Source organism: Mugil cephalus, chromosome 2, assembly GCF_022458985.1.
Source record: "Mugil cephalus isolate CIBA_MC_2020 chromosome 2, CIBA_Mcephalus_1.1, whole genome shotgun sequence".
NCBI lineage: Eukaryota > Metazoa > Chordata > Actinopteri > Mugiliformes > Mugilidae > Mugil > Mugil cephalus.
Window position 1 is genome coordinate 5,062,365 of NC_061771.1, and position 71,522 is coordinate 5,133,886.

The 71,522-nt window shown below is 40.4% G+C and overlaps 4 protein-coding genes across 5 annotated transcripts; all 4 read left to right on the forward strand.

Moving 5' to 3' along the window:
- Window positions 1-2,569: 2,569 nt before the first annotated feature.
- LOC125004166 (homeobox protein MSH-C-like) lies at window positions 2,570-5,013 on the forward strand. Its single transcript, XM_047578582.1, has 2 exons — window positions 2,570-3,092; window positions 3,668-5,013. Exons 1-2 carry the CDS (start codon window positions 2,666-2,668, stop codon window positions 4,078-4,080), a joined length of 840 nt encoding a protein of 279 aa, XP_047434538.1. The 5' UTR covers window positions 2,570-2,665; the 3' UTR covers window positions 4,081-5,013.
- A 1,584-nt stretch (window positions 5,014-6,597) lies between these two features.
- On the forward strand, window positions 6,598-10,773 carry atp5pd (ATP synthase peripheral stalk subunit d). Its single transcript, XM_047579596.1, has 6 exons — window positions 6,598-6,724; window positions 7,835-7,965; window positions 9,489-9,585; window positions 10,113-10,184; window positions 10,431-10,493; window positions 10,590-10,773. Exons 2-6 carry the CDS (start codon window positions 7,844-7,846, stop codon window positions 10,719-10,721), a joined length of 486 nt encoding a protein of 161 aa, XP_047435552.1. The 5' UTR covers window positions 6,598-6,724; window positions 7,835-7,843; the 3' UTR covers window positions 10,722-10,773.
- Window positions 10,774-14,450: 3,677 nt separating this feature from the next.
- pnpla6 (patatin-like phospholipase domain containing 6) lies at window positions 14,451-38,641 on the forward strand. Of its 2 annotated transcripts, none has more exons than XM_047578040.1 (36): window positions 14,451-14,523; window positions 18,626-18,714; window positions 19,901-19,954; window positions 20,083-20,170; window positions 20,281-20,363; window positions 20,516-20,607; window positions 20,718-20,858; window positions 20,994-21,153; window positions 21,424-21,504; window positions 21,936-22,064; window positions 22,185-22,265; window positions 22,467-22,602; window positions 22,709-22,780; window positions 23,622-23,722; window positions 24,009-24,188; window positions 24,587-24,664; window positions 24,840-25,045; window positions 25,194-25,325; window positions 25,508-25,631; window positions 25,967-26,080; window positions 26,165-26,240; window positions 26,330-26,479; window positions 26,604-26,667; window positions 26,917-27,085; window positions 27,176-27,358; window positions 27,461-27,579; window positions 27,724-27,880; window positions 28,064-28,180; window positions 28,383-28,452; window positions 30,569-30,685; window positions 34,255-34,403; window positions 34,536-34,688; window positions 35,171-35,287; window positions 35,384-35,471; window positions 36,170-36,312; window positions 36,975-38,641. In XM_047578040.1, the coding sequence occupies exons 2-36, from the start codon at window positions 18,667-18,669 to the stop codon at window positions 37,047-37,049; spliced, it is 4,047 nt and encodes a 1,348-aa protein (XP_047433996.1). In that variant the 5' UTR covers window positions 14,451-14,523; window positions 18,626-18,666; the 3' UTR covers window positions 37,050-38,641. The 2 variants fall into 2 exon arrangements, with proteins under 2 accessions (XP_047433996.1, XP_047433995.1); XM_047578039.1 differs by lacking the exon at window positions 30,569-30,685 and adding an exon at window positions 32,342-32,458.
- A 500-nt stretch (window positions 38,642-39,141) lies between these two features.
- Window positions 39,142-46,386, forward strand: LOC125003827 (ependymin-like). The gene is made up of 7 exons (XM_047578041.1): window positions 39,142-39,246; window positions 41,500-41,654; window positions 42,239-42,273; window positions 42,379-42,513; window positions 44,137-44,320; window positions 44,727-44,814; window positions 46,069-46,386. Exons 2-7 carry the CDS (start codon window positions 41,579-41,581, stop codon window positions 46,217-46,219), a joined length of 669 nt encoding a protein of 222 aa, XP_047433997.1. The 5' UTR covers window positions 39,142-39,246; window positions 41,500-41,578; the 3' UTR covers window positions 46,220-46,386.
- The last annotated feature ends 25,136 nt before the right edge of the window (window positions 46,387-71,522 follow it).

Below are 71,522 nucleotides of genomic sequence, written 5' to 3' on the forward strand. Positions count from 1 at the left end.
ATTGTTGATGAAAGATGGACATCAGCTCGCCTGGAATTGCACAAAGTCAGAGTCCATCAGCTCACACACTCTTCATGAGCAGACACCAGATTAGAGATTCAGAAAACTCTGACTTTGTGAAAACTCTGAATAGAAAATTTGCACCGTGTGGTTTTATCGAAGCATGAGACTATTGGAAATGGCCCCAGCCGCATGCATGTGAAAAGGTTTTCATTCCTGGTGCCAGCTGAGTGGAAAGCGCTTCCCATCGCTCTCACATCGACCTTGAAGAGCAGATCTGCTTTCAAACTCACTAACACCTTCTGACACAGTTCACTCGCCTGCATGCTGTTACAAAAATGTCTTTTAGGGCAGGGGAGAGGGCCCGAAGCTAAATACACTGGACCAAACACCAGGGGACAAGAGGGAACTGTACTTCATGTGTAGATTTATCACTGGGTGTACCTGTATCGGATGAATCTCTGTATGAATCCACGCGCTCCACCATCCTCTCCTTGCACGACAGTATAGAGATGAGACAGAGAGAAGGGGCACGCATTCGCCAGGGTTTAAACGCAAACCAGCTGGGTGACGAGAGGCCACTGTGCGCGGGGAGACAGAAGGCTGGTTTTGTCAGGAGCAGACTCAACATCAGGATTTACTCAACTTGAATCATCAACCAAACCGTTGTGCCTCTTACCTGATGAGGGGTAAATTGTTCTTTGCACCTGAGGGCTTTCAGGAGGCCAGCCATCGGTGGCTTCAATAAAGACTTTCGTCAGTCAAAGTTAGTTTGTTGCTGTTTTTTGGACAGTATGACAGTAAGGCGCTCAGCTATACGTGAGATCCTGTCGAGGGCACAACCAATTGCTTGTGACTCCTGAGCAAGGCTACTCTCCGAGGTAAATTATTCACTGGTTCATCCCGTAAAAGCTATCAATCATGGAGGGGTCTAATTTGGTGGAGTAGGGGCGGGTGGAGAGGTTAGGTTCTTGGACCGACCACTACAGCACAGTCTGTCTTCTTACTAATCCATTGCTTGTGTACTTGATAGTGTTGATGACTGCGGAGCTCTCAGTGGGACCCCGGTTTGGTCAGAGGCCGCGGTGGGCTGCTGACATATTTATCAGCTTGGACATGTTGAGAGACAAGGATGATGAACGTCAGTAAATCTGAGCTTACATCTCTGGCTGCAAAGAGACGAGCACCGTACAAGAAGATGGGCTACAGTTAACTCTATGGGCACATTTGACCACAGTTTTGACAAATGTTACATTTCATACTACCAATAAGTTTTGTGTTGCCATGCAGATCCCTAAAATATTATCAGAGTTCTATCTAGTTGAAATGATCTCCACCGACAACAAGCTATGGATAAACAGTATGTAGATAGAAATCTATTATTATTTATTATTAATGTATGTAACAAAATATGTTAAAGCAACACTCCGAATGAGCTGATGCTACATTAGTATTTTGTTTAAGTATATTTTGTTGATATTAAGAACTCTTACTGCAGTGGACTCACCCTGCATCCTGACTGAGCCTTTAAGTAAAAGGATCTGAATATTGACTTCACGAACTTTCATTCACCAGCAATAGTTACGACACACTCAAAGCACAATTCTCATAATTAATAAATTAACATTACAGCGAAGAATATTAAATAACTTCCATACTCACCTAGATGCAGGTTTCTGCCCTTGTTCAATTCGAAACCACCTCATCCACTTCAAGCTAGACGTGAAACAGTTAACTGTCAGCGCCTGCTTCCTCCCAGCTCCATGCGCTGGACTATGAAATATTTGGAGGACAATTGGTTAAGTGGAGTTAACCGTTGCCTTTTCTCCCCGAGGTATCTTCCTTTTTGATCCTGCCGAGCTTGGCGCCTTGCAAAACACAACTTGTCTGGCTTATTAAATAGTATGACCTGGAGAAAGAAAACGCCTGTTGCTTCTCAACTGAGGCCATTGTGAGGGAGAAGAGCTCATGACAGGCCTTAAATTGCTGTAATGCTGTGTGACCAACACTCATACCTAATCGATTTCTGTCCTGACTGCGCGTTTTTCTATCGGGTGTGATTTTCTTTCGGCTTCTTTACTCGTTTTTATTTCCAGGTTTAATTTTTTTCGTCCGGTAATCTGATTATTTACACAGTCAAGATCATTTGTTTTCTGCATATTAAATGTATGCATTTATTTTTTCTCTCATCTTTGATAAAAGATCTTACTTTGATATTGACATGCGATTCTTTGGTTCCTGCTCTGCTTTATACTAGGAGAGTAATTCAAGGAACAGTACCGATGGAAGTGCCCTGCTAATGGATGTAAATGGTCAAGAGAGTCCTCCCCACTGGTTAATTGCGCTAAAATTGGTCTAAGCTACTTTGTGAGAGCCATCAATAGTCCTGCGCAGCATGGGGTCTGTATGATTAACGTCTCCTCCCTTTCAAAGGGCTCTTGATGCTCTCTTGGGAGGCAGAGGGCCAATCAAAACCGCATTTGGAGGCGTCACGAGGTCAGCTTGAAGAGCTGATTGGTGCGAGCACGGAGGGGGAACAGCCCCTATCCTTTTATAGACGACCCCGTCCAGTGCGTAAAAGCTACTGGGCACAGTTGACAGCGCAAAGACGCACATTGGACACAGTACACCTCAGCCACACAATTCCTCTGAACGGGCCACACGGATGTGCATGGCCCCATCCCCTTGTATCATGATGAATCCTGTGCAGGGGTCGCCGTCCCAAGACGCCAAACAGCTTCATCAAAAGGAGGAGACAGACACGGAGAGCGATGAGCCTCAGCCCAAAGACATGACAACCGAGAAAGGATACAAACTCCAGCGGAGCAGCCTCCCCTTCAGCGTTGAGTCGCTGATATCCAAGAAGACCACCTGTCGGACTTCTTACTCTCCCTCAGATTTAGCTCTGGTTCTGCCGAAGCCCGTGGCTGGGCAAGGCGCGCAGTTCTCTCCAAGGACTTTTTACGCGGAGAGGAAAGTTTCGGCGGAGAGCTCACAGGGTGTTTCCAGTAGTTCCAGCGAGGACAGTCCGCAGTTTTGCGAGAAAGATCAGAGCACTTGGTTCCAGGCGTCCTCCTTTTCTACACCTCCTCGTAAGTCCGTCCCTCCGCTGTTAGCAGACACGCGAACACACATTTAATCAATATCTCTGCTGTCAGTAATAGAGGCCACACAGGCCACATTACAGATTATTCGTTGTGTCACAACTAACGCAGTTTCAGACCGCGGACTTAAATAAATCCGTAAATCCGTTTCATGCATTTGGTATGTTTTGTTTTTATATTTTACAGAGAACAAGCTAATTATTATAAAAAGCTGTTTCGCTGATCAAATGAAACTCTTATTTGGCTGTATTTATTTTTTTTTGTACGTCCTTATATGTGTCTTAAAATATCCTTACAGAGGCTATACAGGCTCTCATTACAAAAATAGGGTGGCAGCCTAAGCAAACGTTATAATTCATATTTGCATGCCTCAGTGTGGTCACTTTGTGACACAAAGTTCTATTTGTCATCAAAAAACGTGTCATTTATTGCGTTCCGTCCGTCTAATCGTCTCGTTTCCTCACCTGTTGTGATGATCCGTTGTCCGTTTATTTGTTCCGTACAAAATCTAACCTCATATCGTTTTTTGTTTTGTTTTTTTCTTTGCAATGTCTATTTCTCAGGGAGCTCGAGTCCAACTCAGTGTACTTTAAGGAAACACAAAAACAACAGGAAACCTCGCACGCCCTTCACTACCTCTCAGCTGCTGGCGCTGGAGCGCAAGTTTCGCCAGAAGCAGTACCTCTCCATCGCCGAGAGAGCCGAGTTCTCCAACTCTCTCAACCTGACGGAGACTCAGGTCAAAATCTGGTTTCAGAACAGGAGAGCCAAAGCCAAGAGACTGCAAGAGGCAGAGCTGGAAAAGTTTAAGCTGGCCTCCAAGCCCGTCCTACCAGCCTTCGCGCTGCCTTTCCCACTCGGAGCGCATATGGGTTCTCCTACTTGGGGCCCGTCAAGCGCGTTCCCGAGGCCCAGCCTGCCGGTTCCAGGACTGTTCAGTGGACCCGTCACTTATGGGATGTACTATTTGTCTTAGTACTCCTCTCTCTATCTCTGTGTGTCTAATTATGGTTGCAATATCTACACGTATGAATGAGGATGATGCGTCTTCTAGCCCACATCTCGGAAACCCATTTTAATTTGGAGTTTAGAGGGAGTTTTTTTTTTCAAATCTGCAAAACAGAGGAAAAATAAAACTTGGGGTATATGATGATACAAAAACGTGTACGTAATCAGACTAAGTGTGTTCACTTGCTCTCCTCATTTCGTGTCCAGTTTTGTGGATTGTGGATTCACGGGCTTCAATTACTTATAGGCAAAGCTCCAAAAGTAAATGTCAGGGTTTTAGACGACATGCCTTAAATATCTCATTCCAGTCCGTCCACCGTGTTCCGCTGCACAAACTGGACATTTAAAATTGTCCGGACCTGAAGGCAATAACCCACTGAAGTGGAGGCATATTGCTTAAAAGCAACAGAAAAGTACTTAACTGGTGTCAGTGCCTTACGACCAAGCAGTGTGCTCTCTCTTTATAATCACTTGAAGTATTTCTCCTCATTCAGCATTGACTGTTTTCTATCATCCTCGGGTAAATCTGCAGTTTACCGGAATTGCTGATACTTTTGTATTTCCTTACAGCAAGTCCTGTTACGATTTCTATATTTTGAAAAAAGAAATGAAATAATATTTTAGATAAAAACATACGGAATAGTTTCTTGTCTCCTCTTTGTGTTTACTCTCACAGCGTGGCCTTTTTGGGAGTGAAAAGTAGATTTTCCTTGAGGAATTTTGCTGTATATGTAAATACAATTTGTAGTGTTCATGAAACCCTGCCGCCTCGCTTGAAGAGCAGGAAAAGTGGTATTTATTGAATGTCTTTATATCTGTACTGTGTACATACATCAGTCTATCTAAATGTTCACCTGTAAATACCGATTTTTAGTAAATAAACATTATACAAGACCTGAAAGTGATTCGCTCAGTTTTTAATACTGTTTATCTTTTTTTAAATATCATTATTTGCTTATATTTTTTGTTATTCTCTCGATGTTTGTCAGTTTCAGGGTTTGCTACGGGTTTTCACGCAAATATAGCCTAACTATATTAAAGGCTCCACAGCCAGTTTATGAAAGTTTTTTATTTATTTATTAATTTATATTTTCAGTGAGAACTTTGTTTCATAAGCACTTGAAAGGTCAAGCTTGTTACGAAGATGCTCAAAGCCTGACATCTCTTTAATTGGGGTTATCTTGCTAAATAATTTTTTTTTACTGACTGTAAAATATAGCATAAATATTTTTTTTTCTCTCTGATGGGAAAGATTCAGATGCGTTTTAGTTGGAGACCATCTATTTTAAACCATGGTTTATTTTACTACATTTTTCAAGTTTTCACGGGGAAAACACTCACGCATTTTTATTTTTATTTATTTATTTAGATATCAACAGTAAATGGAAATACATTCGTTTATCTAACTTATACTTATTAGGTAACACATCCATACAACTAACGTCCTGTGTGTTGCCTATAGGACTAAAGAAGACACATTATAATATTATATTAACATTATAATAGAACTGCATCCAATTGTCCACACAAATCGTGAATCAACTTCAGCTTCTTCAGGCATTTTTTCCCGATTCCAATAAGACAGCTACAACTAAAGATTTTTTGTATATTTTATATCTTCGCTGCGTAACGCAGGGTGCCAAAGGGATTTTGTGACATGCAAACACAAAGAACAAGAAATTGCGTAAAATGCCGTGAGAATATTAACGCTGCCTCTGACTACATATACTAGACATTTGTTTGACGGAAATCCATGTACACGGCTTTAACATTATTAATCCAATATCTGACACTGGGCCGACTCGTTTAAATGTTCTGTAGGCTATATGCAGAACCGTTCTCTCAATTTCAACTTTCACCAGTGAAAAGGAGTCAGTGCCTCCAGATTAAAATTCCATAAACATGACTTAGATTTTAGGCATCCAGATTTGGCCATTATTCACCGGTAAAGCACAGTTGCGGATACACACAAATATGCCATTTAGTCACAATAGTGAAAACGAATTCATTCTAATAAACCATTGGTGAATTACATCCCCTTCGTGGCCGTTTTTCTGTTCAATTTATGCGGAAACAGAAAGGTCGTAATTCACTTGATCAGTCTGGAGGATGTAGCCTGTGGTGTTGTTAAACTGGATTGAATTTAACACATTGTTAAAGTATTTCTGTTATTTAGCCCTCGTCCGCTGGCTAGAATTACAATTCAACTGTGTCTACAACAGAACTACAACAGAACTAAAACCACAGCCTCCGCAATGACACCACATTGAATACAGCTCTCTCCGTTATTTGAAACAAATGCTGAATAACATAAAAGGTAACATTTAGCCCAGGACAGTTATACTGAAACGCATTCATTTTCACCAGTGTACCTGAGGGACTGCCAGGTGAGAATGTATGGAAGTCCACAGCGCAACGCATTAATTGCGGAGCTGTCGAGGAGCACGTAAAGGAAGGCAGCGGGTCTTCTTGTGAGTGCTCATTGTGTCCGACAGAGGGCGATGGCAGCTGTCTGTTGCTCCCGGTCCTGAACAAGAAGAAGAAGAAGACTAAGAAAAGGAAGACGACATTTCCGCCGCTCCGTACTGTCACTAACGACACTGTGCAGCGAGGTGAGTACACAATCCGAGCGGACTGTTGAATGAAAGGACACCAAATATAAACGGCTTCACTAATGACTTATTGTGTCCACGCATGTGTCTTTGTGCGCTAAATGACAAACTGACTTGACTGGTCGCTTGGTGTTTGCTGAAGTTCGAGGCCTTACACAGTGAATTATCTGACCTTGGCTAGCGAGCTAACGGAGCTAGCTAACGTTAGCCAGTTTAGCAGGGGTCTTGTATTGGACAAAATGCGAAGGACGGGCATTTCTTCCAGTCAAATTTGTTTTATTTACCACTATAAAAGTACATCGAAGCACGCGCAGACAAGTTGCATTTACTGACATTTAGTTTAAAGTAGCGGTTCTCCATTATCTTGAATTCAACCTATGCTATTTGTCGCTGTGGTTTAACTCAAACTTATGGTGTCAATGGGATACAAATCATAGCAAGTTAACTCGCCACATTCGATTAATAATAATTTCTTAATGAAGGAAGATTATGAATAATCCCTCGTTTAAATAATCAGTTCAATGGAAATGCCCTCCCATGAATATCACCTCGTATTGTCGTGTAAATCCAAAGGTCCACAACAAAGTGGTTGCATAAAAGCAGACCATGTAAATCTAGCTGAAAATGAGGTAGGCTAATGCAGTTGTCCTGTTCCGCAGTATAACCAACATGTCTCGTACCCGAGCATAACTTCAGTCTAAGCTTTGATAGAAATACCTGATTATTTAATTAAAGACAAGTTTTATTAAAGTTGCATAGAAATATGCTACACGTTAGAACCTTGTGTCTGTTATTTTCATGTGTAAAAATAATTTGTATGGCCTGGTTAGTGCATCATACAGATATATAAATGCCTCCTACCTCCATTAAAGAAATGTATATAGCAAAATCTGCATTTATGCAAATTGTTTTTCTGTCTTACATGACAAAACATGTCCTTATCACGGTGGTGTAAGTCCCTTTTTGGACCAGTCCTTGCACATCATTGACAACTACACTAGACTCCTTATTGTCACGCTTAGAGATGCGCATCTTTAAGTGTCCACTTTCAACTGATGAATGACACAGTCCCCAAATGAAACGTTAAAGATGATTTCTTTCTAATTTCAGATAGTCAAGATGGCAGGCCGTCGCGTAGCCCTGAAGGCCGTTGACTGGGTGGCATTTGCCGAGCGGGTTCCACCCAACCAGCGGGGCATGTTCAACGCACTGAAGACTCGCAGTGATGCCATCTCTGCCAAGTATGTTTAACACAAGCTTTAGGAATGAATTCTAAGCCCTGGTTAATGTCAGAATTAGGGCTACTTAGTGGAGGGCATTAATCTGAGAGACAGAAGTCTGATGTGACCTCTTGCCTTTGGTTGGATAATAGCACATATGAGCTGCAGAGCAGAGTGTCCACTGCTGTCTTTACTGAGACAGATATAGACTAGAGTAAAAGTGAAATGTAAATATGTAAATGACTGTTTGCACACTAGGATGTGTTTATTTGCAATGTGCAAGTCCTTGTATATGCATTGTTTTTGCGTTAACATATCGAGGCTACTGTCATGTGTAATTTATGCCTCTGGACCAACGCAGCACCTGTGCAGATCTTGTTGTGTAGCTGATGTTCACCTCCCCAGAAATGTTTGTGTGATACACTGTTTGGTGAAATTTCAGTGAAGGTTTCAGTTGGCATTTTTGAAAGTGAACCAGGAAGTGGAAAGTTGTGTCAAAAGGGCAGCTTTATATAGAATTATTAAGTATCTGAGAAATAACTAAGCAGCATGTCAGGTATATGAGCAAGTACAATTAACAACAAAAAACACAGTCAGGAATTAAGGTACACAAATATTTGTAAAGATTCATAAATCTTTTGTATAATGTCTCATCTAGATATTAAGTATAGGGGTGTTTTTTAGAAATTTGAATTTATGTATAAAGTAATTTGACAAAAGAATTCAATTTAATTCTATTTTTTTTCTTTTTGTGTTTTTAATCCTCCGTTTAAAAATCATACTTTGTTTTCATGTTAAATTTGGCATATAAAGTTGACCCAAAAGGTTTGAGGAAAAAAAGCATTCTGTGGTTTCAGTGCCAGAATTACAGAAAGTTTAGGCCCATGTTAGACCTTAAATGTAGAAAATCATTTGACCAATAAACCTCACTCATAATCCTGAAATGAACTTCTTTCACCTCTGATGGAAGTGGCAAAGAAAGGTGGCTGGATCTTATTTTGATTAGAGCATTTTTTGTGTATTTCTGCAAGAGATATATTCTTTCCAACGGTGATGGGAAACAGATTGAAGTGAGGGTAGTCCTTGAAAGTTTATTGTATTTTTTATTTTTATTTTTATCTTCTTTACCCAAAGCGTTGCACCCATAGGACTTGGAAAGAGAAGCAGGATGTTGAAACAAAAATGAATCCGACTGGCAAAAATGACACATCCTGTCTAGTGTTTGGGTGCCATTGTTACGTGGCGAGACAGACTGACGAGTGCACAAGCATAAATGACTCACACTGATGGAGGGTCTGTGTGCATGGTCCTTGTGGAGCCCTGTGCAATTGTATAAATTATGTATCAGTTACTGGTTATTTGAACATTTTTAATGTATATCCATTATCTCTACCACCTCTGTAATACTTCTCATTAGAATTTATTTTCAGTTGTGTTAAATAAGATGAGATCATTTATGTATCTAACAGTGGGGACATTTTCTAGTTGTGCACCCATATGATTTCTCGTTCATAATGGAAACGTTCTTATTTTCATTCCACCAGACTAGCCTCCCTGCCAGAGACCCCTGTAGCCATCGACTGGAATTACTACAGGGGCGCTGTGGCCAAAGCCGGCATGGTTGATGAGTTTGAGAAGAAGGTGAGCGTCATTGCATAAATGGCCTGAGAATCCTGGTTTTTAAACTGTTTTCATTTAATGCATAAAACATTGTTGATTTCAAATGTAGTGCATTCATCTAAAAATGAACTCTGTGGCTATACTTTAGCAGATATAATGGACAAGTCCTAGTTTGTCACTTGTCGATGTCATGGAAAATTTTTGTCGTTGTTTGAACCACATCTCAATGTGAAGATGGACACCATGATGGCATCAATTAAGTAAAGCCTCTAGTGGTCGCTGCCATCTTGAGTTGAGTTTGTGCAGCATTGACTGGGAGCTGGAAAACAATATCTCTACCCCTGTTTACACAATAGGTGATCGTGTTAATGCCTTGTCCTTTTTCTTATACCGTCTATACTTGAAATTCACTTTGGTCACTCTGAAAGACAAAGGATGCCTCCTGCATGAATAACAGTTGTCATCCATCCAAGTTATTATGTCATTAGTTTAAGTATTCGCTGGTTTGCATTACAGTGGTGACACATTATTGTTCCTCCTACACACAGTTCAAAGCACTGCAGATCCCTGAGCCTGTTGACAAACAGACAAGCGTCATCAATCAACAGGAGGTTGAGGCTGTAAGTATTTACATCACACCAGTCAATGTAGAACAGTGTTTTTAATTTAAGCTTAAGGAATTTAAAATGTTATGTCTGTGTCCATGAAAATGGCTAGAAATGGCCTTCAGACTACATCTCTGTTTGAAAGTACTCTGGGACATGTCTTCATAAATTATCCAGATGTAATGAAATTGTGCAAATCCATACAAACAAGGCAGATTATTGTTTTGGTATTAATTATTTTGCACTTATTTGTTGTAACAGAACAAAAGTGCAGCAGCCTACATTGAAGCATCAAAGGCCCGTGTCGTTCAGTATGAAAAAGAGGTGAGACAATGGTTGCATTAATTACAAAACTCGTCATAATCATGTTAAGGTGATCAATAAGAAAATAAATAACCTTACATTTTTTTTATTTATCAGCTGGAAAAATTCAAGAACATGATCCCATTCGATCAGATGACCATCGAGGATCTCAACGAAACCTTCCCCGAGACCAAGTTGGACAAGGTCAAGTATCCCTACTGGCCCCACAAACCTATTGCCGACTTGTAATCCTACTATTGGACATGCACCTCACAATAAAGATTATGTATTTTAAAAAGAACCTTTTGATGTCTTTATTTGATGGTGTGTAAAATGTGAAAAATGGAAAATTGCCTGGATCATGTTGGTACTTTGTGGAATTTCCGTTGAGTGTCCATGAGGGGGCGCCAATACTTCACTTTTAGTTGAAGAGAACATAGTGGATTAAAATAAATGTTTTACTATATTTTGACTGTATTGATTTAGGAATCTACGTTCCTATTGGTATGATAACTGTAACCGCTACTGGAATAATACTGTTAACCAAACTGATGTTCTTTTGTGTGCACTAAATAAATCTTGAAGCGTTTCCTGGGATGTGCAGAATCCACTTCCTCTTTGTGTGATGTTCTCTATAGGCATGTAGAGAGTATGCTGAGTATGTATGCTGTATGGAAATGCACAAAGCTGCGACAAAAAAAAAAATAATAATGTTGCTCTTGGGGATTTTGCATCTGTGGTATTTTGTAGAAGAGAAAATGACTGAAACAATCAAATCTATCTATCACCCTATGATATAAATGATGGTGCTTTGTGGAGATTTCTTTTTTATACATTATGTCACTACACACATACATTTTTTTTTTATTCCTTGAGTTTTGGGGTAAACGTGGTCTCATTTGCATAGATATGATTTTTATAATCTAAAAAAGATTTTATTTAAAAATGTAGCGACTAGACCAAATGGAGATGTCATAGATTTGCACCGTTTCCTGACTGCTGTCTTTCTCAGACAAGTTTCCATCCAAACAAACAAAATGAAAACATTTATTAATTTATTATTTATTTCACTCTTAGTGATTAAGAGAGATTTATTGGGCATCAACAATATGGTTCATATTGAGAAGGATCACAATTTTCATTTGTATATATATATATATATACCTAGGCTCGCCAACATTGAAGCTGTGCACTGAACAGGACATGGTTTGCATGAATTCACTCACAATCACAAATATAAAAGCAAGATGGCCTCTAATTGGTCATTAATTGGGTAGAGTTTTAAGATTACCCAAATGCTTCAACACTGGATCCCAGACAGAAAAGAACTTGTCCCTAGACCCCTGATAGTATGTTAAAAGTCTGATCTGATTTTTACTTAACTCGTCCTCAGTTGATTTCAGTCCAGCTGGTAGGTGATGGACTGGTAATGTCCCACCATTCCAAGACAAAAAAAGATAGTTTGGCATCTGTGAGATATTTTCTGCAAATAATGCCTCGTTCTACTGTAACATTGTATAAAATATTGTCCAAATGTGTTGTTCTACTAAGTGCAGGAAGAAAAGAAAGATACGAGCTGGAGCTTGAAGTTTCTACATCCCATGTTTCTGCCACCGTTTTGTTCACGTTTGAAGTTACTGCTGTTTTATTGTTTCACAAATACAGATTGTCAGTGCTGTCTGCTGGGTTTAGGGCTCATCTTGAAACATTCTGGACAGGAAATACAGCTTCTGCAGTACAAAAATCAAAGCCAGGGAGGGTTGTAAACTTGAGACTCCTGTTCTGGTGTTTGATGTTGGAAACAGTGCTGTCAGGACTGATGCTTGATAATTTAATGCCACTAGTTAAGAAAGAGACTGCCATTACAACTACAGTATGCTCTCAGACTCACTGTGGTTGAATCAACCATGTAAGGAAGTGGTTTCTTGACAATAACATGAATTCTGTCATTTAGCTGCCCGTGCTGCCACATCTGAGGCACTTTTGGACATAGATGAAATGTGCTCAGTTGAATCATTAAAATCCACCATGATATCATGATATAAAACAAGAGCAAGTTCACCTGAAGCACTGGTCAATAAGCACAAAAACGATCTTATGAATAAACGGACACATACTGCATATGTTCTCAGTGTTGGTCTCCTCAGTCAATCGCTGCCAGATGAAGGAATTTAATACACAAGTAAGAAAGTTACCTTTTTTTTTTTTATTATTTATTACACATAAATGTTGCAACTGTTTTTCAGCTTCACATATCAGACATTAATCACATTCATGTCCAAATTGCTCTCTACTCTTTTTCTGTCTGGCTTCCTTTCAGTGATTCCATTAATAAGAATGCAGACAGGACAACCTACCAAAATAAACAGTTTTAAAAAAACAGGTTTCTCCATTAATGCCTTTCTTTGCTGAGCAACAATGGATGTTTTATTTGTGCACTACTATTAAATGAACCAATAATAATAGTGAGCTCATTTTTAAGAGCTGTCAGTCCAGACTTCGGTGTGTTGAGAGAAACGTCAGTGCTTTGGAACTCATTCAGGATAAAATCCTCTGATGAGTAAATGTGTAACAGTATTAAAGCATCCTGCAGCAGCACACACTGTGATCTGATGATATCCTCTGGTGATCAAACTTACCAGAGTCTTCAGTTGTGACTCTGCACCAATGAAGTGCGACTCTGAAGCAGTCCTGCAAACTGCTGATGCAGAAAGTATGGATCCTCAGCACCGGTTAACATTTCATATAAAACCTTATGGCTTCAGGTGATGTCGTGTCAGGTCGTGTTGGTGAGAGACATAGTGTTGTTGTTCTCCTCTCTACCTGATTGAAGCTCGGAGTTCCTTTTCACAATGAATGTCCCTGAGGGGGAGAGAAGACGGAGATACATTATGGAAAGTTGACTGGCATTAAGACCCCAGTCATCTGGAGATGTGTTCAGCAGGAAATGGATTTAGCTACAGACAGAGGAGATCGGGCTGACAAGCACAAAGATGCACATTATCCTCTCTGTAAGAGGATAACCTTTCAAAGACTATATTTTGAAGAACCTGTTCACATTAGAGTGCAGCTGATGGTGAGTCCTGGTGTTTCATGTGTTTGGCGCGTGTAAGCTCTTCCCAGGTAAGACTCCTTTCCAAGTGCATGAAAGCGGACAAATGTGAGGATGCAGTTTCCCTGCTAACTAACTCTCTAGATGCATTATAGTTTTGCCCATAGGAACTCTATGGGCAAAACCCCATCAGAAACTCGTTTGACTTTTTCTGTAAGAACCAGAAACGGAGGTACAGACATACAGCCCCCAGAGTGTGCGTCCCCTCTCTTGGAATGACATTGAATCATAACACTGGAACATGACAGATTGGATGACTTCAGCCATCAAACCTGTCATTGATGAGCGTCATTGGTTGTTCTCAAGAAAACACTTAAGTGTTTGAGTTTGGAGGGCGTTGGGGTGAGGTAGGGGATGCTGACCCTAGAACCGCCCCTGCATTACATGCAAAAAAGAAATATCATCATATCATATGGTGAACCAGCTTTGCTTTTTCATGGGAACATATTCCAACGATTTAACATATCCTGAGACAAGAGGTCATTTTATTTCCGATAGTTTTGAGATAGCCTGCAGTTTGGCAAACACACCTGATGTAATGACTTTGCCAAATGTCATTATCATTACATTTTCATACATTTTTAAAATGTGTTGTCTGCCGCACTATCAAAAAAATATCAAAATAATTCAGTGTCCTATGCTGAAAGCCGAAGCCCCGTTAGCTCAATGTCAATCATTCCCTGTGTTATCCAATCATGTGTCGCTTGGTTGTTTCCCTCAATTATGATTGGACACCTATTATCTATTCACATAAAATGTGTGGGACATGAAAACCTTTTCCCCAGTCTTGTATTTTGATTGGTTTAGCGTCACAGTTTCTCGTTCGCTGATTGGCCAGAGTCCTTGTGCCCTAGAACAGGAGGGGCCTAGTATGAGATGATTTCCGTTTTACCGTAGTTGTCAGCCTGTGTGGCCATTGACGGGAGTCCATCAGCGCAGGTATAAGTCTTATTTTTTTTTTTTTACATCTGTATTTTAATGACACGTCTTCTTAGGCTTATCTCTCGGCCGTGTGATGTGGCGAGACTTTACCTTGAGTGTTGGTCCGAGAGTCGCAGAGAAAAGGAGCCACCAGCTCAGTGTGTCAATAACGGTAACGTTGGAGCTCTGCTCGATTCACACTGTGGAGGTCAAAACAGAAAACAAACAAACAAACGAATGACAACAATATTTTGGCCTAACGCCTGAGATTAAATGAAGCCAGAAGCTTAGTTTTTGTCCTCGTCCGTGATTGTGGTCCTGGTAAGCCGCTGTCAGTAGCTTAAACAGCTAGCCAGCCCTCAGAGAGGATACATGGGACAGGGAGCCCGGTGCCCTCTGCCCTGAATGGACCAAACGTGTTTAATTTGATTGTTCTCAGAAAACAGTAGGGATAGCACCTTAGGATGTTTATTCAGGTTGTACTTTTTTGTACTCGTGCGGGCTGTATATACAGAATGAGGCCTGTCTGTTTATCTGTACTATCTCTGGCTGTCTGTGTGCTAGCTAACGGTGCGCTACTACTGTCAGATTGCCTGTTAAAACGCCCCAAATGACAGAAAACACCACTATTTATGTTCCTTTAAAATGTTCTTCCCCAGCCCGGCGTGTTTACAACACTACCCAAGCATCTTGCCGTGGGGTTTATCAGAGGGTCAGTATGCTAACGCCTGCAGTTGGTGCAAATTATGCAAAACTATTTTGGCTGGGGGGGGGGGGGGGGGGGGGGGATAGGAGCTGAAGTCATCAGAGTTCACCAGGGTCCTGCTTTGCTGCCGTTGTTAGTAGGACTCACACTGTCCTTATTTCCTTCCAATTTATGTAAACATTAAGACGTGTTAACTACCCGGGTCAAAGGTTCCAGGTCAGATGCAGGTTTGTGCCGAGATTAGCACAGATTTGATTCTCTGTCGTTATCTTGTTCTGCTGCAGGGAGGTGAAACGCATTTTAGTTCAGGGGCCAGTGGCAGCCCGGTTTGATCTCAAGTGGGCCTGACCTGTAACATGACAGAATCATAATCTATGAGTAACGGCAGCTCCAGATGTTTTCAGATTTGCTTCAGTGCAGAGAAGAACATGTAAATTAGGAGAACGTTTACATTTAACAAACTCTGCTTTAAAAAAATGAGAAAAAAAAAATGTCTTAAAAGAAGTAAGTTTGGGCACATTGCTGTCTGCTATTTTGTCCTGGGTCTTCTCTTTCTAAATCAGTGGACAAATTAGGGCTTAGGGATATTTTCATTAAAAAAATTGCTAGTCTTCTATGTAGTTTTCGTACTTTGCGAATTGCTGATTGCAGATTAAACCCTCTGCTGCTGCTTTTGAAACACGGGTCGTATGTTTGACACCTGTGCTCTACTGTCATCATCAGGATGTACATGGGGTTCAAAGTTACATATTTTTGCAACCCAAAATCTCAAAAACACCTAGATCTAAATCTAAACACAACATAACCTGCCATGTGTGTTGTTGTGTTATCCATCTCATGGCTTGGAGTGTGCATTGTGTTAGGTGAAAACAGACGTGGCCGTGTCAGTCGTCGGTCCAGGTCTGACCCAGGACAGTGCAGTCGACAGTAGTGTCATTGTTCACAGAGGACAATGGGAGTCGGCCTGCACGGAGGGAGGCACTGCTAGGAGACTGGAGGTTGGATACTGTGTTGTCCCTGTGGGGCTGCATGTCCATGCTTTTCTTACAGCGTTATTGCTACACACAATGAGACAGAATCTGATGCAAAGTGTCCTGTTTAGCAACAACTTACCGTTTACTCTAAAAAAAAAAAAAAAAAGAAATCTGGAATGACGAAAGCTTTGTTACAGAGACAACGCATGCACAACAGTCATATATCAGTTGATTAAATAGTTTTTGTCGTTCACATGGAGCATTATGAGATAATGGTTTTACATTTAATCGTTAATGTGAAAACACTCGTATTACACTCATATAAACAGATGTAGGAGAGTTAATAACAGAGACATTGTTTGCTGTTAATGGATGTTGAATTAAAGATTTATTTGCCCTATTATAGCCTTGAAAACATACATCCTGTGTGGCAGCATCGTGTCCTGTGATTTGTTTTTTGGCTCACAGGCTAACCTCATGTAACACGATACTCAGTCCTCAGCTTTTCACTGATTGAATTTCATCCAGATAGCAGTTCAGTCCCCCTCTCCCAGTCACTGATGGTATAGATTAAGCAGGAAGCACAGTACATTAGACCAAAGCTGCAGCTGATGCTAGTCTGTGTTGTCACTTCAGATGCAGCTTACACAATATTGACACACTGTTGGCATCATATGTTTCGCAAGCTTTAGTGTTTAATATTAGCACAGAACATAGTCGCTATTATTTGCAAGCGGAGCTGAGAGTATTACTTGGTTAGAGGAGCAAATCGACCAACAGAAAAAATGATTAACAGCTTCTAATTTCAGTCATTTTTCAGGAGGGTACTTCTGATATGTTTTGCAGCTTTTGTATGTTTTATGTCATAAATGGATTTGTTTTGGTTTTGGTCATTGAACTGGTGATACGAAGCATTGTGTCTGGAGGTGGAACCTTGAAAGTGGTGTTTGGATTTATTTTATTTAAGATTATTTTTTGCACATACTGAAACTGAATTCAATATATCTTTCAGATTAATAATTAAAATAATCCGCAGATGCAGGGCTCAGATTACAGGGAAGAATGAAAACAAACTTGGACTGCAGTCTGACGTTATTCATTTAATTCTGAATAACACGGATCACACTGTGTTGTGTTGGGCCTTTTAGATGAATAACATAAAACAGAACAAGGTGGCTGTTTGTGCCCTAAGGCTATTGTCATGTCTTTTCATAGCCATGGGACACTTGCTTTTTGCAGGCTTATTCATTCTAGTGCAGTAGCCTACTTTGTATGCCCTCCTCAGACATAGAGTCTGTGTTCACTTTCTCCAGCTTCTTTTCACTCCAGCTTCACTTTCTGCTGGGACGGCCTCAGTAGGAGTGTGGGATCGGTTGACCTCAGAGAGACGAGCAAGAGTAGCTGTGTATTTGCGTACAGACAGTGAATGAAGCGTATTGTCCTTGCTGTAGCATATATGCCTTTGTCAGCTGAATCTGTTTGTACTGGCAGACGTGGGCAGTGAGGTGGTATGCAGCTGGCCTGGATGAACTTTAGGATTTATTGCTTCTGTGCAGCAACTGTGTGTCCTCCCTCCCCCCCTAAAAATAATACTAAAACAACATGACAGTAAACATTTAATATTTATAAATGTTTATTTTTTTTATCATATTGTGAAATGTCATGTCTGAATCGCCTAGAGAAATGGTACCAATTCACTGGAACCTTAAGAAGATCATCCCTTTTTAGGGTGAATGGGGATGGATGGATGGATGGATGGATGGATAAAGGGGGGTAAGGGGTTACCATCTGGATATGTTTTTATCTGTTCTTTAGAGAGCCTGCTGTGTCTGTGTGCGATAGAGACAAAAGCCTAACCCAGAGTAGGATGCAACAATTTGATCTCTTCCTGTCTGTGGCACACAGTTAAAGCAAGTGAAGGGGAGATTAAGTATGGTTGTTACAACCAGACTGTTAAGAATACAGTTTATTCAGCGACTTCCAAAATCTCTGTACTGAGGCAGTGCTTTTGCTGCAGTTTGAAACAGCTGAGATTATTTTTGTGTTTGCCTGCACGCGCACAGTACGAATAAGAAATATTTAGTTGTGGGTCGTTTTGCAGTTCACAGGAAACTGCCGTCGTTGAACCCTGATTGCGAGATATTCGCTCATGTAGATTCTGCTGAGTCCTGACATGTGAGTGGATGTTTGATGATGCTGAGCACCAACAAGTACGGTGTTGTCTTTTGATGGAGCTCTTAAAATGGTTGCAGCTGTAAAGTCACGTGTTGCGTCATGTGCGTGAATGAACATGATAAGATGTACTCTTTCTCCTTTGATCTGTCTGTTGCACTGCAGACTTTTTTTTTTTACTTGTGTTAGCAAGACATGTGCAACTGTTATTAAAAGCTTTGCACAGCTCCCAGTTGTTGAACGTATGCATATCTGTCTTTGTTTCCAGTGGCTGTTGATGGATCATCCCTATGAAGAAACAGGGTTACAATGGGACAGAGTACCTCGGAACAAGAGGTCCACGAAGACACTGCTCAGGTTGGTTTAATCGTGTGTGTGTGTGTCTATCTATCTATCTATCTATCTATCTATCTATCTATCTATCTATCTATCTATCTATCTATCTATATATATACACACATATAAAATGAAGCCAACTAGTAGCACAGGACAGTTTATAATAACCACGCGTCTGTTTAAGCCGGTATTAAGGTCGACTGTTCTCAATATCGGTCATATGAATGTGGTTAGTAACCTCAGAGCTTCTTTGTGGGTTCATTATGACCTGTGACTGAACATAATGAACCCACAAAGATGCAGAGTCATGGGGAATTTCTTTTCTTCCCCTTTTAAATAAATGCTCTTTCCTAGAGGGTAGGCTGCACTCGTTGTCTTTCCTTTTCAGCCAAACATTTCTTCTCAATACATGCGTCATATGACAGAACACACGTGTGCGTGTGTGTACATGACGTGTCACACTGTAGTGACCCGTGTGATCGCATGCTGCCTGGGCACCTGCCATATGTCAGACCCACTGTCAGTGTCCCCGGTGTCCAGCTGAGCCAGCCTTTTACTGCCAAATAACCCTTAGCTCCTCACGCAGTAATCAATAACCAGCAATAGCAGACATGCAGTCTCACTGGCTGACAGCCAGAGCACTAACAACAAATTACTCATTCTCTCACCCTACCATATCTGATGGTTTGCTAACCAAACACACGCGCACACACACATATGTGCAAATCCACACCCAGGATAAAACAAACAAGCAACTTTGCACTAGCCTCATGAGTGAATGGGTTCTAAGTTACTAAACCTTTGTGATAAACGCTTTCTTAATGAAGTCTAAATAGAAAAGGAATCTGCTAGGCTTTTTGTTGCTTGTGAGCACATTGGTGTTACATCTGTCCATAGGGTCAGAGTTGGATGCTCTGTGAGGTGATATGTTTTTTATACTGTGAAACATCAAGTTAAGAACATGAGTGTGGGAGACTGGATGTGAAGCTACTCATTTGCCCCCTACTCCCTCTTGTTTCCCATGCACTGGTCAGACATTCCTGCCTCCAGGGCAAATCCCTTATTCCCACATTCCAGTGCGCTTCAGCTGAAGCCTCTGGGCCCATACTTCATATATCTATATTTGAATCTGAGGCAGTAAGCATGCTGACTGTTGTACTGTTGCCAGTTTCACTTTAGATTTTCTCTACTATTCTCTTCGCTGTAGGACGGGTTTAATAACCTCAAGGCATTTGTGGAGGAAGAACTACAGACGAGCATGGTGAGTGTGGTCTGAGGGTGATCAATGAAGCCTACATTTGACTGCATCAAAACCAGCATGATTTAGTACAGCATTTTATATGTCACTATAAACAGTTGAGAAAATCTCCTCCTTGTTTGTCCTTCCAGATGGTGGGCATGGTGATTGGTGCAGGCATCGCAATCGTCCTCATTGCCATCCTCATCTTCTTCATCTTGCGGAGGATCAAGCTTCGAAGTCAGTCATTTCTGAGATTTCTTCCCATGCTCTGGGCACACGTGATTCTGGTATTAAAATAAATCTTTACATTTCTAAATTTTTCATTTGTTTTGTTGTTATTTTGTTAGACCTAGAAGCTCAGGAGGCACCCAAATACCGCTTCCGCAAGAGGGACAAAGTCATGTTCTATGGGCGAAAGATAATGCGTAAGGTGAGTGTGTAGTTGAAAATGAATCATTCAAATGACAGTATTCAAATAATAGCTGACTCTCATTCACAGAGAGTAACCTTATATCCAGTATAGCACACAATGTAAGAATAATAGAATGGGTATAATATTTAAACCCTACTGTTTCCCAACAGGTCTCCCTGTCTACCTCTTCCTTGGTGGGTACATCATCCTCCTCTCGGCCACGGCTAAAGAAGAAGCAGAAGATGCTCAACATTGCCAAAAAGTACACTGGCTCACTTTACCATAAGTCTTTCCTTGGGTGTACTGACATGCTAACAACTGGCAGGTCGCACTGTTTTAATCTTTCTACCTTTCTCCATCTCACTCGTGTAGGATCTTGCGCTTTAAGAAGGAGGTGCCAACCCTACAGGCCAAGGAGCCCCCTCCCTCAGTGCTGGAGGCAGATCTTACTGAATTTGATGTGGCCAACTCCCACCTCCCCTCTGAGGTGCTCTACATGCTCAAAAATGTCCGGTGGGTACTTGCTCGGTTAAATACATTTCGCACAACTAAACACAGGTGGACCTCATTAGCTGTCTAGTGATCATTTGTGTTTACACACACCAGCTGAGCGTACACCCTGAACCTCTCTTTTGTCCCTCGCTGCAGTGTGCTGGGTCACTTTGAGAAGCCACTTTTCCTGGAGCTGTGCAAACACATGGTGTTTCTGCAGTTCCAACAAGGGGAGTATGTCTTCAGGCCAGGCCAGCCCGACAGCAGCATCTACGTGGTTCAGGATGGAAAACTAGAACTGTGCCTTACTGGAACGGTATGCTCGATTTTTGTGCACATTTCATCTTATTGGCATGTGAATTTCACACATTTTAAATATGAGTTATTTTCAGGTTTTGCATGGTCTAATGCTTATTGTGGTAAGAGTTTTGGCTTTAACAACCAAGAAAGACGTACATTTTACTTTCATAATGTAAGCTGCTGGGGGAATAATTGCTCTGTTGCGGCCTGTATCCATTTTCAGGCTTCACCTATAGCTTTGACTCAAGTTGTTATGAAATCTTATGCGCTTGGTTTTGTCTTCCAGGATGGTAAAGAAAGTGTAGTGAAGGAGGTATTCCCTGGAGACAGCGTCCACAGCCTCCTCAGTATTCTGGATGTCATCACAGTACGTCACACCCTCCTCCTGCTACATAAACTGCACGTGCTGTATATGTGTCGTGTCACACCAAAACGCACAATCTCCACTATTACAAATGAGTCACACATTGTTACTGAGATACATGGCTTTATGTCACTGATGTGGACCCCACCCACTTCCTGTCGGACATCATTCACATTCACAAAGTGACTCACTCATAAATATTTCACTACCATGGACATGACTCACACATTTGTGTTGTAATTCTGTTTCAGCCCTGAATACATTGGGGTTCAGATTGAGTTTTGTTGGTTGTAATGATATTAATTATTAATTTTGTTAATAATTAACAATGGAACTACTAATGGAATTACTAAGAAGCAGCATTTCTATAGAGCTCCTGTAAATACAAGTGTGTTCATAAAATGTGAGGTGTTCTGTGGGCTCTTTGTTTGCAGGGCCACCAGAAGCCTTACAGAACAGTGTCAGCACGGGCCGCAGAGGTTTCCACTGTTCTCCGTTTACCTATAGAGGCCTTCTTATCTATATTTGAGAAGTACCCTGAGAGCCTAGTGCGAGTAGTACAAGTGAGTTGCATGTTTTTCTGATGATTTCCTTTCCTGTTTTTTTATTTTTTTTCATAGGCATCATGTTGCTTTTAAAGTCAGTTTCCATCGAATGTCTCATTTCCTGTTTAATCTGCTCAGATTATCATGGTCCGCCTCCAAAGAGTAACAGTGCTAGCCCTGCACAACTATCTGGGGTTGACAAATGAGCTCTTCAGTCATGTGAGTTTATCACACACTACCACTATCACACATACTTGAATCAGCTTTGACAAATGAGCACGGTGCAATGTAGAAAGCTGCAGCTACACATTTATTTCTATTTTATTTCTATTCTATTTGCTGTGCTAATGTTTTGGTTTTCTTTCCCAACATACACTGGCCACCTCGCTCACATCATGCATATACCACTTGTCCACTTAGGAAATGCAGCCCTCACGTCTGCCTCCTCAGTCCCCCCACCTTACCCGCACAAGTCCTGTCCGCCATGGCAAGCGCTTTGGCAGCCTGACTGTACCTGAGGAGCACCGGGAAGCTGCCGTTAAGGGTGAAGTTCCAGGTAAGATATAAGGCAAATAAAAACAGATTGGAAAGTTTTTTTTTCCTGCCAGTGCTATGTTTGTTTTTGGTTGAGTTCATATGCCGCAAACCTGTTTTCTACACAGGAGGAGAACAAGGCAAGGATCGAATAGTGCCAACTCTCAGTAGGACAATCTCCATGCCTGTGGACATCGCTGGTAAGGATGTCTCTTGTGTTCACAGACATTGACGAAGTGTTGCCCTTTGCTGTGAGAAAATAACCTGATAGTTTATCCCATTAAGTATCGAACTATATAAAAACATTGCTGAGATGTGTGAAAACTAAGCGTGTGACCGTGACACCACAAGTTTGTAGCTGCCCTGAGATATCTTGATGTTTCACACCTCTATAGTGTACTACTGGGGTGTGTTCCAGCTAGTAAAAGTGGGAGCATTTTAGCTAAACAATGCTCCCCTTCTAGTTTTCGTCTTTTGGACCAGCACGAACACTTATTAACCTCAATGTAGCTTCCAGAAAGACATTTACAACTTTCAGAACTCTGTTAAAACGGTGTCAACCTTTTACAAGTGATGGCATGTTTACACAGAGAATTCTTGTCTATAATAACATAGATGGTGAGATGTGATAGGCAGTGAAGATATGTGTTAAGAGTTTAGTATGCCAAAACGAACAGAGGATTATGATTAAGCCTTGTTCTTTAACTGAAAAGAAGTTTCTTGCAAGTTTCTTTCTTGATTCCTGTTTCCAATCTGAATCTGGGTTATGCAAGTATTGTAAAACACAGAATAGCTGTTATTGATGTGGTAATAACTGAACACAGATGTGTTCAAACTGAAAGTAACTGGGTATTCCCTGACATTGCTGCTTACAGAAAAACTCATTGGATCTATTGGTCTTCTGTGTTTTTCAAACACGTTTTCCGTGAGCAGAAGCCGTCACTGTTTATTATTATTATTTAACTGAGTAATGTTAAATAATAAAGTGCCTAAACGCTGGTTCAACACTGAAGAACGGTGTGTAAATGTTTTTTTGCCCAGGAATACAAAAAGGTCTGAAATCAGACTTTGACATGGCGTATGAAAGAGGACGGATTTCTGTCTCTGCAGAGGAAGGCAACACTCCTCCCACCTACACCCGGGTCAGTACACTGCATCATCTTAACAAATAAGTGAGATTAGATTGACTTTATTGATTCCCAGACATAAAATTAGGTAATTTCATTAGCAACTAGAATAGCTTATGAACACAGAGACTAAAGGTGCGACACAGGGTACAGATCACAAGAAAAAACTGATGTGAAGTTACATGAACTCCAAATGCTTGTTACGATGCTATACACATCACTGATAATGCATGTTTGTTTGTAAATGCAGCTTTTCTGTTTTAAGTCCTATTTTAGAATGACTGATTACATGTAATTACAGTCCGTGTCTCAGGACCAGCGCGAGAGGAAAGTGACAGTAGATGAGGTTCCATCAGGGATCTACTTGTATCCAGAAGAGGAGCCAATTGTGGATAATATTTTCACTCCTGTCTCTAATCGATCCAGTGCTGCTCTGTTTGAGGAAGCTCAGAAAGAGATTCTCAAACTCATGAGGATTGAGGTTTGTTTTGCTGTTTTTCTTTCACATGGAGTGTATTTCTGTTATTGTGTAAGTGAAGGCGGATGTGAGCCTAAACAGCCTGGGACCATGGGACAGAGCATTGTAATAGTTGTTTTGTCACATATCACTGCAATGGACGTTTATAAAGTTGTGGGGACGAAGTTTGTTGGATACATTAATTTGATGCATTATGTTGTAAACCTTGCCCGTATGCCTCTGAGCCTTTATCGCACCAGTTCAAAGTATAAGAGATAATGTTAGTCCGTTTTTATGATTTTCCTCTGAAGCTGAACAAATGAGATGTGTTCATCTACATTGTTCTTCTACTTTGTTTCATCGTTAAGCTGTGCGTGACTTTATATTTGAGACTTGATCTTTTTCTCTCTGTTCTAATCTAGGATCCATCCTTGTTAAATGGGAGAGTTACTCTGCACCATGCAAAAGCTGGAGCTGTCTTAGCAAGACAGGGAGACCAGGTACTCTTCTGAAATATATACACCTATCAGCCACAATAAAACCACTGAAGGGGGAAATAAAGAACACTGACCATCATAATGTTATGCTTCATTGGTGCACTAATAGAAATATAATGTGTCAGATAGTACAAATAAAGTCTTCTGCTTCGTCTATTTCCTCTTTTTACTTATTAAGGACGTGAGTCTGCACTTTGTCCTGTCTGGCTGTCTACACGTCTACCAGCGGATGATCAACAAACAGGAAGCGGTCTGTTTGTTTGTAACCCACCCAGGAGAGATGGTGGGTCAGCTTGCTGTGCTCACCGGAGAGCCCCTTATTTTTACCATCAAGGCTGTCCGAGATTGTACCTACCTAAAGATCTCAAAGTCAGATTTTTACGAGTGAGTTTATCGTCTTTACTCTTGGAAAATATTTTTATGTAAATTATTATTACAGTCTTCCTGTCTTAGTGAATATTTAAAAAAAATGTTTACATTCATCCAAAGCATTAATTATCTCTGTTACTGTGTTGTATGCTTCCCCCTTCAGGATAATGAGGGAACAGCCCAGTGTGGTGCTGAGTGCTGCTCACACAGTGGCCATCCGCATGTCTGCTTTTGTGAGGCAGATGGACTTTGCTATTGACTGGATGGCTGTAGAAGCTGGCAGAGCCCTCTACAGGTACTCTCACCTCTGCCTTAAACAGCCAAATAACGATACATTTTACTGCATGTGCAAAACTACAGTATATTCAGTCCCTAATCTGCTTCATCAGTCTTGCTTATTTTCTCTGGGCTATTGGCTTAACATTGACATGTAATGGTTACAGTAAAAATTCAGTTTTTGTCTTTTCACGTCTGTAGACAGGATGACCAGTCAGACTGCACCTACATCGTTCTGAACGGACGTCTGCGTTCAGTCATACGCAAGGCAAACGGAAAGAAAGAACTGGTTGGGGAATATGGTAGAGGAGACCTCATCGGTGTGGTGAGTACAAGGCTCTTTCCCTCCCAATCACACTATTCAAGTGTAAAAAAAAACATTAAGAAAACGTCTTTGTAAATTTGACAACATGTGGTCCGCAAATACATTTAAAAATATCATTAATGCTGTCAATCTTCAAATTGCTGGTGTTGTGAGTATTTGCAGTATTAGTTGAGCTCAACTTCACTATGAAACCATAATGTTCTGCAAAATATTATTAAATCCCTTCTCAGGGTTCAAGACATACACCGTATGAGTCTAAGTTGACGCAGACCTAAACTGCAAATTCACCAGGTACCAGAGGAATAGTTTTGAAAAGTATATCTTGTGCACTTCAGGTGGAGGCCTTGACCAGGCAGCCAAGAGCCACCACAGTCCACGCTGTGAGAGACACAGAGTTGGTTAAACTACCCGAGGGCACGCTCAACAACATCAAAAGGCGATATCCACAGGTCAGTGAGTGTGTCTTGAAAACTTGGTGTAAAATGCTGTGTACTTTCTTTTACTTTCTTTTAAGTTTTAACGTCTGTGTTTAGGTTGTGACGAGGTTGATCCACTTATTGGGTCAGAAGATTCTGGGGAACCTGCAGCAGGGCCGTGGACCATTCTCAGGTAAGATGATTATGACTGGAATGAGTTTACCTGCATATAAACATACATCCTCCCGCCATATTTCCATTCGCATGGTTTTTGTTTTGCAGGTTCAGCCTTCAGTCTGCCCGGTATGACAACTAGCGCTGATGTCACCAACCCTGCCAGTAACCTCTCCACTGTGGCTGTGCTGCCTGTATGTGATGAAGTCCCGATCAACGCGTTCAACCTGGAGCTCAGCCATGCCCTCAGTGCCATAGGTAGAATCACTAATATTGTTCAGTATTTGCCCAAATCAGCTCTGGATTTTCTGTGCAATTGCTGGATTTTTGTGCAGCTGAGGTTTATTTTATTCACACGTTTCACTCCGTTTGACACTTGAAGGGCCCACTCTGCTGTTAACGAGTGACATAATACGAGAGCGTCTGGGTGCGTCTGCTTTGGACAGGTCAGTGTGATGATCTGAACATGGTCTTCCCCTATCATCTTCTACCTTATTTTACTCCATTTAAGTTTGATTTCCAGTCACTAATCTCTCTGTTTTATAGCATAGTTCCTTTTATATATAAATGGCCTTTTGTTGTTTTTGTTTGGATTAAGTCCCGGCTCTTACCCAACTTCTAAATTGTTCTCTGCGTCTGTGAATTAAATGAACTTCCCTATGCTCATTTTGGCTTCTTTTTACTCTGTTCATCAGTATCCATGAGTATCGTCTCTCCGGCTGGCTGGCCCAGCAGGAGGACATCAATCGGATTGTCCTGTACCAGACTGACAACAGCATGACCCCATGGACTCAGCGCTGCATCCGCCAGGCTGACTGCATCCTCATTGTTGGCCTCGGGGACCAGGAACCTACGCTGGGAGAAGTATGTGTGTGCAGCCGAAGAGCTTGGAAGGGAATGTTTAAGATAACGCTTAAAGGTAAACTTTCTTCCTGCTCCATTGTTTCCCCCAAGTTGGAGCAGATGCTGGAAAACACAGCAGTCCGGGCTCTGAAGCAGCTGGTCCTTCTGCACAGAGAGGACGGACCTGGCCCCTCCAGGACGGTCGAGTGGCTCAACATGCGTAGCTGGTGCTCTGGTCATCTGCACCTCAAGTGTCCCCGTAGGGTCTTCTCCAGACGCAGTCCCAGCAAACTGGTATGGAGCAAACTTTCATATGATTTGAGATATTACAGATTTGTTCTGCCATTTGTTTTCTTTTAACGTTATAATTCAGGATTCATTTATATGTTTGTGCAGAGGGAGGTATATGAGAAGGTGTTTGAGAAAACCGCAGACAGACACAGTGATTTCTCTCGGCTGGCCCGAGTTCTGACTGGAAACAGCATCGCCCTCGTCCTGGGAGGGGGCGGAGCTAGGTGAGTGGAGTTGTTGGCATACATGTATATCTGTATATGTGGAACACCATTGGGAAACTGTCCTTCTCTTCTATTTAGAATAATTTTTACGAAAATGTAATTCTGATATTTGAAATGCACTGTTCCTTGCTCTCTTTCATGCAGAGGCTGCTCACATGTGGGTGTGATAAAAGCTATGGAGGAAGCAGGAATTCCTATTGACATAGTGGGTGGGACCTCAATTGGCTCATTCATTGGTGCACTGTATGCTGAGGAGAGGAGTGCTGTTCGAACCAAACAGAGAGCCAGAGAGTGGTCCAAGGTCCAGTACACACAGATGTCTTTATCCAAAATAAATGAAAAGAAGAAATGTACTTTACCCAGAGGCCTTGAATTTAACCTTTTGGAAACTGCATTCAAGAGAAATAAAAACCTTGTTGTTTCAGACAACAAAAGGCAAATAACAGTAAGCTTACCTCCGATATCTGTATTTTTCTTTCAACAGGCAATGAATTCAGTGTTTAAAACGGTCCTGGACCTTACGTATCCCATCACCTCTATGTTCTCTGGCTCTGCCTTCAACACCAGCATTTATAAAGTGTTCCAAGACAAGCAAGCTGAGGTACAGCATCCTGTTTCACTCTCATTTGGTCATTTATGGCCCTGTTCCTTTTAATTATACATACAGAGGCCTATTGTTGCTTTTGTGTGAATAAAACAAAACTGACAGTTGACTATCAGCTACCAAGGGTCATGTTTTTAAGTCAGTCATCGGGATGGTACTGATAGAGTTTATGACGCTGAAATACTTTGTGCTTCCCTAGGACCTGTGGCTGCCATACTTCAACGTCACCACCGACATCACAGCCTCGGCCATGCGTGTTCATCAGGATGGTGAGTGACAGCTGAGCCGGCTGAGAGGGCAATGAGCCCTCTATGCCATTTATTTATGTCCAGCTCTACAGACTAAAGCTTAATATAGCTCTTTTGTATGTTAAAGTACTTTCAGTATATTTGGTAGCATACACATAAATAATAATGTGAATTAACGAATGCTTAAATCTTCTCAACATTTAACGCAACTTAATCTAATTGTTCTGCCCTGAATGAAAGAAAACTAATGTGTGAAATTGGCTCTGAACGGTATGTTTGAAACATGATTCATGTCAAGTACAGCTCACAGCATCAAGAAGTAAAACTAAATTTATTATCATTAGGCAATGTGTCTGCATTTTGATGCACTCAGTCAACCCTCAGGAGTTACTTAGTGCACTCCAGTGTTTCCTATAGTTTATATATAACTGTATAAATATTATATCAGTAGGCATAATGCAAAGCAGTGCACTAAACATATACAGCGACTGGACAGCATGTTCTCAGAATGACATTTTAAGGCGGGTATACTCCAAACTACACTGAAGTTGCTCTCAAACTCCTCTTAGGCCAAATACTAGTGTAGTTACTACCACTTGTAGCAACGGGAGGTATACCAGTTTTAGTTCCTCCCAACAAAAACGTTAGTCAGCCAAGAAGTGGCTGTTGTTAAAATCGTTTTAGTTTCACTGCCACGATGTTGTCCATGCCAGTCTAAATCTTGTTTGGAGTATACCACGGCCAGAACTTTACAAGAGTCTCTTTGAGACTTTGAGTATTTGTGCCAGTGTTTGCTTAACATATGTCTTGTTTGACTTGAATAGAAATGCACCATCACTAACATTAGCTGAAATAGAAGAAGTTTGTGGGTTTTCTGCAGAGAAACACTGAATGCCGTGTTTGCATCTTGGCATGTGGGTGAACTAACAGCTGCAGCAAAGCCTTTTCCTCTCTGTTTCATTGTCCCATCATCTTCTTTCTTTCTTTCTTTCTTTCTTTCTTTCTTTCTTTCTTTCTTTCCTACTTTCTTTCATATGATGAACTGATAAAGTTGTAGCCTCTTCATCGTTTTGTGTCCATCACATTTGTGCCTTAAACTCTTGATTATGTAGTAGACACTACACATTACTTGTGTCAGGTGTTTCTGGACGTAGAGAAATGACATCCCATCGCTCAGTGACCCCTATTTAAAGTAACCCTTGTAGCAGCTCACCCAATAAATGCTGACTCCCTCCCATGTCCATGTCAACAAGTAGGATCCAGAACACTTCACCTTGCCTTTTCCCGCAATGCCATGTAATGACAGCCATTGTTGCTTCTTTCATTTCATCCCCTCATTCTGTGCTTTTGATAGTTTTCTGTGTTTGCTTTTATCCAACATTTTAGCTTGGTGCTATCCAGAGTGTATTACTCTGACTCTCCAGTCATTGAAAGGAAAACACTAATTAAATTTTCCTAGCTGTAAGGTATAGAGTATCATTGGTTTAGTCTGAATCCTTTGGCTCTATCTAGTTAGGTTTGGAACTAATGTGAAATCATACACAGCCTTCATATCGTTCATGGAAAACTGATCTGGCAGTTTTCTCCTTATTCTTCAGTTCAGAAGATGTAGTTGAAGGCCCATTGGTCCTGTGATGCTTCCTCTCTCTCTCTCCCTCTCTGCTTGCTTTTCTCCTATCTGGCTTGATCAGTCATGTATAATTGTCTAATACAATTTTTTTTGTCTAATACTTTTATACTTTTTGATTAATATGCTTAATGAACACAACTCGTTCTACTTCACTGGTTGTAATTGATGTTACCAGTTTATTTGTATTATTATTATTTTTTTAAACTAGCCTTAAGTATATTGCTTCTTTTAGCCTCCCCCTAGTATATCCATTTTTTGATATCTTGTCATTATTCTGAACAAAGTAGTGGTATTTGCTAGCCTTTATATTGGTTGTATTCATCTGGGATTACATTCCCGTTGCTGCTTGCATTCTTCTCCACTATGTTGCAGGCATCTCCCTCTTTACTCTGTAGTATTCCTCTTCTGTTTCTTTCTCTTTCCTTCTCATTCTCTTTGTCCCATTTGTGACGTGGGGTCTGGCCCATATTTGATGTGATCCTCCTTCTCCATCTCATTTCCCGACAGGTTGTGTCTGGCGCTATGTTAGAGCCAGCGCCTCCTACACCCCCTATTTACCTCCCCTGTGCGACCCCAAGGATGGCCACTTGCTTGTGGATGGTTGCTATGTTAACAATGTCCCAGGTCAGATTTTAAACACCCGCTCACCAAAACCTCCCCCCTCCCTAAGTAGACAGTGAACCACTTGGCTACCCTCCTCTTCTTTCTTCAAAGTTGTCACTAGTAACTAACCCCACCTTGCCAAGGTGGACATTGGGAGCCCATGGTTTGGAAGGAAAGACCTATAAATGAAACACCATATGATACAATACAATTTGATAGGATGCTTTTCTAAATGATGAACAAACGTACCTCTTATTCCCTCTTCCATTGGCTTTATTATTCACCCACACAGCACACTGTCTCCAGTTGGCCACATTTGAATGTTACCTGCCACTTTCTTTTCTGGATGTGAGGTTGTGCTCATGCATGTTTGGACATCTGCGGGTTACAGGGAGAGCTGCATGATCATCAGCCGTCTTCTGGCCCCTTATATTTGCAACAACTTTCACGTCTTCTAGCTTGCTTAAAAGTATGTAGTTTCACAAAGACACAGCCGCCAATGTAAGTCAGACATCATTGGTTTGGATTGAGCTGGCTTTTAGCTGGAGATTAGGGACAGAGAACAAACAGTACTGTATGTTTTGATCAAAGATCAAAGTGCTGAAAGCACAGAAGGTGACACTTCTGCTTTACTGGAGGTAGTGCAGGGCTGCATCACGTCAACATCTCATTCTTGCTGTGGATCACTGTGTTTTGGTGGGTCTAAATAGGTCTGTCCTGTGGACTGAACTTCAAGTTGTTTCCTGTCCTGCTTCTCTTTCACTTCAGTCATCTCTACCTACAGGAACATGTTCAGACTCTCCTACCAAGCTCCTGTCCTTTCCCCTGGCTTTGCTTGCTTTTATGTGCATGCCAGTGTTAAATACAGTGAGCCCATCTATATATTTGTCTCAAATATATGGATATACCACTTTTTTTTTGAGTTATACGTGTTCTGGATCCTGCTGTTGCTCTTTTTAGCCGTTGGGCAAAGTAAATTAAGTCCATTTCGGTTATGATCAACCATGAGTGAAAAATGTCAACCTGCAGGAGGTTACTCCCATTTTAGTAAGATAATTCTGCCTCAACATTCACATACACTCCATGCAAAGTCGCACCTGTAGCTTTTCTCTGCGGTGCTTTTTATCCTTCCAACCCATGCAGCGCCCAGCCTGCTTCTCCCCCCTGCTGGCAACTGAGCTGTATTGCAGGATTGGGTAGGCTGGATGCTTCCCATCCATGTTCACAGTGAAGATCTCCAAACACTGTCTCATCAACGTCTGCCACTGCTCCTTCAATAGACGCATTTTCAGCCATTTCTATGAATTCAGCAGGCGTTTAGGAAATGGGAAATCCATATAATGACATGCAGCAACAGGTTGTTGGGACATGGTTTGGAGACTCACAAACAAACAACCTTGGTTCTCTGTACTGGTTGCCATTTACTTTTTTACCTGCTGCACAAGTCTCACAAGCTCTCTGTGCAAGGTAATGAGGTTTGCAGTGGTGTACATCAGAGTCTTAAGGTGAGCAGAACTCAGTCCCAGCTTCTGCAGGGATCGGACGCCTTCTTTTGTCCGACCTCCCTCTGGTGTTTGGATTGCGGCCTGTTTCGACACTAATATGAAACATATAGCGATCATTATTGAGATGTTATTCCCCCCTTCCTCCTCCCTCCTTCCCTCCCTGGTGTGCCAGGCTCTCTGTGGCGCTATGTACGGGCTAGCATGACCCTCTCGGGGTACCTGCCGCCCCTCTGCGACCCCAAAGATGGCAACTTGCTAATGGATGGTGGCTACATCAACAACCTGCCAGGCAAGTACAGGTGGTAACCCCTCCCCCGCCCCTCCTCCTCAGTCCATATACTGTACAGTCCGATCAATCAGTCTCCACCCAACTCCTGTCTCCCAGGGGATGGGGAAGGTGGAGGGATGGATGGGGATGCATTGTATGGGGGTTTATATCAAACTGATCATGTTTAGAGGTCAGGTAAGTATGTACATGTGGGAATAATGCTAATGGAGGGAAGTCTTGTGGTAGTGCTGAGTTTTCCCCATCCGTTATCAATTAATCCATCTCATTAGACTGATCAGTTAACAAAACTAAATTAAAAACATGATGAAACTCTGGAATATTCTTCTCTACCAGATGGGGAAAAGTCAGCATTTAGAGTTACTGTATGTTGTATAAAATGACAAGATTATTGAAGAGTGGGACTGTATTTGTTTATCAAACAGCCTGGTGTAGATATAGATAAATATGGGGTTAGTGGGTTCTCAAAATTACAACATTTTGGTTGAGAAACAATATTGCTCCTACCATCTGAGCAGTAGATTGATTCTGTATTTTTAATGACACAAGACACCAGTCTGTTTAGAGTTGAAGGACTTATTCCTCTTGCGTTGAAAATAGGCTTTCAGTGTAGGGCTGGGCGATGATTATTGATCTGCTTTCAGTGGGATAATACTTTTTAATCTTGATTGAAGTTCATGCTTTTACATGTATAAATGAGTCCACGTCATGTAAAGCATAACAGTGAAACACTATTTGCCCGATACTGAAATTTGCCAAAAATATTTTGCTTGATATATCTAAATCAAGTAATGACCTTCCCCTCAGCCTTCATGCTGATTCCTAGCATATCGCCCATCCCCACATTTCTTTATTTTAGAATCAATATTGAGCTTGGTTTCAACTAGAGGAAAAAGGAGTAGTGGGTATTCAGACTCAGACGAGGGGACTGTTTTTAAGTCTGCGGACCATGAGAATTATTACTATTTGAAAGAATTTAAAATTTCATCAGAACATTTGTACCTATTCTTGTTCTTGTTGTGTTCAAACAAAAGCAAAACTAAAGACGGGGAGTATTTATTATGGTGCGCAGAAGAAAACTTCCCCCTGAGTCTTCATCTGTGCAGTTGTGATGAAGAATATTTTCTGTACTGATAAAATACAGCTTACATCTTATTTCACAAAACTCTAGACTGGCATAATGCAATGCCCTATTTGGTATGGAAATTATGTCTCACTGTGTCCCAGGTGATACTATTTTCTGAGTTTTGTGAAATATGGTGCTCCCTGGCCTCAAAGTTTGATCCAGCTGAAGGAAGCCTTGTAAAATCAACATCCTTCATTTCTGAGTTTTATTACTCTGCCCTTTCCCCAAAGAGTCTGTGCTCAATCAGCTGCTTTTATAGTTGTTCTTGGCACATTGGATCAGTGCTTCAGGCTTGTGGGATATCTTCCTCTCTCTGTCTTTGAATAGGCTCAACACCACAAAAATGCTTCTCCCTGAAACAAGTCAATGAGAAAGGTCATGGCTTTAGGCCCTTTGCTCGTTGACTGTGAAAGTCTTTTTATATATATCACTAATTGCATATAAATGCACCATAATTTGTGTAACAGCATAAGAAGCTCATTTTCTTGTGGTGTAAGTCTGTTGGAACTTTGTGCGTTCTAAAAGGAAGTTTTAGTAAATAACATTATCCTGAAACAAACATGGTAACACTCAATTAATTGTTTTGCCGTCTCTGCTGCTGGATTTTGTCGTGCTGTGTTTGTACGTCTGTGTCCATACGCGTGAAAACTGGTGGAATAATCCATCAAAACAGCGGACATTGCAAGGAACATGGGTGCCAGGACGGTCATTGCCATCGACGTGGGAAGTCAAGATGAGACTGACCTCTGTAACTACGGCGACTGCCTGTCTGGCTGGTGGTTGCTGTGGAAACGGATCAATCCATGGGCAGAGAAAGTGAAGGTACAGTATGAGTTTAGGAGCATAAGACAGTGGTAGCTTGATGACACAGCAACTTGAAATGTAGAATCTTATATGTAGCAGCAGGGATTCCAGCTTGGGTCTGAATGTGATGCGCCTGTTACTGGTTTGCAGGTCCCAGACATGGCGGAGATCCAGTCACGGTTGGCCTATGTGTCTTGCGTGCGGCAGTTAGAGGTGGTGAAGAAGAGTGCGTACTGCGAGTACATCAGACCACCCATTGACCGCTTCAAGACCATGGACTTTGGAAAATTTGATGAGATCTATGTGAGTTACCCCCTGAGCATGACCTCTTTGAATTTAGGTTGTATTTGTGAAAACATAGAGTCCCTCTAATATTCACCATCAGGTACCTACATGAATGGCACAAATATGTTTCCCTTCTAACAGTTAAGAGAAAGACTGGAATCCTATCCTGTCTCCTAGTTTTATTTTTTTGGCATCCTTTAGATTCATGTATCTACTGTAATACTCAAATACCCGAATAAAACACATTAATATGCATTACATCTTGGTCCACTTTAAGCAAGCTTTAGGTGAGTTCCAGGTTTGTAGCTTCCTGACCACTTGTCTGCTCGACTTATTTCAACATAACAACAAAAATATATTTCAAAATTAAAAGACTGTTCAAATGCCACCACAGGATTGGTTCAGACTTAGAGTTACAGTCAGAGTTGGAAGCGTTAACTCTTAACATGCATCTACTTTTATTTACGCAATCTTTACGCCTGAACAACTTTGTATTTTAGGACGTGGGCTTCCAGCACGGCAAGCTGGTGTTCACTGGCTGGGCTCGGGGTGACATTATCGAGAACATGCTGAGGGACCACCGCTCAGCTGACTACAACGACAGCAAGAGAACTGATGTGAGAAGACTCAAACTTTGGCTCCAATCCAAGTTAATACTTCAGTATTTTGGAATAATATTAATAATAATAATAATGACGTATCTTCTCTGTTAGTCCTGCACCTGTCCAGGAGCTGACTTCACTGACCTTGCAGAGATTGTCTCCAGGATAGAGCCGGTCCAAAGCTACGTAGCTGCAGAAGGTGACGTTTTTGAACATTGATAATTATTAACATTTGTTGATTCTGAAAACTGTGTCAGGCAATTTATCTTTATTTAAGAATTTACAGCAATTTATCAACATACTCATAATCAACACAACAACTCACATATGAGACTCTCTGAACAAGTCTTAATGTTTTATTGCTTCATACATTAAAATATCCAAACGGGTAGATTGTGGTTTGGTACCGAAAGGTGAATTTTATCTTCTCTAAAACTATAGTCCAATGAAATCTTCTTAATTTAATAATGAACAGGTGACTAAGCTAAAACACTACTGTCACTCATTCACTCCACTGGAGTGCAGTGAGCCATCATACGCCCTCTATTGGAAACTAAGAATATGACATGAAATTGCTCACTTTGCTAAAAATGGACAAATAATCTGGTGGAAAACAACATTTTTACTATAAAAGGAGATTTTCTTGGATGGTGGCTTTTATTCCTTTTAATTCAAATAATGGGAAATAACTTTTAAGACTGCGTGCACATGTTACAAGTTCTTGTTAAAGCAGCTCAGTGTCAACTCGATGTGATCGGATGTAGTCACTGTATTAAATAAGGGGCTGTATTTGTCAAACCCCTCCTTTGTGATGAATTACATTCAGAGCTATTTTATTGGAGCCTCTTAACCTGGATGGTTCAGTCACTTGATGAATTGTTCCCTCTAAATCTCTAGAGGAGTCAGACTGTCTGACAGAATACGAGGAAGATGGTATGGACACAGTGAGGGAGGAAGAAGGGGAGGAAGAGGAGTATGAGGCAGAGGACCCTGAAGACCACTCCCCTGGAGAGTGGGGGCAGAATGGAGTCTTTCAGACTGTAAGTACTTGCAAAAAAATAATGAGAATTTGGTCCACAAAATGTATTTTTGTATTGTATTTTTTTTGTAATGTAATGTATTGTTTACATATAAATCTAAACTGAGCCATGTGTTATCATGTACGATTTCATGACGAGACCAAAACCAACTGCAGTTCATCCTAAGAAATAGTAAAACGGTTCTTAATGACACATATTTAGACACAGTGAGCTGAATGTCATGCACTGATCTGGGAGTTCAGGAGGCATTGACACACTTTTCTTTTTGTGAGATTTGTTGGGGATGAGGCAAATATACTATATACTATATTCACAACTTTCTTGACGGGAAATCGTTGTTGGTTCAAATCTAATAATTTAAATCACTAATAAACTAAGAGACTCTCTGGCTTCTTTCAGTGCACAGCTCTTTAGAAATGTCTTGAGACCAGTTAAAAGCGCCAGTGTTTAGTACAGTACAATACATTAAATCTTATTCCTAATTACTTTTTTAATTCCGGATTAACATCACAGCAAAACATCTGATTTCCTCTTGTGCTAAAAGAAGCACAAATTATATCTAAATCTTTTGTGTCATGATGTTCTTTTGACACATGTGGAGCATGGTTCTTCTTGGAGACCCTCAGACTTAAGCTGTCAGACTTAAATCTGCTTCTGTGCAGGATGAGGAGAAATCTGTGAGGCAACGCAGGAAACTTGCCAGTGACTCCAACACCTCTGAAGTCTCGGACTGCTGACAGAGGGCCGCAGAAACGGAGGAGGACAAGACCAAGAGCCGAGTTATGAGTCCACAAACTGTCGAAGCTTCTGAAACCTCGAAACACTGTTTTTGTTTTATTTTTTTTGCATCCCCTAAGCCGTTAGCATCATGTGACTTCCTTCTTATATATGTGGTCGGAGAAGAGGCTCTAGCCCACCTGGTTTTCTTCTTGTCAATGACAAGTCAAACAAACCCAGTGGCAGAATCCACAACACACAATTGAACTTCCAATTCAACATTTCAAATCACAATGCATGTCCCATCTGATTCCTAAGCCCTTTTGTCAGTATACAGATAGCCTGCCCTCCATGTTCAAATGAATGTGTTTATTTTGCCTGTGTGCTAGGATGATGGTTTAGTACAGATGCCCAGAGCTCTGATAGATTAACATAGAAGCAGGACACTAACAGGCCAAGTAAAGAGCACAGACAGAGCTGCAGTTACTAATAACTCTTAGGTTAGCATGGGTTGCAGGCGGGGGAAGCTAAAAGAAGAATGGATGTGTGGACACAGAGTGAGGAGGACAGATTAATGTAAACTTTCAAAGAGGAAGACAACTACAGAAATGTGGTAGAAGGTTAAAATGTGGGTTTGAGGTAATATCACGTGGAAAGTGTGTTATTTTGAATTAACTTATTTATAATTCACGTATAATAGAAGAGAGTGAACACGATGCCCTCTACGTTTACTAAGGGAACAGAGGATATGAAGAATCTGTACTGGAAACTGGGAATGAATGAGATGATTTCAGTGAGTGGATGACATATTGTCTGTGTGCTTGAAATTTTGTGTCGCAGTGTTTTTATTTTTTTTTTGTTGTTGTTGTTGTTGTTGTTTGAGACGATGCCTTTTCAACCGGGGTTCACCCCACTCAGAGTGAAGCGAACATTTGACCGACACTACACAACAGACGAGTGTGTGTCTGACTATGCTTGCACAAGGTCTCACACTTACACAGTGCTCAGGGTTCCTGCGTTTATCTATGATGTTGTATATGAGAGTGTGTTTCGGACCGAGGTACGACCATCTCCAACACCACCATGCCAACAAGTTCTCGCACGACAAAAAGACAAATCTACTTTACCGTGAGTAACACGCAGAAATCTGGGCTGAAAGTCATGTTGTTTAATTCATGTGGACCTCTTGTAGAAACTGTAACAAGATTATATTATAATATACACAATGTTAATATTCATATATGTATATGAAGGGGAAATTTGTATGTTGATGCTTTGCTGCAAAACAAGGGAATTAACGCCTAAACAAAAAAAAGGGTTAGCTCTCTTAACATTAATCCTGTTGTTATGGACAGTTGCCAGACTTGCTTTTTGTATTTTTATTTATACATGTCAACTAATGGCTTTTTAAATTCTGGGGGTGGGATGGGGGATGTCTTATTTTAATGAACCTGGCTTTAGCTGTTTTGCACTGAAATGTTTTAAGTATTTCCTGCTCAGAAGATTTTTGGTTTAATAATTGCCATCCTACTTGATAAGCCAAGGGAATCTAAGGAGTAAAAAGGTTATAGTTGAATATGCATATTGAGAAATAAACATAATATGCATCCTGGTTTGTGTTATTTGAGTTTTTCCTGCCCTAAACTGTTGAGTGTAACTCAGGATAGTCACTGTTAATGTTGAGAGATGACATGGATTCTCTTGGTTTTGGAGGAGACTGATACAGTTCGCACCACCGGCTTTTTAATGTGCCAATACTCCATGTTCACAACTTTACATTTTGTAAAAACAAAAGGTCAGGTAACGTGTACAGTTGAGGTGAGCTCCTTCCCACCAAGTTCTGACTCCAAACAACTGTCCTGAGTACATATTCATGCAAATGAGTGTAATGTGGTTGTTTCCAAGTAATCGCCTGTTTGCAAAGAATCTGTTTATAGGGTAATACGTAATATTTATAGGCTTGTGAAACAGAACAACCTCGAGGGGCAAGCTAAATGCAAACACTCTGCATTTTTATTGTCTCAGTTACAGGTTTTTTTCTTTGTCATTTTTATTGGTTGCTAAGCTCAAACGGAAGAACACAGGAGAGTGGTGTGAGACTGGAGAACTACGACCCTCATCCTAGAAGCCTTTTGGCTGCATTTGTAAACCTGAATGAAGTAAAACAAGTGACACCTTCATAATTGGGGCAGAAAGTCAAGCTCACCCAGACTTCAGGTAAGACCTGCTTTGTAGTTTGTATTTTAGCTGTGTTGATGCATATAGAATTAAATTTCCCAAGGGTCTACATATTTTTTCAGATGTTTTAATTTTCAACTTCAGGTCTCTAAATAATATCAATAATATAGTGTATACATTCAACTGTATGACATGGCTCTATCATGGCCTCTTGGCCAACTGACTCCCATGAAAACTACATTTTCAGATGCATTGTTGCATCTACTGTATAAAATAATCAAATTTAGGTAGAATTGCATTCATTCCAAACTCAGCACTTGAAAATTTTAGATTTTGTTATTTTCCACAGGATTATTTGTCCATTTGTGTGTATTACTAGCGTTATAAGATAGTAATGTTTTAGCTTAGTCACCTGTTCATTATTAAATGAAGAAGTTTTCATCAGACTATAGTTTTAGAGAAGATAAAATACACCTTTCTGTACCAAACCACAATCTACCCGTTTGGATATTTTAATGTATGAAGCAATAAAACATTAATACTTGTTCAGAGAGTCTGATATGTGAGTTGTTGTGTTGATTATGAGCATGTTGATAAATAGTTGTAAGTCCTAAAATAAAGATAAAGTGCCTGACACAGTTTTCAGAATCAATAAAACAAATGTTAATAATTATCAATGTTCAGTGTCATTTTATCTCATTTGGAACAACCTCTGGACTTCATGTGATGCAGACATATCCTTCCCCTTTTACCAAATATCTGCTTTTTAAGTTTTTTTTTTAAGCAGTGATGGGAGTGTAAATATAAAGGCGAGTGATGAATTAAACATTTGCATATGTTACAAGGATGGACAGCCTTTAGATAATACATTTCACACAATTATATAGTCCTGTAAGTTAGAAATTTCAATCATATCAGAAATGTTTTCCATGAATCAGGAGTTTCATTGAGTTTTTACAGATCCATACAGTTATGGCTTTTAAATTCAGAGATGACTGTTCAAATCCTCCAGAAGCAGAAGATGGACAATGGCAACACGTTGATTGGTGATAGTGGACTTTGTGCTGTACTGGAGGTGTCTTGAAACAGTTTATATGATTATATAAATAAAATATATATATTACAGAGGTGGGGAACACCGTGGACAGGTCGCCAGTCTATCACAGAGCTAACAAAGAGACAAACCACCATTCACACTCACACTCACACCCAGGGTCAATTTAGAGTCACCAATCAGCCTAACGAGCATGTCTTTGGAGGTGGGAGAAAGAAAACTCTATTCAATAAAACTGAATTGTAATGAGTTGAATTTCTGAATGCTGAATGCTGCTGGGGCGACTGTGCAGGTTGTCCACAAGCCAGAGGGTTCATGGTGTAGTTTATGGACCACATGCCCACGTGTCCTAGAGCAAGACATTGAACCCCACTGGTGTGAGCGAATGAATAGATGTGTCATTGCGACTGTAAAACCATTTGAGCACCAATTGGTAGAAAAGTTGGATATAAATACAAGACCATTCAAAAATTTGAAAAATTGACTGAGACTGTTTCATGGCTGTGTTATGTAGTTGTATTATTATTCATTTAGTCTGTGTTTGTTGATAGGACTCCACATTCTTCGACAGACACAAGTGGAATATTTTTGTAGAGCAGGTGGAAGACAAATTAATTTTCCCCACTTGACAAGTTAACATATATGACCTGTTATAAACAAATATCTATATATGGCAGTCAGTAAAAAAGAAAATATCTGTTTTAGAATCAGATACAACAGAAAAGTGAAGAGGTGTGCACTTCAGTGGTCACACGTAGTCCTGATAAATGCTGTGGCCCCGTAGGCTGAGAACTAAACAGGTGGAATTATGATTATTTTTTTGAAGTTTGCAGTAAGAACACCTGACCTGGCACTCTGACCTCTGGCTTTAAATCCATGAGACCTTGATCTGTTAATAAGTGTACTTTTGAGCGAGGCACTGAACATCCAGGTATAAACAGCAATCACTTGATAAAAAGCCAAATGGGACATTTATACTGCATATAGGATGCAATGAATAACCTTTTATCATAAAGATGAAAACAATCACTTTCTACGTGCTAATTGTTGTTTCATGTGAACAGAATATGTCCATCTTATCTGCCGAGCTTGGTCTTCCAACATGAAAACAAACATGTGAAGTGTTTCATAAGCCTCACCACCTGCTCCAAAGGACGGCTGATAGTTCATATTTTTCTTCATGTGGGAATTTCAGGGGAATTGATCCAGCTGGTATGAACACTGCCTCTTGTTGGCAGGTATATATGGAGATGTGTGTCATTCCCTGAATCAAAGTGCTCCCAGGCTGTCCTCAGTCGGCTCCTAAAGCGTCTCACCATGAGTGTCATCAGTGTCCTGTCCTGCCTCAGCCTGCTGTTGGCAGCTGCTGTCGCCCAGACACCCGAACCCTGCGGTGAGTATGACGATGATCTCAGAAAAAGCATTTTATGTGAACACCAGGAATTAAAAGATCACATGGGCTGATGCATTTGTTCTGCAGGGTACATGAAAATATCCAGTATTTCAGAATATTACTTAGTCCCTGTTTTTTTCTCTTTATTCTGAAGCAATTTGAACTAACCTTTATGAAGATGATTAATATTTAACAGCCAAAACTAATTGGGCAAATTATCTATCTTAATGTTATCTAAATGGAAATAGATACTCACCATGATATAAATTTAAAGTGAGTGAGTATAAGAGTTTATAAAACACTGACACTGACAAACTCAGTTCTCTTTGAAAATGTAGAGAACTAGAACCAGGCATAACTCTTTTAACTGGTAACTAACCTATATGAAAATTAGGAAAATAATTAATTTTTAACAGCCAAAAGTAAATGGGCAAATTATCTATCTTAATGTTATCTAAAATGGGAATAGATACACACTATGATATACATTTAAAGTTAGAATGCAGACTGTGCTGTGGTTTACAGATGAGCCTACATATCTAATTATAGTTTCTGATTTCAACATTTGATTTTCTCTCCCACAGTTGTCCCACCGCTACTGAGTGGACACCTCACTGTGGTCGGTTCACTGTGGATAAACTTTACTCACTAATAATCTGCCCCCATGTCAAATGGTCCCTGTCTTTTATTTTCACACTTTTTACTCCTGTTCTCCTGTTTTCAGATGGCTTCCAATGGACTTGTGTCGTCAACAGGGACAATAAGCTATGATTCTTTTGGACAGAAGATGCATATCAGGAGCACCGGTACTGCCGGCAATGAGACCTATGTTGTGGACCAGCTGTTCCTTTTCAACAAGGTAGTAAATCCTGGTCAAATTGTTCCTTGTTATACCATACAGCTTTAGTGAAGTGATTTGGGCCATTTCAACAATCTTACCACATGTTTCCACAAATTAAAAATATGTTATTGACTGGTGTGCACAGAAATACACTGGGCTAGTGATGCCTACAGTAACTGATGGATAGAACAATTATATTTGGAGTTGACAAAACCATTTACGTTGCTCTTTAACACACACATGAACTTTTTAATAAAATAAACACCAAATTGTGGGAGAACTGGAATAAAAAGCATAAAACTAAGTAAATAATAATAAAACTGCCTTCAAGATTTGACACTTTGCAGGTGATGATATAATAACGGTAAACATGCTCAATTGGTCATGATATGGTGAGTCAGCTTTCCAGTGTTTATTTTTGGTTTCGATAGTTTTAGTCTTCAGTAACGTTCAGGAATCCATCGAAGTGTAGATAGCAGTAATTATGCTTTAGCATAAATTTGGCCAAAAAGCTGCTTCTGCCCAGCAAAATGTTATTGCCATAGTTGATCATTTTGTGTAGCAACACAGCACTAACACTGTTCACTTCGCACTGATTGGTTGATTAGTGGGTATTATGTCGCTTTTCTACTGCACCAGCTGCGTCACGTGCTGGCACGACAACACTGGCAAAAGCAATAATTTACGACAAAATGAACCAATTTATGGCTTTTATGAAAATAATACTGTAGTTCATCAGTTGCTGCTTCTTAAGTCGTTCATACTGCTTTCAAGCAGTGTGCAGTAGTTTCCTGTTATTGCTGTAAGAGTTGCTATAAAACACTGACACTGACAAACTCAGTTCTCTTTTAAAATGTAGAGAACTGGAACCAGGCATAACTCTTTTAAATGGTGACTACGGAAGAGTGTTAGGGCCACCATCTCATTTGATGAAAAAAATGAGAGGAGGTAGATTTTTTTACATCATGCACTTCGTCGGGAACTAAGTCGTAATGTCAACATACAACCCGGGTACCATCTGTACTCAGGGAGAACATGAGATCTTTGGGAGGCAAGATGGATGTGTGCGCATGTTGGGACCCACAGCGAGTGGCCGTGAGCAGTGTCTGTGTTTTGTGGAGACCTGGTTGCATGCGGACTTCCCGGACCAGTCTGTGCCCGGTTTCGGGACTCTAGGACGTATGGGGACACGCTCCTGAGCCTTGGAGATTACGTCCGTCCCTCAGCAGACAAGGCAACAATGTGTGACAATATCCACTGTCCAATACAATATATCAGCAATATATCTGAAAAAATAATCACAATACAATTTTATATTATTAAGCAGTCAATATTAATTATTAATTACGAAATTACTATTAATTAAGACCCAATACTCTCCACATTGTATTTGACTTTTTTCTCAAGTGCCTGATCTCTTTTATTTTTTCCCATGGGTAGTCCTAATACTCTTCCATAGTAAACAGATATTTTAGAAAACACTGGCTTAGCAAATGACCTTCTGTGTGAGAAACACAGTTCGTTTAACCATGGTAGCTGTGTACACTAAGTAAACAATAGTCATTAACATTCATTCACAGCGAGGAACCAATATGTGAGTAGTGGACAGGGAGCATTCAGTTTCTTTGATCATTGTTTCAGAATGTCTACTATGAGATGGACTGGAAAACAGTCTCCTGTAAGAAGATGCCACTGAATTCTGACTTCATTCCCATGCAAGTGCCTTCTGATGCAAAACTGATGGGCCAGGCAGTGATGGGCTCCTCCTCCTCTTGGGGAATGGGTGTACTAACCAACACCTGGTATGGAGCCATGTCATCAAATGGTAAGAGAGAACAGTGTGCGATTTAAAAAAAATAAATAAAAAAAAGTCTATTGCATTTGTACTACTACATTGATGCTGGACCTGTGATGAAGTACAGAACATTGGTCTTTTAGTACTATTATTATTATTATTATTATTATTATTACTCATGTCAATATTGCTTTGGGTTCCTAACAGTATACAGTAGCCAATGGAACTATAAAGCCACCAGAGTTGAGTCAAAACATGTGCACTTTGGATACTCAACCTCCTCCTGTGTTAACTTTTTTTTTCATCATCGTGTAAAGCATGTAGAGTATAACAACAATAAGACACTAGACACTAACTTCTCTGACAGATTTGGTTGTACTGTAAGTGTTCAGTCGGCTCTGTCAGTCTGTTTGCTTTGGATTTTTTATGTTTACAGGCTTCTACATGAGCGTCTTCACTGAGGTTGGGTGCATTCCTTTGACCTTCACCAGCTACACTCCTGAAGCTGGATGGACCACAGTCAGGTGAGAGCCTGAACCAAAGCATGCCCCTGCAAAATCTTGCTTGTGATCATAGTGACACTGTTCAATTCAATTCAATTCAATTCAATTCAATTCAATTCAATTCAATTCAATTCAATTCAATTCAATTCAATTCAATTCAATTCAGTTCAGTTCAGTTCAGTTCAATTCAGTTTTATTTATATAGCGCCAATAACAATACAAATCGTCTCAAGACGCTTCACAAAAACCAGCCTGAAACCTCCAGAGCAAGCCTGAGGGCGACGGTGGCAAGGAAAAACTGCCTTTTAACAGGAAGAAACCTAGAGCAGAACCCAGCTCATATGGAGGGACCCATCTGCTGAAGGCCAGCTGGTTAGAAACAGAGAAGATATAGAGAAAAGAAGAGCAGGAGAAATAAGATAAACAAACTTCTGTCATAGATACACACATCAAGCGGAAGGAAACATGTAGGGTCTAGTAATATAACACATAGCTGATGATCTGTGACAGTTTGTGAGTATAACAGGAATCATGGGCAGGTTGGTGAATTGTTCATCTAGGTAGGAGTGGACAACTGGAGGAGGACATGATGACTGGGACAGATGTAGTTTATGGAGCTCCACAGGTCTGATACACAGCACTCCAGACCATGAAGACTGGGCTGGTTGATGAGGCCACGGCAGCAGATGTAGCTTAGAACTCCACAGGTCAGATATTCAGCACTCCAGACCAGAGACCCTCACAAGAAGATGGAGGGGGAGGGGAAACTTCTCTTGGTATAATCTGGAGAGGCTCTGTGCGCCTATATGCCAGCCCTCTGGTACAAATCCATGCACTATCCTAATGAGCCTGTGAATGAATAGTCTTGGGAATTCACAGCACACGGATGTGTGTAACATGTGTCCTCCTGCACGTTCACATGTCACTCAGGTGACATGTTTCCATTCCAGCTACAGTGTCACTATTATAATTGAAATTGAAGTAATCAAACTTAATAGTGAGGTGAAGTCACAGCACAATGAATACAGATCTAAGACACATGAGAATATATAACAGATCTAACAAAGAACAATAAACAATGACATATTCTAAAAACAACATAAAACAGGAGTGTGCAATATGAAGTATTAAAGTGAATGAATATGTCAATAAATATAAAATTGCAAGATTTATTGCACAAGAAATAAAAACTGTTTATTCTGCAGCTTCAGGAAAGAGCTCCATTGGTAGATTGGTAATAATCATAATATTTAAACATTTGTGTTTATATTTCAGCACCTTTAACTGGGTAATAGGAATCACAAACCCCATGGGCTTCATACCCCCTGTCTTCTGTGATGAAGCCAGTCTGGAGGACAAAGAGACACCCGATACCTTCTTCACTGCCCTGGAGTCTCTGGCCATGAAGACCAAGAGAGGGAAGTAAACACCTGGAGCGTCTCTCCTGGACAGTCCTATATGGTCTAACTGCAGACAATTGCAGACAAGACTAGATTACAGGATTGCTTGTGAAAGTCAATATAATAAACTCATTCACTCATTCCTCCCTACATTGTAAAAATTGAGCTACTAAATCATTAAAAGGAACCTTTACTCGCATCCCTTTTTGTTGTGTTTTCCTCAGTAAGATCTATTAAAAACAGAATACTGGACAGATTTGGATATTAATGCCTGAATGGATGAATGAATAAAACTCCAAGTGAAAATTGGTTTTAAAAAAATGGTTAAAAGTAAAATTTAAGTATTTAATCCCCACTACATGTGTATGTAATGGATCATCACACAGCAATTAAACCACAGATGATACAAATTGTGTCACATCCTCGAGCGCACACATATCAATTTTCTGTGAGTTCAGCCTAAAAATGGGCACTTTTATAAAGAGTTAAGGCTGATAAATAGAAAAATACTGACTTTAATTTAAGTTTGAACGACAAAGACGCTGGTTGATTCGGGAACCAGATCGCATCATATAGTTTTGGCTCATCATTGCTGGTGGTCATTGCAACAGAACTGTTTAAAGTTAAAAGAACTAATATGAGTGAATCCAAACTGAGGCTAAAAATGAGACGCAGATTTGTATGTCCTCTATCTTCTTCAATCAAATATATATTTTATCGAGTTGTTGGATGTCTCGGTTGGGGACTGAATAATGGAGCAACTATAAAATGATATCAACAAATGCAATATAGATCCATATAAAGTTTGACACAATCTGTAGTTCTCATAAATGTGCCTGATGTATCAAAGACAAAAGGAGGCACAACCAAAAGTTCAGATGAAACAATGTGGGTGGTTACTGCACTGTGACCATGTCACATGCATGTTTTCAAAGACAGAAATAACAGATTATAAAATGAATGTAATATTTCTGTAGCGTTGCAAATTCTTACTCTCGTGAGACCTGGTGTCCTCATATGAGGATGTTAAGTTTTAGGTTTGTGGCAGTTTATTCTGCTTCATTTAGACCTGTTGTCCTCATAAAGAGACACTTGTCTGCAATCTACTGGTAACGAAGGGTCAATATACTTGTTCATTTATGCTTATGTTTAGCTTTCTAGTTTGACATGACATGCAAACTGAACAAATTCACAATTACATTTTATTACGTTTGAATTCTGGTTTTGCATTAAAAAAAAAACAAAAAAACAAAACAGTTTTATATTTTGGTAAACATTTGTGACTTAAATTGTCATGTACAGTGAAATAATCCCAGCTCAGTACTATTACTACTTCCAGTTCAAAGAATATGCTTATTTTTTTATACTTCTTAGGTCCTACTAATCACAAGTAGCTAAATATCTTAATCTTATTTTAAAATCTTAATTAAGATACATTCTAAACAAACATGGGACTACAGCTGAAAATTAGCATTTGTGCCAAGTCCAGTGCATTTCCACTGATGACTAACACATCACTGTTGATTAATGTGCATTGTCCCAATTCAACTAATAATAACAATAATAATAAATGCTTGGGTTACTTTAAATGGTTGACTGTGATGATGCAGTAATCCCAGATCTACAGCAGATGGAGGCAAAATTGCTCTGTATCTCAGCAGGTCCTGTTTTCCTTTATATATGACCAATATATAAAGGATAATCTGTTTCTAAAAGAGAAGGTTTGATTAACTCAATGAACATTGATCAGTTACTCATTGCCCTCTATCTATCTATCTATCTATCTATCTATCTATCTATCTATCTATCTATCTATCTATCTATCTATCTATCTATCTATCTATCTATCTATCTATCTATCTATCTATAGCGACTTATCAAACTCCTCTTTGTGTTCTTACAGTAATGTCTGACTAACTCACTGATCAGAAATAATAATAGTAATCTCTTTTTTTTATCATTAGAGGCTTTTCACACTTTTCACACTTTCACCTCTGGGATTTGTGAGTCATCTCCTAATAATCAACACCGGGTTGCTCAGAGGTGGTTACCTAACCCCACTGTCAAAAATTAGTCATGTCCCGTGTGATTAAAGAGACGAGAGTGCTCAGTAAGCATTAGCAGTAATAATAGCCTCGCTAGTCTGTCCAATTATCAGTCTAATGATTCTCTAAGCATGCTGGGACATTGGCTACGAAACGTGCGGACAGAGACGAGGCTGAGTGTAAAGTCCCTGTTGTGTTAAGGAAATTACATTGTTAAAGTCAGTTCTACCTTCCAATTTTACCAGATTTAACTGAGCCTGGATGTTAAAGCTGGGGATGCTTCATGCAGATTTGTTAATTTTGTGCCTGACTGACAATCAATGACAAAGTTACTGGAAAGCAGAAGCAATTTCAAACCCTGACGCCTTAGAACTTTCGGTGGCGTCACATGAGCAGACGTAATTTAAAACGAAATAAACAGCTGCACACAAGATCTGAAACAAAAGAGAAAACTGCCGCACAGTAAGTGTTTATTGTATGAAGTGGTCAGTACAAGATATAGAAGTGGCTCTATTAACTTACCGACAATTTGGCCCAAAAATAATAGCGGGGGTGGACTTATTTTTGGAGCCAGCCTCAAGCGGTCATTGGAGGTGTAGTTTTTTTCCCTCTGGATTCATTTTTAGCCCTGATGGTCACCTCTTCATACTAATCAGATTCTCATGTTCCAGTGCAGGGATCACCAAATATTGATGCAAAACTAATTTTTTGTTTTGTATTAAACACAGCCATGCTGCTGCCTTGGCAACTTCAGCAGTTGTGCGTCAGTTACGAAAATCAGAGCAACTATTCACACATGACTACCAGTATAAATTATCATATCACTGGATGAATAACACATCATTTGCATATAATACACGGCAGAGCAGCAGAGCCATTGAAATTTCCAGCAGGCTGCTATAAATCTTAGAGAGTTAATGAGGTATCTTCCAAACCAGTTGGTGCAAATCAGGATAATTTATCCCAATACACTTGGTTTGTGTGCTTGTAAATCCAAGCAGTTCCGGTGATTACAGGGTTTCTCGTCCACAACTGGTAATTCATCAGATATGTCCAAATGAAAATGAGTGCACGCTGTCATCTGGAGAATTATACAGACTTATTGAGCAAGTACTGTCAGTACTGTCCCTCATTCAGGAATTTGTCTGCCTTCTGTGGGAGAAAGAAGTCAACACACAGAGAGGAGCCAGCTGAGGTGGCTGGGTTTAACTTTGGGTCTATTCCGGTGGAACAATGGTGGATAGCCTTTAAAGTTTTTCCATTTGAAATCCTCTGACTATTTTGTCAGCGTGATGGATGATTATCAAACCCTGGTTCAGAATCCAGAGAGCATACAGAGAAGCTCTTGCTATTTGATCCAAAAAAGCGTTGAATAAGGTCAGCTGGACTTGTAGAATTTCTTGAAGACGTTTCGCCACTCATCCGAGTAGCTTCTTCAGTTCTGATGAACTAGTGGGAAATTGAGGTTTAAATAGGAAAAACTCTGTGGGTAGCACCCACCAGAAACTTGCTTGACCAGAAACTGGGGTCACTAATTACCATAATGGTTGATACTTACCTGTCCTTGAATGGGGGGAACTGTGTGCCTAGGCTAAATTCCCTATGAATAGAGCTCTAACGAGGCTATTGTCCATGGGGACCTGGAGGCTCAAAGTGTGAATGTTGTTGAAACTTCTTGGGGACAGAAGTCAAAACTGAATTATAAATAGTTGGTAAATTAAATCTCAGTCCACCTCCTCTGTTTAGAGAAGGTTTCTCCATTTTGACATAGATGGCTTCCTTAACTCCTCTCTCAAACCATCTGTCCTCTCTGGCCAGGACTTTGACGTTGTTATCCTCAAAGGAGTGTCCTTTGTCCTTCAGGTGGAGGTGGACTGCTGAGTCGTTTCCTGATGAGCTGGCTCTCCTGTGTTGGGCCATGCGCTTGTGTATGGGTTGTTTGGTTTCCCCAATGTACAGGTCTGTACATTCCTCGCTACACTGAACCTCGTACACTACATTGCTCTGTTTCTGTCTAGGTGTTTTGTCCTTGGGGTGGACCAGTTTCTGTCTTAGGGTGTTTCCAGGTTTGAAATAAACTGGGATGCGGTGTTTACCAAAAATTCTCCTTAGTTTCTCTGATACCCCAGCTATGTAGGGGATGGTGATGTTCTTCCTTCTGTTTTGTTCCTCTTCCCTGTCCTTCCTGGGATATCTTTTTGAGCCTTTGACAAAGGCCCAGTTGGGATATCCGCATGTCTTGAGGGTTTGTTTAATGTGTGTTCCCTCCTTGTCCTTGCCATCCTGTCTGGTGGGGACAGTCTGTGCTCGGTGCTGGAGGGTTCTGATGACTCCCAGTTTGTGTTCCAGGGGGTGGTGTGAGTCAAATAACAGGTGTTGATCTGTGTGTGTGGGTTTCCTATATACTTCTATGTTGAGGCTTCGATCTTCTTCAACACGTACCAAACAGTCCAAAAAGGCCAGAGAGGCCCCGCTGATGTCCTCCCTGGTGAACTTGATGTTGCTGTCCACTGTGTTGATGTGTTTAGTGAAAGATTCCACCTCCTTTGTCTTGATTTTAACCCAGGTGTCGTCCACATATCTTGCTATTTGATGCCAACACCCAGAGTACATCAAAGAAAAAAGTCCCAGCTGATGCCATTTTGTTTCCTTATTTGACCAGTTTTACTGAAAGGGAAATCCACAAATAGATGGTTCATTGCACAACTGCATGTTTTAGACTTCCATGTCTTTGGATTATCTCTCAATATTATGACACGGTCAGTTTGCCCAGTCACAGCATATTAGAGAGAGGAGTACCTTACACATTACAAGTGTTGAATTACATTACACGAGTTAAACTTTCGCCTGTGAGCACTGTGTTCTAAGGAGAAATACACCAGCAAATGCATTCATCAACCCTCTCTTTAACCCAGCACACGCAACAAACAGCTACAACACCTCTTTTGTTACAACACTCACCCAGCCTGATCAAAGAGCCGTAATTAAACACATCAGTGAGCGGGTATTACACAGAAAAATAAGATTCTCTATGCAAGGTTGCACGTTTTAATGTGCGTGTGAGAGAATTTGCGGGTATGTGAACTCCAGTGTACAGTACACCGTAGCTCCTGTGCGTGCATGTGACACAGCAGAGCATTGTTCGTCACTGTCACCCCGCTACTCAGCAGTGGATGATGGATGTCGATGGGTCAGCTGCCAATTATCCCCTTTACACTGATGAGAGAGGCCCATCCTCCTCTACATCCTCCTCATTTCCCTCCCCTGCCGCCTTTCTTTCTCGTTCTTTGTCATTCATGTTCTCTCTGCCTCTTGCATTGCTTTCATATATTAAGAAGACAATCAGCATCTTTATCTGTGTATCAGATTTGACTGTTTATAGATCCACATAAATGTGTTTCCAGTCGCAGTCACAGTTATCTTAACGGTTTTGTCTGCACCAAAACTGAAGAGTATAAAGGGTTACGGAGAGTTAGTTCCTTGACACTGTTACTTATACAAGCTGGGTGTCTCTCCAATTCTACTCTTTGTCAAAAGTGTATCTAACCATCTGTTGGCTGTTGCAAACAAGCAAGAAGGCCAGTCTTCTTGTCAGACTCAAAGCCCCAAAGCAGGCCTGTGTCTGCGTGAGTTTTCTCTCCTCTCCAAAGACATGGCGATTCAAAATTTTCTAAACTGGCCGTAGGTGAGTGTGAATGGTTCTCTCTGTGTTAGCCCTCTGATAGACTGGAGAACCTGTCCAGGGTGTGCCCCACCTCTTGCCCAATGATAGCTGGGATAGGCTCCAGCAACCCTCTAAATCTAGAGGACAAGTAGTTAGAGAAAATGAATGAGTGAGTCTGACAAAAATTGCTGTGGCAGAAATGTTTCTCTCTTTTTTTTTTTTTTCTACACAGTCAGTCATTTATGTTGCAGCCACCATGGTTTGCAATGTTGTTATATTCAAATAAAAACACAGTAATGTGAAAAAGTGAGTACAAAAAAACCCCAAAACGTTTGTTCAGTTTGTTCTCTACAATTTCTTGTTATAAAAAGAACAAGCTGCGTCACATTGGGTTGAGGGTAGTCTGCAAACAGGACTTAACCTCTCATCATTCCACCCTTTTTGCAAAAAACAAAACAAAACACCTATTTAGGACGTACCGAAAGCAAATTGAGTGATGTTTATGAACATTTTGGAGCTTGTGTGTAGTTTTGGTCTCTTTTGAAAGCCAAGACTGAAGTTTCTATCACAGAAGTCAGAATCACTCTGGTGTGTGGCATTGTTCTTGAGTAATCAAAGTTGGCGCACAGTTATCAAAATCAGAAGTTGTTGAGTTTGCCTGAATTTTTCTGTCTTCAAAAAATGCGTTGGTTGTGTCGGCTGTGTTGGCTGAATCCTACAATGACTTTTATAAATGAAACCAGAAGGAACTTACATACTGCACGCAGCATTTACTCAAAAACAACTCGTCCAACAACTTCACACAACTTCATCTGTGTGCATAATGGGAATAAGTGACTTTAGATAGTAGAGTAGAAAAAATTGCAGGGACGTCAATGAAAGAACACTTCTCTGTGACATTATTCACAGGATATTGCGGAACTGTAACTAACTTTGTGCAGGCCCACTAAGCGTTGACATTACCCAGTTATCCAAGGCAACAGCAAAATGTAGAAGTTTACTAACGATAATGCAATTTATGGCATTACTGAGTGGCTTGGTCTGTCACAGCGGCTTGTTTAAAGAAGCTCAAACCTAATGGCACAACATATGGCAGTGCATATGTTTAAATACTATACATGCACCTGTAAAGTCGCAGGCGTACAAGCACAACTCCTTCCTCTGTGAAATAAAATAGGGCAAATAAGAACATTTACATAAGAGGGGACATTTGACGTATGGGTCATACAGGGCTGCAGTGGCCAAAGGTGGAAATGAGGTGTGAACGCTGTATAGCAATGAGGGCACAAACAAAGGAAGACCCACCCATTAGCCTAAATATTACTCCATAACTGCTGCAGCTAATTTATCTTACCGGCTGGCAGAGAGCAAAATGTCCAGGCTGTCCCCTGGAGAAAACATATTGTTCCCCTTTCTACAATAATCCAAGAAAATCTCCTCACAACGCTGCCCCATCTGAGCCATTTAACCTCTCACAGAGGGTGACTTTTAGCATAAGGCTAAATGGGATTAATAGCAGCTTTTCCTAAAGTGTATGATTAAAATCAGTCTCTGGCACAACATGTTGACAGAGGACGTTAATCTCATAACATGCATGTTTTGTCATCTCTCTTCCAACAGACGTCTGTAAGCTTTGAGAAGGAATCTGACCCCAAGAAGCTATCCCAGCCCAGCATCATTTCCTCTCCCTTCCTATCAAGTAAACCAGCATAAATGTAGTGTTGAAAGGCTTTATAACTCACTTACACTTAGTACTCATTGCATTATAATGGATCTTAATGGAGTCTGAACCCTCCCAAACTGTAGATGGTAGAAGCTAATGGATTCTTATATTCCTACATGTATTTATTCTTGCACTTATCAAACTATGATCTTTCTCAGTGGTGTCCTTTGGCTTAATCACTCCTACTTCATCCCAATTGTTGATGGAAAAAATAGGATAGAATAGAATAAAAATAGGAGAAACAAATAAAACAAACAGGTTGACAGAAAAGCCACAACAAAGGATTGATGATGAAGCCTCTGTTATGTTACCCACAGGACTCCTCAAGAGTGGATTCAAAGCTCAGTGTGGTGTCTCTGGCCATTGCAAATTTGGCATAACTCCTGAATAATTCAAGGGTATGTAGTGGGCCATCAGGTTTGGAGACCAAAAGTGGTTTGGTCAGTAAACGTGCTTATTCCTACTGGATCAGGATATGTTTGGACTGACTCACTATTGGAGCCAACCTCAAGTGGCTGTTCTAGCTCCTCCACACTGGCTTCATTGGGGTAAGCTTCTTCAAGCTTACCCCAATGTCCTCCCAGTTTAACAGCAATGCTCAGCATGCAATTTGGGTAATACATTTACTGTTTGCATTTGTCTTGCCTACCGTGGACACAAACTGTTTGCCTTCGCGCCCTCTGGGAAGAGATACAGGACCTTGAAAAGCAGGACTAATAGACTTAAACAGCTTTTAACGCTGGATTATCCATCTCGTGAATGCTGCTAATTCCTAATTAAGTGCAATACCTTGCATTTTAAACAGCAAAGTCATTATTATCATTTATTGCGCTCATGGCTATACGTATTCATTTCTGAAGTTGTGCATACAACCATTTATTTCCATCCTAACCCTGACGGAGTTAATAATAAACCCACTTCAATGACGCTTCCCCCTCATAAAGAATGTCACACAAGCATTTGAGATTCACAGGGAGTGAACAGATCACGTGTGAGGCTATCCCTCCTATACAACGTGACTCTTATTAAAACTCTAAATGGTCCCCTGGCCCTGACCTGCCCTTTTTAACAGATGGACGCACTGGCCTGTACCATCAACAGTTGCAGACAAAGCCCTGGAATGAATTGTCTAATTGATTTGTGTTGTCATGTTGAGTCTGAGCAGAAGGTGTCACCACCAGCTATACGTACAAAAAGAGAAGCATATGTCTAATTACTGAGACACATTGCAGGTCTGGAGGGCCTCCCTCTAATTCTCTATTAACATGTGTGTCACTGTGTGTGCATTTGTTAGGAGGATATAGTAACCATGGAAATGAAAAACACCCACTACACTGACACTGACACATAACTACACATGCAGAATAATTTCTCAAAGCTTTTCATCGCCAACAGCCTAAACGTTATACTGATTTTACACTTGTTGAGGCCCACGCTGGTATTGAAACATCAAATACATTACTGCAGTCTTGTTTTTGCTTCCATTTTAAAAGGTCACCCAGCTGCAGCAGCATACCCAAAGTCACGTCACTAAACGCTTCAAAAACCATTAGAAAGGTTGCAGCAACATTTTACATAGACTGAATATCAAATGGTGACACCCATTTGCACATTACTTTAAAAATGAGAGGAAATAAAACACATCATCAGCTCATGTACGTATTCTGTTTTATTGCTTCCAGTCGTCGTCCTCCACAAGGACTAACGACGACAGGAGAGAGACTCGCCTCAGTGTTGAATGTGGCACTCACTGTTGACTGTCTCTTCAATGGTCCTGTTAGATAAATGAATCCTCTGTGCAGATGCTGTGATCCTAGACGCTTTGCTTTACGGATCACCATTAACCTGTGCAGTCGCTGGTTCACATGGTGTGGAGTCTCTGTTGATTTATGCGCCTTTACTCAGCGCACGGCAGAATCACACAGTGGTGGCAAGAGATCCGGCTTGACATCCTTCATCCAGGGCCCATCATTCATTATGTCAATGCTGCATAGCAGATTACAACCTTCAGAGGCACTTGGTGTGTGCGTGCGTATGTGTGCGTGTGTGTTCCAGTACTGGGTTTCTGTTTATATTTGCACTGAGTGAGTGTATTTGAGCATGATTGTTCGTGTTTGCTCACGTGGGAGGATTCTGTTTCAGTACAACCAAGGATTAACAACATCCTTGTGATGGCTGCGTCTGCATTTTTGTCGGCATTGGTGCGCTCCAGTAAACCAGTAAAAAAGTTTATTAAACATTAACGTTAATGAATTTTTTTTACATTTTAATCATGTAAAAAATGTCTCGACTGCAGCTGAGAGGACTCTTTAAATGTAATGAAAAATGCAAGTAGCCAATCAATGAACAGATGACTTATAACTAACTCATCTTTGTGTCTCTTCTTCTAGCACAACTTAAAGCCAGGTGATATTTTGTTTTTATGTCCAGCAGGGCCAAAATGTAAAGGCAGTTAAAGGATCTATTTTTTTGCCACGTATTAGTCTCTTTATTACAAATCAAATATGTGAGTTTTGCATGATTTCTGCCACACATGAATGAAGCAATGAGGTTGTGTAAACTCGGACCTAAAACACACATATACAGTGACAAAACACTTTTTCTGAGTCCTAACCTTAAACCTATATCTAAACTGTTTTATTATCACATGAAATATTTATTACTCACTGAGGAACATCAGCACTGATCAGGATGAAGTAATGTTTGAGGTCAAGTCATCAATCTCACTGAAATCCTGAAGAAAATGAAACCCGTAATACTTAATACATAATAAATAAATACATAATAATAAATAAATTTCATATGTCAGATGTTATTAAATGTCAGGTAGTTTCCAGCTTCTCCAATGTGAGGATCTGAACGTCTCGTCTGATAAAACAGTAAAGACACAATTCCTAGACTGGCAATCAGTTGTGACGTTGTTCTAAAGCAGCCCCTTGGTACAAAATAAAAACACCTGCCATTACGATGACTGTTGCACAAACACACGGCAGCAGCAGATGATGGAAGAAATAATGGAACCAGCCCATCAACCACCAGCCATTATCCACTCGTTAATCTGCACATATCCATTTTAAGTTCTGTTTCTGTGCGTACGTGTTTGGCCGTCATACGTGCGGCTGCTGAAATAGCTCACTGAGTGGATGTGTAATGGGAGGCTTGGGTTAAGAATGGGTGGCCTCCATTACCTCCGTTGTGTCTGCTCTCAAACTGTTTTGTTCAGATGTTCTCCAACGATCTGATGGGTGCTCTGCTGTGTGTGACAGAGGTGAAGGTTGAGTCTCCATCCACTGGTTTCCAGATGATCCGACTGCTCTGCCTTCCTCCATCTTCTTCTGATAATGATGCCAAGGTCGTTGTCTCACATATTTTTCAACATCCACAGTGAGTTTCTACATTAGTATTCTACATTTTGCATTAGTTTACATGATTCATACATGATTCATCACTGTAGTATCCATTGGGAACAGTTTTTCCAACTCCTGGAAGTCATTAGATGGAACATGTTACAGTATGTGTATCCCATTCATTCTAAACATCACTAAAACATGTATGAAATGCAGTACATATAGGAACATACAAGAGTGACAGATGAAGTATACTTCAGTCATGATTAATCAAAACCTGGCAAATGCCAGTCACTATAAGAATAATAACAGCTAGGACTCACTATATGCTACAGCTCTACTGCTGTTCCCCCTCAAAAAATCCAACCAGCCTCTGGCAGATCTCACTCCTATATACAGGGCTGTTAGGAAAGCCTACCACCCACAGGACTGTCCTGCCGTGGTCTGTGTAGGCAGAGGAGCTCCTGATGGAGTGTGACAGAATTATTCAGTGGGAGCTGTCAGGGAGACCACAGGGATGATATTGAGGGCCTCACTCACTTTGTAACAGATGCTATCAGGGCTTCTGAGGATGCTGCTATCCCCCCAAACAAAGCCAGAATTATGGTTCTACCTCAGAGATGATGAAGCTCTGGAGCCTGTGCCATAACCTGACATGCAATTCCCTAGAAACCTTCAATCAAGGTGACATTGACCACAAGAACTGTGGTTGGTCCGCATGGCATTTGGCAGTTCATACTTCTGTATGGCCAGACAAGACAAGACAAGACAAGACAAGACAAGACAAGACAATTGTCTCTCCCTTTGCCCTCTACATATACCTACTAAGATCAGTTTTTATTTTTTATTTTTCAGTAATAATTTCAGACCAGCACACCACTATAAAAGCTTAAAACTTACGATCTACGTATAGATTCTTTGTGACAGTACACAGTATAACAAGTTTAAGATTTCTCCACCATCAAGCCATGACATATTAAAGTCATGTTGAACAGGAAGAGGAGATCCCTTTTCTCTCTTATCAGGGGACATTGAGGATAAAAGAAATCCAGAAAGGGCTGAGGAGAGTTAAAGTATGTTAAAAGAACAAGACTGAGGAGTATTACTGGTATGAAAAAGAAGGAACTGTAGAAGTGACTAAGGGACTTGCTTACAACTTTTCACTAGTTTTTCAACAGGGTAGGCTCACACCACCAAACTAAACCTTCCTCCACCTCCTCTGAGGTTCCCATACACACCAGAGCTCCCTACATCATACATCCCTGTGGTGCTAGAAGACAAAGAAATAGAAGATACTGCTTGTCCACAGCTCCCCTTTCCTCGACCCTCAAACGGAGGAGGTAGTACCACCCATATCCCTGTTATCCCAATAACAGTGATCATCACAGCCGATCAACTCGGGTGTACTATCGATAGAGATATGTTTGATGCCAGTGGCACAAATGTTCTGGCTTCTTTTTTACTTCTACGTAAGGTGCCCGATATCTGGAAAATGTAGTATATGGCATTACTGTTCAAAAACAGCAGAAAGGCTTTTAGAATATCGATCTGCTTTTGAAACGTTGTGGTCGTTTGAAAACTTTTCTACATCCATCACCCCCACCTGGATGCGATGGACACACCGCGTTTGTGTTCAATATTCTCACCACAGACCATATTTTTTGTAATGTCTCAAGACTCTCATGGCTTTGTTGCTCAAGTGGCAACAGTTTCACTTTAGGGTGACACACACTATGCTTCGTTTCATGTCTGCAAGTGTGCATTTGCATGTAATAGCACCTCCAAAATTCACTTTGTACTCAGGATGAACACTATGACAGGTTTAATTGTGTGAGTGCTGCTTCTTGAAATTAAACTGTAAATAACGGAGCAACAAGACCGTGTTTTCTCTCACCAGGTGTGATCATAATCACTTGTGATGAGAAAAATATAAAAATGCTGATGCACCCTGAACATAGTTGCACACCATAGTTGTTTCTGATTTTGGTTGAAGATATACGATGCAGGGAGTTTAAAATATAAATATTATTCATCCTTCTATTGGGAATCAAATGCTCTTCTCCTGCTCATGCAAATCCAGCTCCACCACAAAGTCTTAATACTGCACAAACACACACAGGGGAGGCGACACTCCACAGATGGTGTCCAGTCTTGCAAAACAGCATACATATGCAGATTATTACTCAGCCAAACTCTCTACACTGAGACCTGGCAGAACGCTGAAGGTCTGCAGCCAACTGACTAACATTTACAGGGAAATCACCCACCTGCACTCAAAATCCAGCCACAGATGGTGCTAAGTTTCTGCTCAGGGAAAGCGGGAGGATGTTCAGCCTCATGTTTGTTTACAGACGTTAGGAAGAGATGGTTGGCTGTGACAGATCATTACAATGAGGACCGGGGGGGATGTTTTCTTTTTCTCAGCCTTTGAATTGTTGCCTGTCAAGGTGTTCCAAGTGATATGATGGTGGCCTCACAGTGAGAGATCACTGTGTTCAATAGCAGCTGGTGTCTGAATAGAGGACTGGTCTCATTGGAGGTTGCTGCAATGCTCAGTTCCTAAAATGAGAACTGCAATCAATAGGACAGGAGCTTCCTTGAAATCAATGTCTATGTCTAAAAACAAAACAAAGAAAAAAAAAACATTAAGACAAGCTGGTTATCTACCATGGTCAGAAGTGTAGTGACAGACACATTGTGTAATGTTATCCTTGTGCCTCAGTGCACACACACACACACACACACACACACACACACACACACAGATGACAGAGATCACTGCAAACAGAACTAATGCTCCTGTTTTACGTCTGTTTTTCAGGGACTTCAGAAAGAACTACTTTTACTTTCAGCTGAGTTGACTCGATCCTTTCGCCTCAAGTTAAAGACTGCTGTTATTGTTAGTAGTAACACATCCTATGAAAACAATTAAAACAAGAATGTAGCAGTCTGCCTTTCAGTCCTGTACAACTTACCCTCCTCTGTCTGAGGTTCTCATGCCCCTTTTGAGCCTGACATGTGTGCATAAATCCTGCACCTGCTACCAACCCAAACAAATAATTTTCTCTCATTTAGAGACCTGCACCCAGTCACATACTACCATTACTTATGATATATGCAGACATATGCAAACATGGTTATATAACTACATTACTCTTAAGTGAGCTGTTTAAAAAAAAATAATAATAATATGTAAAAGAAAAGTCTCTTCTTTATTTTAAACTGAAAAGAGATTTCCACAAAACCCTGAACACAGACTGACATATTTATCCCCCTAAAATTAAAATTATGAACACTGGCTAATTCACATTTGAGAATTTAATTAGGTAATATTTTCCAGGCTATTATTTCAGACAACAGCCAACTTGTTATTAATCATAATGTTAATGTTCATGGACTGACCTGCAGTTCATCGTGATGACAAGAATTTCAGTCACTGTAAGGATATGGCTCATTAAGAGTGTGACACAGTTCATACTTGCCAATGATTTTATCAAACACAAACAAACCAACAAAGTCATTGTTGGTTTGGTGCTTTCACTGACACACTGATGCCTAGATCAAACACTGACAGCCTGATCCAGTCTGTGCAGAGTGACCTTGGTGAAGCCATGTTACATCAACACTGATTGTGAGTTTAGGAAAAAAAAAAAAAAAAAACATAATAGAACAAAAACAATACAGAGCTCCTTTGGAAGATGTCTGTCAGAAAAATATAGGCATAGAACGTGGTATCAACAGCAATTCATGAGTCACTCACAGTCACTAACAAAAGCTCAGTAGCAGTTTCGCTCGTATGCAGCCAGACATTTTCCCCTTATGTGCTATCTCCCAAAATAGTGAATATAGGGAAGCTGATAGACTTTCAACCATATTTTCAGATTTATCTGTGTGACAGACTGTGACGAGTTCTCCTGGTACAACACACAGAGACACATGTAAGTAATAAAACAACGCAATTCCATAGGACACCTCTACAATGATGTGTTTTCAGATGTGCAGTCATGTGTCTGCTTGAAGCTATGGAGTTCAGATCTCCAGCTACAATTATTGTATAAAGAACAGTTTTATTTTAGTAGGTTGTTGTGTTTTATCTCCTAGTATTCATCAGGGTTACCAAGAAACAACTTTGAATAGTGCATAAAATAACCAGTTATATACATCCATCTACACATATGAGCCAATGGGACACCTGTAGTCGTGGGTAAGGCTGCCTTTAGGCCAGTCAGGAGCAACCAGTCCTATACATATACTGTTCATATCAGCAAAGGTGATCCTTAAAATGTAGGCCTGGCACATGGTTAGGTGGCTTTTTGTCCCAAGATGACAAAAAAGGGGCAGTGTTAAACAAATTCCAAGTTGGTGCTGTAGAAACAAGGCATCATAAAAAGTACAAAAGTGTAAAAAACAGAAAAATCAACTATGACTGGACCTTAATCCTCTACAGAGGTCTACTTTGTCATTTGACCTTGTAAAAGGCGTTTATTGCTCCCCGGAGTGCCCTAAAATGTAAATGAAATGAAAACAGGATATTGTCAATTTAGGTTATACCACAGAAGGCCTTTGAGGTGCTTCTTTAATCTGTGTCACTGACAGGTAACAATAAACAAGGTGCCATTTAAAAGGAGAAGCTATTTGTCAGTAGATATTCACGTTACAGGTTCCACAGCAAACGTTAAATGCATTTATTCAACAGAGGAAATAAATAATTAGGTACTTCTAAACATCAGTCATGCCTATGTGCACCAATGTTGGTAATGACTTGTCCTCTTTTCTTAAAGGTTCATGGTGATGGTGAGTGTCCTTTGTGTTAAAACAAATTCAGTAAAATACAATAAGCTGGAATCGTCTCATCTATTAGATTCTGCAGAGTATAGCTTCTTGGTAATGTGCTTTATATGTTATGAAGTTAAAATGTCTAAAAGTTGTCATACAAAGAGGTAGGAACAAAAGTGAATAATGTGTTGATCTATTCTCAGTACAGCTGCAGGCAAAGGTGTATCGGACCTTAAGGAAAATGTTGGTTGATTGAAACTCTCCCTTAACTGCGTAATGTCTGAATTTAGTGGGCAGTGTCCAAAAATTCATCTAAAACCTAACGAGCATGCAAACTATATTCCGACATGAGAAGCTTTTCATTTTCTCCACATAACTACCATATCACATTTCACCTGACGGACAGTCCCATCTAAAACCTCACGATGTTTCTCTGCTCTATCTGTGATTATCAACATTTCACCACGCCTTTGAGTGTGACCATTTGGAACTGCTTTAAATGCATTTACTGTCAGATCTGGCCAGACAAAATGCAATACAAAACATTTCTTTCAAGTGTGCTCTCGCTTTAAAGCCACGCTGAGAACAACGTCAGCTCTGCATGAAAAATGACGCTCCCTCATTCATTTTAATGAGACAGCACCGGCTCAGTGGGGTTCCAACATGGAAGGCTTCAGCAAAAAAACATAAAACAAAATTTAAAAAAACTTCTACTACTGGTGGATTACTCTCTGAATTGAAGATGTCTGTGAAGATTTTCAGTCATCCAGATCATGGTACAGCCACACCACAGCTAAAACAAAGGACTTAGATGTATCTTTTGGATATTGTGAATGAACGACTTTTATTCATCTCATATTTTATTGTTTTGGTGTTGTTAAACTTGTGTACTGATTACTTAAACTTATTTAATTATTACTTTTACTTGAACTTATGTAAGTATATTTAATCTTTTAGTTGTTGGTGTTGAAGTGTGACGAACATAGACACTACTGCATTGTTAGTTGATTAGCTTTGTTCGATGCTCACTGAGACATCTACTGCCACACTAATCTGCATGAAATCCACGTAAACCCCTCTCACACAGATAAAACCTTGGTTGAGTCGGTATGAGTTCCTTTTTTTGAAGAAAAAAATATCATTGATTTGTTTATTCCTCTCAGCTTCTTTTACATGAAAATGGAAGCTGTGCAGCCAAATAAATATCCTACCTCGGCAGGAGGCTATTTGTTGTAAATTTAGCTAAAAATTCTCAACCTAAACATGTCTGTCCTTATGCAAAGCACTGGATAGGCAGTGGAACACACAAATCCCATGAGGATTGAAAACCTCTTCCTGTCCCCCCACGACGTCAGATTGCAAGTGACAGTAACCAAGCAACCGACGGCAACGTGATGATCATTCATGTGGTAAAGCACTCACTTTCACAGACAAACTATTTTCCTTGCTGCCCCGCCCTGCTCAGTTTCCAAACATCAACGCTGAGGTCAAATAACAGAGATGGCTGTGAAAGCCGCTGTAATGCTATTTCCTTGTACAAAACAAACTGGGAGATGGATCAGGTGCTAATAGTAAACAAGTGACTGGTATCAACATTACACTGCAGTGTTTTTGTGACACAGAGTGTCACATGTTGATCCATCATTTGGACGGAGTGGCTTTGACCCTCTGACCTCTTCTAATTTTGTATTGTGTTGGAAGCACCAATTACTGTACATGGAGCCTTTTATTTACCTAATAATGTGAATAATGCCCTGTGTAACACATCCCCACAGAGCACAAATGGTCCCCTTTCCAAACAAATTCTTTTAAAAACATTTTGTATTCTGTTCAACAGGCTGCATTTTCATGCAAATGCACTCTCTGATTGCTGTGTTTTCATGTCTCTGTGCAAATTTGGCCACGTCTCTAAAAATCCATTTCATCATTGCTGTGATTTGCCCTGTTTGAGTGTATTTAATTACAAATCGCACACTTAAATTAATGCTGACCATTTTCCAAAGCAGATTGTAGATTGGACATTGATTTCCTTCCCGCGAGCACTTTTCATTCCAGTTTTTGATTTCAGCACACAGTGAAAACAATGACTTGAATCGTGAAATGACTTTATTAATTACTTATCTTTATACTGTGTCAAACTTGGAAGTTTCGTTCTTGCTTGAGGCTGATAGTCCATTCACAGTGATTAGCTCAAGGCCTTTATTTTTGTGCCGCAGTCGCATTGAGTGACTATTTTCACTGTCTACTGATTTGTTTAAGTACATTTGAGAGTGAGATGCTCGTTAACACATAATGTGGCTCACTTGGCTCATGGTGAGCAGTTGTGGTGTCTCTTTAATCAGGACTCTTATCATCGTTTTTCAAGATTTGCTCTTATGACATAAACTCTTTCCAGAGCGTAATAATTATTCTACTACAAATGCACTGACTGCTTCAAAAAATATTGCAGAATTTTCCTATACAGCAAGAATATATTATTCCACTCAGATTGTGAGTATCTGTTTTCCCTTCTGCCATTGAATGAGTTTAACATTAATGAGACCATCTGACGTATCATTCACAGCCGTATTAACATTACAACAATTCTTTCTAACTTGCCTGCTGAACAAGTTTGTGAACTCCACTATTAGCACATAGAGAGTGGGGTCTGGGTATATCATTTGGACTTCAATATGCTCATACACAGGCAGCAAATTGCCTTTAGTTTCTACCAGGCACACAAATCTGCTCAGAGTATGATATCAATACTTCAGAATATTAACATTCATCCTCAGTTGCTCCTGCTGCAGGCTCGCCAAAAAAGACACAAAGGTGGAAACACAATAACATGCATACATTGTAAAATGAAAGGGCCCACTACAGCAGCACAAACGCTATGTATAAGCCCCTCAACAAATAAGATGTGCCGGCTGTCACAATCAGCACCAGCTGTTATACGAAAATAATACCCTGCTCTGTCTATGCAAAGGAATCACATACTATAGCAAAGAACATGATTGAATGAAGGTTTGATTAAAGGTTCAAGATTAATTGTAGAAGTCATCGTTGTTATTTAGTGGTCAGTTAAAAGATCATCTGCCATAATTGTTTAAATCCTTTAGTTTGTAACACTGAATAGTTGTTCAGATTTATTCGAAAGACCCGAGATTTTCACAGTGGCCAGTGACTGAGTTTTGCCGTGCCAAGTTAAACTCAGCCAGTGTAGAAGCAGAAGGGTATTATTCGTTATCTCCTGCTTTATGACACCAAAAGAGGACATAGGTGTTTTCTGCATACATCACCTTCCCATGACCCCCTCTACTTTCCTTTAGCCTTTTCTTGTTTCAGTGAGATAATTGGGCCGTAAAGTTGACTCAAGTTGTGGAGCTCAAATAGAATTAGCCCCGTTCTGCCTCATTTGGCAGAGGCAGAATAATCTAGCCTCCCTTTACCTGCTGCTGGAGCCCAGTCTGTCGGCTGTTCTCTGGTTAAACAGCTGTGGGTAAACAGAAATGAGCCTCTTTCTCCTCCAGTAAGGTTTGGATGTTCACTGGAGCGGTTCTGGTAACAGAGCTGCTGCGCCAAAACAAACACAGGTTTTCTGTTTTTGACAATAGATTACTCATTTTATTTCCAATTATGTATCTGACAGAAGTGAGCCAACGATTTTAATTTAGTATGAATTCTTTCTCATCTCAAATGGGCGTATGTATTTGTCATGTCTCCGATTTAAAAATAAATCAGTCCTCTGTTCATGGACACCAATTTATTTGTTGGAATGGCAAATGATAATCACAAAGAAAAAAAAAATCACAGTAGTTTCTGATTATGATGATGAGTAAAGAAATTATACCTTTAATAAAGTGAGCAACAGTAGCCTGAAATGTACCATTACAATGTGCAAATATGTACTTAGGTAAGAGAACAAGTATCATTTACAAAACATACTGAAAGCATCCAAAGCGAAAGCAGTCCAGTCATTGGTATGTCATAGCCTACTGTCTATCATAGCCTACTAACTATTGCTGTCTTAAACTATAAGCTCATTATATTAATGACGTCTTTATATATGCTAATTACACAATAATTGCACATTCATTTAACTTCTGTGTGGTGTAATATAATAGCAGAACAAGGAAATACATAAGCTTGAACGGAGTGTCCGCACTGCAGGAACTGAAAATGATCATAGTCCTGGAACTTTTAGCTCAGGATCTGTACCTTCTCAGCACAAGTTACTTGGGTGACATAATATACAGGCATGAAGACGGCACAGCAACTGGAATTTAGAAGGAAGCCTTATGTACACATGTAAAATGTAAGCACCATTAACAAAAGCTCTTAGCCCTATCCTGAAAACATAGAACAAAACACAAAGGAATTGACAGTGACATCCTGGTTTTATTGGGCATATGGTGTATGAGATGTTGTTGCAGGTCAATGTAAAATGTTAGCCATGTAAACACAGCTTCAAATGTTAGCAGTGGAAGAAACACTAAAAATTAAAATGAAATGAACAGACATGCTTGTTGTTGCACGTCGCTATCCACCTACCAGATGGCTACTGTGTCACTTCAGTGGTTGTATTGATAGTACAAATGTTAATTGTAGAAAAGCCTTCGATGCTGTGTAGTTCTAGAATCAGTCTCTTCAATGGCTACTTACTTCAAGAGAGTCTTCAGCAATGATTAGCCCAAAGAGACAGGTCAGCCATCTTGTTCACATGCTGGTTATTTTCGTATAACCATACCAGACTCTTGTCTGAAAGAATGAGAGCACATTCATTAAAAAATACATGCATGGAATCACCAGTTAAAATGATCAAGGGTTATACTTCTACCACACATGCACAAGATTTCCCAGCACCAACTTCATATGACGTTGTCATCGCGCTTGAACAAATGGAAAATGATATTACATTTACACTTGATGTTCAAAATCTGTCCCAGATGTGTTTACCAGTTCAGTTTATACAAAGCAAATGATTGGCCTTTATGGACAAGTGTTGGCAAATGTGTCATAAAAGCTCCATTGCTGCTACAGAATTGCCCTGAAGGTTTCTAATCAAGATACTTCAAGTGGTTTGTTTCTCCAGTTTAACATCTGTCTTATAAATAAAGTACACGTCGCTCTAAGCCATAGTACCTGAGTAAGGTACACCTCTGCTTCCCAAAATATCAGTAAATTACTTCATTAAAGGCAAAATAATATTATCAGTAGAACAGAGAAGTTTCAGGGTGCCACAATGTGTTTAGAACTCAAAGCCAAGACATTCTGTGTCACCCAGTGAATACCCAGTGAAGACTATCATGCTTTTTCAGCCAAGCTGTGTCTCCCTGCACCCTGTCTGTTGACTTACTATGCTGTATGCTGTGTGCACTCCTCTTTCCTGACAGTCACTTTAAAATTGCATTTCAGTTGAGCTACTGTGTGGTGTGGAATTACTTTGTGACATTCACAATATTAGTTTCTTTTCTACAATCAATGAACCATCTTCCCATCTCATTTTCACCAGCAAGTTGTTTGAAAAGCAAAATGTCTCAAATAGTTCACATCTTGTGGGGAACATTGAGATCTTAGTTTGTGGATACATACAAGGCCATGTGTGCAAGTTGGACATCAGCAAAATGTCTAATTCTGGTGTGCCGGCTGGTTGGCTCTGGATTTTGGAGGAACTGTCTCCTGGTGACACTGAGTGGGAGTAGATTGTACTGGGAGGTGGAGTATTTATATGAAATACTACGCTGGAACATGAGGAGGAAGAAGGGCTGGATGGAGGGAGGATGGGAGAGACGAAGTAGGATACAGTCCAAGGCTACCACATAATAGTGGCTCCACGTAATGAGCTGCAAGCTGAGCAACAACATAATGAATTTGCCACTGATGTGGACACATCAGCCTGAGCTGGACCACTGCCGTCACATTTACAGGTGTGAGGAAATAAAGAATGATAAAGAGTTCTGGTAAACTTCCCTAGAACAAATAGTTTTTTTTTTTTTGTCACATTGAGTTTTCCAATTGAATAAGTTGTCACAAAATTCATCAAGCAGCAAGTGTTTGAAGGTGGTGATTGCATGACGTTTGCATGATGTTTACCTGCACACATAATGTTCTTTCAGATTTAAATAAATAAATAATTTCAATACACAAATGCTTGTTTTATGCAAGGCAACACTCATTACAACAGAAAAAAAACAATGAGCAGCTACATGACTGAGACATCGTCTGCACCTTCCCAAACATTAATAACCTTTTCATTGACGCAATCACTGTTGCACCACCAGCTTTGTGGCCCTCGTGTGCTATTTCGCACCATTAATCTTCTTCTGTTTGCTCTAGTTAAAATCACTCACCCAGACACCTGTTGGGAGGGTTTAATGACAGTTCCCGTGGAGAGACTTCTTCTTCCCACACGTTCTGACTCTTTTTCTTTAGTGTGTAGCTTTTTATTCTCCTTGCAGCTTTTATACTGACTTCCAAGCAGGCCACTCCCATCATCCACTCACACGCATGGGTTCAAATTATTCTTCTTCCCCCCTGCTGTGCTCTCAATCTTTTGACACTTTTGCTACAAGTACCAGAATTATACTTGATGACAGAGTGAAAATGCCCTCCTTCTTCCATACACTCAGTTTCTCTGTCCAATTCCATTTTTTTTCTCCTTGCCCTCTTCTTGATAGATGGTCTTCCTGAAAAACCGTAAACCATTTCCCCCTGTATCTCATTTCTCAAGGAGACATTCCTTTCCCCAGAGATGATGTTAGCCCACAATGGATGGCAAAGTGAGCTTCTGCTCAGAATCATACCAAGAGTTTCACTTTAGTTAAAGAAAAAACAAAAAAAAACAAACAAACAAAAAAAAAAAAACAAGTGAGCTGATAAATTATATATTGGGGTTGTTATGTGTTAGCAAAATGTGTTGCTAAATACCACCAGCTGCTTTACAGAACTGAGGCTCCAGTGTTGCCTCCTTCATTACATGTCAGTTGATATATCGCTGCCATGAAACTATCGATTAGCGCAGCTTTAAACAGTTTTATTTTCACATGTTATGTCGAGACTGGCAAGAATTTCCTGATGTTTAGTTTTTTTTAAAGGTTAAGATGGAAAAAAAAGACATCAGCATGAGACAGTACATCTCATCTTCCATACCACTTAATCCTCACTAGGGTCGTGGGGCTCCTATCCCAGCCTGGACAGGTCACCAGCCTATCGCAGGGCTAACAGAGACAAACAACCATTCACACCCAAACCTAGGATCGTTTTAGAGTCACCAATCATTTAAGGAAGCTTAAATGAAAGGCAATTTTAAAATGTCTGTAAAGCACAGATTCATCTGAAATTACTGTAAGTCATCATGATCGTAAATTAAACATTTGTCTTCCTCCTCACACAGCGACAAGAGCAATCAAGAGGAGTTCATCGCCTGGAGGTGGGAGGTGGAGGATGTTTGGTATTTGAAAATTCATATTCAAGCTTCGTCTGTCATTTACCTCTCAAAGGTGCATCATTGTCATGGAAACGGTCTCCCATAAGTGTAGCTATAGAGCTATGGAAGCTCTCCTGCAGGCAGACTCCTGCAGTGAGAGTCTCTGGTTACCTCTTTGTGCATATACTTTCAGACTAACTTTAATTCATCTCAGTGTTAACGCTATTCCTTATTCCAACAAATTCAATTTTCCTACTGTGAGAGAGGCAGAAAAAGGGAGGCGCTATCTTCTTCTGAGTCGCATTTAAATGGGAAACACAATGGATGCCTGACAGAGATAAAGTGAGACAGCTCTGAGTTTTCCTCTCATACCGCACATGTCAGCCTTTAAAGGCGTTAAAAGGTTCAGATGGTTATCGATTAGTTTAGCATGAACACAGATAGTTTCAAAGTCATGAAATTTTACTAATATGCCATATTTAGAGCCAATTAACCCTCCACCTATTTAAAGGACCCACTATGAATGCACATTAATCATGCCTAATCATCCATAGGAGAAGTGGATTTCCCAAGTTGCTGTTTTGACCTTATTTGTCTACTGTAGGACGACCTCCACGTACATAAGGAAGACTGAGCAGTTACTGCCCCACTGTTTTGTGGTGGAAAGCAGATTCACAGATGTCTCCAGCCTTTTTTGGGAGAGTGCCAGTTTTTAGAAGTCTTGGCACAGTTTTCAGTTTCTCTAGCTGTGGCCACAGCAGCTGAATGCCAACGTTTTCCAGTCGAGTGCGAGTCTGTGAGGTCCTCTTGCTTTTTAGGTGGACTGAAAACTTGTGCGTTTTTACGAACAGAGTTCAGGTTACATTTGCTGCGTTTCCATTACCCCGAGGAATGCCCATGCTCTCATGAGGTGATTTTCCAGACGTATCGATGAAAATGTTTATCGCAATGGAAACACATCCCTGTCTCTGGAGATGACGCACGGAGTCATGTGACCAGTTCATTTTAAGTCCATTTCCTCAAAGTGAAGTCTCAAGTGCGTGTTTCCTGTAATCCTTATAATTCCTTGTAATATGAGATTCCCTCATTTGCTGTAACTTCTCTGGGGACTAATCTTAATCTTTCATCTTTCATGACTCGTCACCAATCGATGCAGCCTCTTTAGAGTTATTCTCATAAAAAACTGTATACAACAACAATAGCTGTTCGCTAATCATCATAGCACAGAGAGAAAAGAGCCACGGGTGAAACTGGAAAAAAAATCGTATATGTTGGGACACTGTAAAAGCCTTCAATAAAAAGGCTTTTTACAATGCTGGAAGTTTTAATGACTTGTTGATGAATACCTGCAATCCCTTTAGTTAAATTAACTGAAACTTATTTTATGCTTCAGCTCCACACCAGTTCAGAGCGGGATATTACCCTGTATTGTCACTATTTTTTATAGGTTAAGATTTTACAAAGATATGAGGTGATGAGACAAAATGGGTTTTATAAATTACATTATGTCTGCATTGCACAGTCTCTAGCTCGCAGCATTGGTGTAAACTGTTTTTCTTATTGATCAACTATAAAAGTGCAATGATGTCTCATATTTGTATTTGTGTGAGCTATGAAGCTCGGTGGACAGAGGGATTATGAACTTAGAAGGAACGGGGCATCGATTCTCCGAGTTTGTCTTCAAGACAGTGCTTCTCCTGGGACCTGCTGCATTTCTGCCGTAGTATGTGGTGAGGCGGAGGCTCTGCCTTAAAGTGGACATAAAGCGTGCATTCTTTGTACCTGGTACTCAGTTCAGTTCAGTTCACTTCAATTCAATTCATTCATTTATATGGCATCAATTACAATACAAATTGTCTCAAGACACTTTAAACATACATACATACACTTGTCATAAATAAATACATCTGACTGAATGTTACATGTAGAATCTGATGATGATACAGATACAAGATGTAGCTGATGATGTTACATGAGAATATAAGAGGAATCATAGACAGGTTGGAGAATTGTTTATCCAGGTAGAAGTGGAGAACTGCAGAGCATGAAGAATAGGCAGGTTGATGAGACCATGGCAACGGCACTGCAAAATGTACACTGCCCGGCCAAAAACAAACAAACAAAAACAAAGTTGCCACCTGGATTTAACTAAGCAAATAGGTAGGAGCCTCCTATTGGATAAGTACTGCATGGTTGATTATCTTTCAGCTGGGGACATGTTATTTAATCCCAGCTGATGAAATGAGTAGCTTCTTATTTCTTAAACAACCATGTGGAAAGACACATCCCACATGGAAAAGATGTTAGTCCATTTTAGAAGGGTCAAACCATTGCCATGCATCAGGCAGAGAAAACATCTGAGGAGA

Bases quoted from the DNA above. Each gene is read 5' to 3' on its own strand.
- LOC125004166 (XM_047578582.1), top strand. From the start codon at position 2,666: ATGTGCATGGCCCCATCCCCTTGTATCATGATGAATCCTGTGCAGGGG. The intron at 3,093-3,667 runs GTAAGTCCGTCC...TCTATTTCTCAG, and splicing joins CTCCTTTTCTACACCTCCTC to GGAGCTCGAGTCCAACTCAG.
- atp5pd (XM_047579596.1), top strand. From the start codon at position 7,844: ATGGCAGGCCGTCGCGTAGCCCTGAAGGCCGTTGACTGGGTGGCATTT. The intron at 9,586-10,112 runs GTGAGCGTCATT...TCCTACACACAG, and splicing joins TTGATGAGTTTGAGAAGAAG to TTCAAAGCACTGCAGATCCC. The intron at 10,185-10,430 runs GTAAGTATTTAC...TTGTTGTAACAG, and splicing joins ATCAACAGGAGGTTGAGGCT to AACAAAAGTGCAGCAGCCTA.
- pnpla6 (XM_047578040.1), top strand. From the start codon at position 18,667: ATGGGACAGAGTACCTCGGAACAAGAGGTCCACGAAGACACTGCTCAG. The intron at 20,171-20,280 runs GTCAGTCATTTC...TTATTTTGTTAG, and splicing joins GCGGAGGATCAAGCTTCGAA to ACCTAGAAGCTCAGGAGGCA. The intron at 27,881-28,063 runs GTCCAGTACACA...TTCTTTCAACAG, and splicing joins GAGCCAGAGAGTGGTCCAAG to GCAATGAATTCAGTGTTTAA.
- LOC125003827 (XM_047578041.1), top strand. From the start codon at position 41,579: ATGAGTGTCATCAGTGTCCTGTCCTGCCTCAGCCTGCTGTTGGCAGCT. The intron at 41,655-42,238 runs GTGAGTATGACG...TCTCTCCCACAG, and splicing joins CCAGACACCCGAACCCTGCG to TTGTCCCACCGCTACTGAGT. The intron at 44,815-46,068 runs GTGAGAGCCTGA...TTTATATTTCAG, and splicing joins GCTGGATGGACCACAGTCAG to CACCTTTAACTGGGTAATAG.